Source organism: Heptranchias perlo, chromosome 41, assembly GCF_035084215.1.
Source record: "Heptranchias perlo isolate sHepPer1 chromosome 41, sHepPer1.hap1, whole genome shotgun sequence".
Lineage (NCBI taxonomy): Eukaryota > Metazoa > Chordata > Chondrichthyes > Hexanchiformes > Hexanchidae > Heptranchias > Heptranchias perlo.
In genome coordinates, this window is record NC_090365.1 from 16,046,814 (window position 1) to 16,107,761 (window position 60,948).

A 60,948-nucleotide genomic window follows, 5' to 3' on the forward strand; every position below is an offset into this window, starting at 1 on the left:
GTGGAGCGATGAAAATCGGGGATGAGCAAGAGGCCAGAATTGGAGGAGCGCAGAGATCTCGGTGGGTTGTAGGGCTGGAGGAGGTTACAGAGATAGGGACATGCGGGGCCATGGAGAGATTTAAAAACAAGGATGAGAATTTTAACCCTGGCTGTTGTTTTGGAGATCCTTCTGCAGGTGAAGGGGAAAGAATGAACACTTTTTCACCTGGCAGCTAAATCTGTGATGAAGAAATCACCCAGGCTCATTCGTTCCATTGCTTTGGCCTGGATTCAAAATAATTCCCAGGAATCTGAGAATCATATTGAGCCATCCGATTGTTTTCACTCTAATCTGTCCATTGATATTTAATATTGCAATGATGTTGGTTGAATAATTCTTATGTGCAGTGTGAGATGTACTGGGGCTTGCAGTATGACGCGTGTTCTGATGTTTATGTGATGTACTGGCGATATGAATAATTTGCACTTGTACACCCCCTGGATTACTACATCACACTGATATTATTGTAATAATAAATAATAAAAGGGAATATAGAATCATAGAAAATTTACGGCACAGAAGGAGGCCATTCGGCCCATCGTGTCCACGCTGGCCAAGAAACGAGCCACCCAGCCTAATCCCACTTTCCCGCATTTGGTCCATAACCCTGCAGGTCACGGCTCTTCAGGTGCACATTCAGGTATTTTTTAAATGAGTTGAGGGTTTCTGCCTCTCCCACCCTTTCAGGCAGTGAGTTCCAGACCCCCACCACCCTCTGGGTGAAATTTTTTTTCCTCATTTCCGCTCTATTCCTTCTACCAATCACTTTAAATCTATGCCCCCTGATTATTGACCCTCTGCTAAGAGAAATAGGTCCTTCCTATCCACTCTATCTAGGCCCCTCATTATTTTGTACACGTCAATCAGATCACCCCTCAGCCTCCTCTGTTCCAAGGAAAAAAACCCCAGCCTATCCAATCTTGCCTCATAACTAAAATTCTCCAGTCCTGGCAACATCCTCGTAAATCTCCTCTGCACCGTCTCTAGTGCAATTACATCCTTCCTGTAATGTGGTGACCAGAACTGTGCGCAATACTCAAGCTGTGGCCCAACTAGTGTTTTATACAGTTCTAGCATAACCTCCCTGCTCTTATATTCTATGCCATAGAAAATAAAGGAAAGTATTTCATATGCCTTCTTAACGACCTTATCTACCTGTCCTGCTACCTTTAGGGATCTGTGGACATGCACTCCAAGGTCCCTCACTTCCTCTACACCTCTCAGTATCCTCCCATTTATTGTGTATTCCCTTGCCTTGTTTGCTCTCCCCAAATGCATCACCTCACACTTCTTCAGACTGAACTGCATTTGCCACTTTTCTGCCCATATGACCAGTGCCCTTGCTTCTCTTAACAGCCTGAGATACATTTCATCCAGCCCTGGTGATTTATCCACTTTCAAAGATGCTAATCCCCTTAATACTCTCTCACTATGTTTATCAACCACACGGCCTATCTTGGTGTCATCCACAAATTTCTTAATCATGCCCCCTACTCGTTAATGTATACCACAAAAAGCACTGAGCCCTGTGGCACCCCACTGGAAACAGCCTTCCAGTCGCAAAAACACCCATCGACCATTACCCTTTGCTTCCTGCCACTGAGCCAATTTTGGATCTAATTTGCCTTGGATCCCATGGGCCTTTACTTTTTTGACCAATCTGCCATGTGGGACCTTGTCAAAAGCCTTGCTAAAATCCATGTAGACTACATCAATTGCGCTACCCGCATCGATCCTCCTTGTCACCTTCTCAAAAAAGTCAATCAAGTTAGTCAGACACAACATCCCCATAACAAATCCGTGCTGACTGTCCTTGATTAGTCCGTGCCTTTCCAAGTGACAGTTTATCCTGTCCCTCAGAATTCATTCCAATAATTTGCCCACCACCGAGGTTAGACTGACTGGCCTGTAATTACTTGGTCTATCCTTTGCTCCCTTTTTAAACACCAGTACAACATTAGCAGTCCTCCAATCCTCCGGCACCATGCCTACAGCCAGGGAGGATTGGAAAATGATGGTCAGAGCCTCTGTTATTTCCTCCCTTGCTTCTCTTAACAGCCTGAGATACATTTCATCCAGCCCTGGTGATTTATGCACTTTCAAAGATGCTAAACCCCTTAATACTTCCTCTCTCACTATGTTTATCCTATCCAATATTTCACACTCCTCCTCCTTAACTTCAATCCCTGCATCATCCCTCTCCTTTGTGAAGACAGATGCAAAGTATTCATTAAGAACCATACCCACATCTTCCGCCTCCACACACAGTTTACCTTTTCGGTCTCTAATAGGCCCTACTCTTTCCTTAGTTATCCTCTTGCTCTTAATGTATTTATAAAACATCTTTGGGTTTTCTTTGATTTTACCTGCTAATATTCTTTCATGCTCTCTCTTTGCTTTCCTAATTTCCTTTTCAACTTCACCCCTGCAGTTTGTATACTCCTCTAAGCTTTCCGCAGTATTGAGTTCCCGGTGTCTCTCATATTAATCTCATATTAAGAAATTAATATTAAGAAATATATTAAGAAATTAATATTACAAAAATAAAAGGGATTAAATAAATAATTAAGTGGGTAAAAATGTCTCTCCAACAAAATCGAGTAACATCTTAGTTAATTTTTCAGATTGAATTTAATTCCCATTCTAAATCAAAACTTACACTAAAACTTTCCCTCTGTATTTACAGTACAAAAAGAACGTTTCAGTGGAAGTTTTACGTACTGGATGGATGAAATATTTAGCTCTGTACAACAATTGTGTGACACCATGTAAAGTGTAGATCCACTGATACCAGGAATGGGCAATTATAGTCATGAGACTTGAGATACTGGGACTGCTTCCACTGAAGGAGAAAGATGATTAATAGAGGTTTTTAAAAATTATGAAGAGTTTTGATAGACTGAATAAGGAAAGACTGTTTCCTCTGGTTAGGTTATAAGTGACGAGAGGCCATCGATTTATTGGTCACTAACGGAGAGGAGAGGGTTGTTGGAGCGTGGAATGCTTTACCACATGGTAAAAGATACAGGGGCATGGGGAGAGATCAGAGCAGTGAGATTAGCTTTGGATTGCATCTGCAAAGAGCCAGCACAGACATTGAGAACAGGCTGTTGTGAAAGTTCTTCTTTGAAGGCACAGATTTTGCTAAACCTGACCAAAGTGTAACACACAGGATGCTTATTTGGGAATGAGCTGTGAAGAACTGACATTTGAACAGGTTTCTACGAGTCATTCACTGCCATCACATCACTCACTTACAGGTCCTGTTGCTTTTGATCACTTCATCTCTGTCCAAGTCAATATTTACAATACAACCAGTGACATCTCATTGTTTTTTTAAATGGAACTGATGCGTCCAAAATGTAGTAACCAATGTGATTGATTTTTTTTCCAGGCTATAAACCAACAGATAACTTATTAGATAGTGGTGCATTAACTAATGCACACACAGTACATTCAGTATTTTACAGACATTTACAAATCTCCTTGAAATCTTTAAACAAGAAAAACACTTCTCCTGCACAGGCCCTCAATATAAAACAGAGCCTGGGAGCAGGGTCACCCACCTCTCCTGGTGAAACACAACCAGGTAATCAGAGTTAGACTGGGTTCAGGCTGACTGCTGGCTGTGATCCTTTTACAATCTATCAGAAGAAATACCATTAAATGGATAACTATAATGGTCAATCAGCCTTTCACAGGTTCTTTACGGATAATATTTGTTCCAATTGCTCTGAATGCTTGGGATTTAAACAGAATGAGATCAATAAGCTGCACTGAATAAAAGGAATAAACCACAAACACACTTTAAACATTGAACTCTTTTATACAGTCTTCTTCTGATTTAATTTCATTCTTAAAAACGAGCCATGCAGTAGGGCATTGTAAAATGGTTGGGTAATTCCGTCAATGGCCCCCGAGGTAAACCAGTGACCTGTCGTTCAATTCTCCATTGCATTATTTATGGTTTAAGGTTTAAAAAGTTTGTGATATATTATTATATTGTCTATTTACTGTTTCAAGGGGCTGCAACAATAGAAGTTAGTGTGAAACATTTCTCTATTATACTATCTATCTACTGTTTAATGGAGATGGACAGGTTTAAACTCTTTATTCGCTGCTACTGAATGACATGACTGGATGCACCGAACCCCTTGGCATTAACTGAAGATTCAAGCAGCTTTTGTGCAATGTGATATTGCTGATCCCTTGTCGCGTTACAAACAGTATTTTGAACTCTGTACCTTTCTCTCCTGTGACATAGCTGACAGATTCTTACATCACCACGTGTGTCAGTGCATTTTTACACACATAACATTCAATTCGTTGCTGTCCAGTGTGAGCTCGCTGATGCACTGCCAGGTCACGCGATCCATTAAAGCGTTTTTCACACACAAGACACTGAAAAGGTTTTTCTCCAGTGTGAATTCTCCGATGCACTGTCAGGTCATACGGTCTGTAAAACCGCTTTTTACACTCTGAGCATTCAAACGGCTTCTCTCCAGTGTGAATTCTCTGATGCACTGTCAGGTCATAGGATCTACCAAACCATTTTTGACACTCTGTACATTCGAAGGGTTTCTCCCCAGTGTGAGTTTGTTGATGACGCTTTAGATGACTGGACTGGTGAAACCGCTTTCCGCACAAAGCACAGTGAAATGGTTTCACTCCGGTGTGAGTTCCTTCGTGTCGCTTCAGATCACTGCGCCGATTAAATCGTTTCTTACACTCTCCACATTCAAAATCTTTCACACCACTGTGAGTTTGCTGATGCATTATCAATCTACTGGATGTTTCAAACTGTTTCTTACACAGAGAACAGTCAAACAATTTCTCTCCTGTGTGAATTCTCTGATGCACTGTCAAAGCACCAGAGGTGCAATATCGCTTTGTGCACACTGTACATTCAAACGGCCTCTCTCCTGTGTGACTACGCAGGTGTGTATCCAAAAGACTAGGCCACCTGAACCCCTTTCCACACACATTACACTGACAGCTGCCCCTTTCCTGAATGGCCAATGCCTGTTGACTGGGTCCAGGTGATCCAAATGTTCCCGGCTGGTCATTTATTAACAATTTTGTTTCTTTTATTATTTCCATGTTGACCCTTTGTTCCAAAGTACAGGAGAATTCTCCGTCTGCCAAACCTCAATGAACAAACAAATTAATTAGTAAACATACTGTGGGTTGACCTGAGCTGCAGATATGCTCAATTCCTTTCACTAGGTGTCTGGCTTAACGGAATAATGCGATACAAACTCTTGTGTTTTTTAAAGCACTCATATGTCAGGTAGAACACAGCTGGAAAAAATTTGCTTTCCCACTAACATCAGCAGAGCCCCCCCCCACCTTTTCAGCACTCGTGTCCATTATCGAAACCAGCCCCTCTTGTGGTCTCTCGCATTACTCATTTTACACAATCATTGCCCAAATGCAACAGGCAGACTCATCACCAGGAGCACGTTTCATTTTTTTCTATCCCGTTATAAGATGCACTGATTGTCATTGCAAGTTACTGACTATATGAGGCAGATATGAGTTATTGACTATATGAGGCAGATGTGAGTTATTGACTATGAGGCAGATGTGAGTTATTGACTATATGAGGCTGATGTGAGTTATTGACTATATGGGACAGATGTGACTTATTGACTATGAGGCAGATGTGAGTTATTGACTATATGAGACAGATGAGTTGTTGACTATATGAGGCAGATGTGAGTTATTGACTATATGAGGCAGATGTGAGTTATTGACTTTATGAGGCAGATGTGAGTTGTTGACTATATGAGACAGATGTGAGTTATTGATTATATGAGACATGATGAGTTGTTGACTATATGAGACAGATGTGAGTTATTGACTATATGAGGCAGATGTGAGTTATTGACTATATGAGGCAGATGTGAGTTATTGACTATGAGGCAGATGTGAGTTATTGACTATATGAGACAGATGTGAGTTATTGATTATATGAGACAGATATGAGTTATTGATTATATGAGACAGATGTGAGTTATTTATATTGTACGATGCCGATCCTGTTGTGTTACTGAAGCCGTACAGTGCCACTTCTGCTGGGTCACTGACCAGGGACAGTTTTTAATTATTGTATTTAAAATCAACAGAATACCTTTGTCCATAATGGATCTTTCACTGAACAATGGGCTCTGATCATTTCTTTGTTGCTATATAGTATGAAAGTGAGTTTAAAATCATTATAATTTGTGCCTTTAATAAGCTTTTCGATTCCATGTATTTATTAGGCTTTCTAATAGTGGAATTGATCTATTATGCTGGTACTTTCTAACTTAAGTGCTCCCCTACCACTGTATTCCAGATGTACAATTACTGATATTGCACTGTTCTCAGTGGATTGTGTTTAATGACTTGGTTTCTGTTGCTCAGTTGTTATACTGTTAAATCTGACCCAGGGATTGTATTCGCGATATGATGCCTGCAAAGCAAATTCTATACCCCAAAAAGTATTTAAATATAGTGCTGTCATTTAAAATCATAGAGATGCTAACAATGAACAGGGTAACAGCAGATATACATTAGGGTCATATTAATATTTTACTGCTTTATGGAGATGGAACAGAGAGACATTGACAAATTTCTCTACTATGCTGATGTATATAGTCCTGAATGTGTGTTGCCTCCCTGGTGCCAGGGTGAAGGACACAATGAAGCGGGTGGAAAAACTTTTGGAAAGGGAGGGACAGCAGGCAGTAGTCGCGGTCTATGTAGAAATCAGTGAAGTAGGGAAGAGTGGTCTGGAGGTCGTGTGGAGGCAGTATGGGTAATTAGGGTCACGACTGAAGAGCAAGACCTGAAAGGTAGTAATGTCAGGCTTACTTCCAGTGAAGCACTGGGAAGGTTAGGTGAGGCCAGATTGAATCCATTAATGCATAACTTGAGAGATGGTGCAGGAAGGGAGGGTTTCAGATTCCTAAAACTTTGGGACCAGTTCTGGGGTAGAGGGAAGCTGTTCAGGAGGAACGGACCTCACCTAAATTGGAGGGACACCAATATGCTTACAGAAAGGGTAAATAAGGCAGTGGGGCTGGATATAAACTAGTATCGCGGGTGGAGAGGAGAACAGACCAAGTTAAGAAGAGTTAAGAAGAGGGAGTACAGATATCAATGGATAACCTGAATTGTACTTATATGAATGCTAGGAATATAGTGAATGAAGTGGGTGAACTAGAAGTGCTGGTACATATGGAGGAAATCAATATTGTCGGGGTTACTGAAACCTGGTTGAAATTCAATGTTTTGTGTGTTTTAGGAAGGACCAGGGAGTGGGGTGACATTATTTGTTAGAGAGGGACTAGTTACAACAGAGGTGGATGATGGAAGAACATAAGAACATAAGAACATAAGAAATTGGAGCAGGAGTAGGCCAATCGGCCCCTCGAGCCTGCTCCGCCATTCAATAAGATCATGGCTGATCTGATCCCAACCACAAATCTAAAGAACACAAGAAGTCGGAGCAGGACCCGGCCACATAGCCCCTGGGCCCTCTCCGCCACCCACAGGGCATTGACCAATCCGAACTCAGCTTCATGTCCAATTTCCTGCCCGCTCCCCATAACCCCAAATTCCCTTTACTTCTAGGAAACTGTCTATTTCTGTTTTAAATTTATCTAATGATGTAGCTTCCACAGCTTCCTGGGGCAGCAAATTCCACAGACCGACCACCCTCTGAGTGAAGAAGTTTCTCCTCATCTCAGTTTTGAAAGAGCAGCCCCTTATTCTAAGATTATGCCCCCTAGTTCTAGTTTCACCCATCTTTGGGAACATCCTTACTGCATCCACCCGATCAAGACCCTTCACAATCTTATATGTTTCAATAAGATCGCCTCTCATTCTTCTGAACTCCAATGAGTAGAGTCCCAATCTACTCAACCTCTCCTCATATGTCCGCCCCCTCATCCCCGGGATTAACCGAGTGAACCTTCTTTGTACTGCCTCGAGAGCAAGTATGTCTTTTCTTAAGTATGGAGACCAAAACTGTATGCAGTATTCCAGGTGCGGTCTCACCAATACCTTATATAACTGCAGCAATACCTCCTTGTTTTTATATTCTATCCCCCTAGCAATAAAAGCCAACATTCCGTTGGCTTTCTTGATCACCTGCTGCACCTGCATACCAACTTTTTGATTTTCTTGCACTAGGACCCCCAGATCCCTTTGTACTGCAGTACTTTCCAGTCTCTCGCCATTAAGAAAATAACTTGCTCTCTGATTTTTCCTGCCAAAGTGCATAACCTCACATTTTCCAATATTATATTGCATCTGCCAAATCTCCGCCCACTCACCCAGCCTGTCTATATCCCCTTGCAGGTTTTTTATGTCCTCCTCACTCTCTACTTTCCCTCCCATCTTTGTATCATCTGCAAATTTTGATATGTTGCACTCGGTCCCCTCCTCCAAATCGTTAATATAGATTGTAAAGAGTTGGGGACCCAGCACCGACCCCTGTGGAACACCACTGGTTACTGGTTGCCAGTCCGAAAATGAACCATTTATCCCAACTCTCTGCTTCCTGTTCGATAACCAATCCTCCACCCATGCCAGAATATTACCCCCAATCCCGTGATTTTTTATCTTAAGTAATAATCTTTTATGTGGCACCTTGTCGAATGCCTTCTGGAAGTCTAAATACACTATGTCCACTGGTTCCCCTTTATCCACCCTATACGTTATATCCTCGAAGAACTCAAGCAAATTTGTCAGACATGACTTCCCCTTCATAAAGCCATGCTGACTTTGTCCTATTAAATTATGCTTATCTAAATGTTCCGTTACTGTCTCCTTAATAATAGACTCCAAAATTTTACCCACCACAGATGTTAAGCTAACTGGCCTATAATTTCCAGCCTTCTGCCTACTACCCTTTTTAAATAACGGTGTTACATTAGCAGTTTTCCAATCTGCCGGGACCTCTCCTGAGTCCAGGGAATTTTGGAAAACTATCACCAAAGCATCCACAATCCCTACTGCCACTTCCCTCAAGACCCTAGGATGGAAGCCATCAGGTCCAGGGGATTTATCCGCCTTGAGTCCCATTATTTTACTGAGTACCATCTCCTGAGTGATTTTAATCGTATTTAGCTCCTCCCCCCCGAGAGTCCCCTGTTTGTCCAGTGTTGGGATATTCTTAGTGTCCTCTACTGTAAAGACTGAAACAAAATATTTGTTCAGCATTTTTGCCATCTCCATGTTTCCCACCATTAATTTCCCGGTCTCATCTTCTAAGGGACCTATGTTTGCCTTAGCCACCCTTTTTCTTTTTATATAACTATAGAAACTCTTGCTATCTGTTTTTATATTTTTTGCTAATTTCTTTTCATAATCTAACTTCCCTTTCTTAATCAATCCTTTAGTTACTTTTTGCTGTCTTTTGAAGAATTCCCAATCTTCTATCCTCCCACTAAGTTTGGCTACCTTATATGTCCTTGTTTTTAGTCGGATACTGAGTGGCACTGAGTCTCTCTGGATAGAATTAAAGGATAGTAAACGGAAAAGGTTAGTAATAGTAATATGTTACAGACCACCGAGTAATCAGAGGGAAGCTGATGCAGTTCAGTGGGAGATGGTGAGACAGATGGTAAAAACAAGTCAGCTTGGAAGACAGGGCAAATATGTGAGGGCAAGGCTGGATGGCATCTATTTTAATGCAAGGAGTCTTGCGAATAAGGTGGATGAACTGAAGGTGTTGATAAACACATGGGAGTATGATATTGTTGCTGTCACAGAGACATGGTTGAGGGAGGGGCAAGACTGGCAGCTCAATATTCCGGGGTACAGAATCTTCAGGCGAGACAGACGGGGAGGTATAAGAGGAGGGGGGGTCGCAATATTAATTCAAGAATCAATTACTGCCATAAGGAGGGATGATATATTAGCAGGTTCCTCTAATGAGGCCATATGGGTGGAGCTTAAAAACAAAAAGGGGGCAAGCACTTTGATGGGAGTGTACTATAGGCCCCCAAACAGTCAGGGGGAGATAGAGGAACAGATATGTAGGCAAATCTCAGAAAATTGTGCAAATAATAGGGTAATAATAGTGGGGGATTTCAACTTCCCCAATATTAACTGGGATACTCAGAGTGTAAAAGGCTTAGAGGGTACAAAATTCTTAACGTGCATCCAGGAGAGCTTTTTGAGCCAGCATGTAGAAAGTCCTACAAGAGAGGGGGCGGTACTGGACCTAATTCGAGGGAATGTGGCCGGCCAAGTGGAAGAAGTGCTAGTAGGTGAGCACTTTGGTGACAGTGACCATAATTCGGTGAGATTTAAGGTGGTCATGGAAAAGGATAGGGAGGGGCCGGAAATAAAGGTTCTAAATTGGGGGAAGGCCGATTTTAACAGGATAAGGCAGGATCTGGCCAAAATGGACTGGGATCAGCTGCTTGTAGGAAAATCCGCATCGGAGCAATGGGAGTCTTTCAGAAGGGAGATTGAGACCATACAATGGCAACATGTTCCCGTAAAGGTCAAGGGTGGTTCCAAGAACTCCAGGGAACCTTGGCTGTCAGGGGATATACGAGAATGGATTAGGAAAAAAAGGAGGGCTTTTGGCAGATACAAAAGGCTAAAGACGGAGAAGCCCTAGAGGAGTACAAAAAGTGCAGGGGGATACTTAAAAAAGAAATTAGGAGATCAAGGAGGGGCCATGAAATAACACTGGCGAGCAAAATAAAGGAAAATCCTAAGATGTTTTATAAGTATATTAAGGGTAAGAGGATGACTAGGGAAAAAATAGGGCCCATCAGGGACAAAAATGGCAATCTGTGTGTGGAGCCGGCAGATGTAGGAGGGGTTCTAAATGAATTTTTTGCATCTGTTTTCACTATGGAGAAGGACGATGTAGACATAGAAATATGGCAGGGGGACTGTGATATACTCGAACATATTAACATCGAGCGGGAGGAGGTATTGGCGGTTTTAGCAGGCCTAAAAATGGATAAATCCCCAGGCCCGGACGAAATGTATCCCAGGCTACTGTGTGAGGCAAAGGAGGAGATTGCGGGGGCTCTAACACATATATTCAGAACCTCTCTGGCCACAAGGGATGTGCCAGAGGACTGGAGAACCGCTAATGTAGTACCATTATTCAAGAAGGGGAGTAGGGAAAAACTGGGGAACTACAGGCCAGTGAGCCTAACATCAGTGGTCGGAAAATTATTGGAAAAAATTCTGAAGGACAAAATTAGTCTCCACTTGGAGAAGCAAGGATTAATCAGGGATAGTCAACATGGCTTTGTCAAGGGAAGATCATGTCTGACTAATTTGATTGAATTTTTTGAGGGGGTGACTCGGCGTGTGGATGAGGGTAACGCAGTGGATGTGGTATGCATGGATTTCAGTAAGGCCTTCGATAAAGTCCCGCACAGGAGACTGGTCAAGAAGGTACGAGCCCATGGAATCCAGGGTGCCTTGGCACTTTGGATACAAAACTGGCTTAGTGGCAGAAGGCAGAGGGTGATGGTCGAAGGTTGTTTTTGTGACTGGAAGCCTGTGGCCAGTGGGGTACCACAGGGATCGGTGCTGGGTCCCTTGCTGTTTGTGGTCTACATTAACGACTTGGATATGAATGTAAAAGGTATGATCAGTAAGTTCGCTGATGATACAAAGATTGGTAGGGTGGTAAATAGCGAGGAGGATAGCCTAAGTCTGCAGGACGATATAGATGGGTTGGTCAGATGGGCGGAACAGTGGCAAATGGAATTTAACCCGGAAAAGTGCGAGGTGATGCACTTTGGAGGGACTAACAAGGCAAGGGAATACACAATGAATGGGAGGACCCTAGGCAAGACAGAGGGTCAGAGGGATCTTGGTGTGCAAGTTCACAGATCCCTGAAGGCGGCGGAACAGGTAGATAAGGTGGTAAAGAAGGCATATGGGATACTTGCCTTTATTAGCCGAGGCATAGAATATAAGAGCAAGGAGGTTATGATGGAGCTGTATAAAACACTGGTGAGGCCACAGCTGGAGTACTGTGTGCAGTTCTGGTCGCCACACGACAGGAAGGATGTGATCGCTTTGGAGAGGGTGCAGAGGAGATTCACCAGGATGTTACCAGGGCTGGAGCGCTTCAGCTATGAAGAGAGACTGGGAAGATTGGGTTTGTTTTCCTTGGAGCAGAGGAGGCTGAGGGGGGACATGATTGAGGTGTACAAAATTATGAGGGGCACAGATAGGATGGATACTAAGGAGCTTTTTCCCTTCGTTGAGGGTTCTATAACAAGGGGACATAGATTCAAGGTAAAAGGCGGGAGGTTTAGAGGGGATTTGAGAAAGAACTTTTTCACCCAGAGGGTGGTTGGAGTCTGGAACTCACTGCCTGAAAGGGTTGTGGAGGCAGGAACCCTCACAACATTCAAGAAGCATTTGGATGAGCACTTGAAATGCCATAGCATACAAGGCTACGGACCAAATGCTGGAATATGGGATTAGAGTAGACAGGGCTTGATGGCCGGCGCGGACACGATGGGCCAAAGGGCCTCTATCCGTGCTGTATAACTCTATGACTCTATGAGATGAGAGGGGAATTTTAACCTTCCTCATATTGACTGGAGTCTGTGTTGAGCGGGAATTTACTGAAATTCTAAAACAGTATGTTGAGGAATCAAAAGACGTAATGCAATATCGGATTTAGTTCTGACAAATGAGGAGGGAACAAAGTAGAAGTTAGGGAACATTTGGGATCGAGTGACCATAATGTTCTGATATTCAGGGTAGACATGAGAGTGGGAGAAAACAAAAGAAGACAATTAAAAAGCTAAATTTTAAACAAGCTGATTTTAAGGGTATGACTGAATCAATGGCAAGGTAAAATGGGAAGTGATACCGGAAGGAAAGATGTGGAAAGGAAGTGGAATAGTTTTTAAGATGCAAAAGGATTTTTTCCCTGAAATAGGTCAGGGGCAGAATAAGAGTAAAATGAGGATAGTGCAGTTGATGTTGTGTTTATGGACTTTCAAAAGCCATTTGATAAAGTGCCACATAATAGACTTGTTAGCAAAATTAAAGCCCATGGGATTAAAGGGACAGTGACAGCGTGGATACAAAATTAGCTGATGGACAGAAAGCAGAGAGTAGTGGTGAACGGTTGTTTTTCAGACTGGAGGGAAGTATACAGTGATGTTCCCCAGGGGTCAGTATTAGGACCACTGCTCTTTTCGATATATATTAATGACCTGGACTTGGGTATAATTTCAAAGTTTGCAGACGACACGAAACTCCGATACGTAGTAAACAATATGGAAGATATTAACAGACTTCAGGAGGACATAGACAGGCTGGTGAAATGGGCGGACACGTGGCAGATGAAATTTAACACAGAAAAGTGTGAAGTGATACATTTTGGTAGCAAGAATGAGGAAAAAATATAAACCAAATCGTACAATTTTAAAGGGGGTGCAGAAACAGAGAGACCTGGGGGTGCACATACACAAATTTTTGAAGGTGGCAAGACAAGTTGAGCAGGCTGTTAAAAAAGCATATAGGATCCTGGGCTCTATTAATAGAGGCATTGAATACAAAAACAAGGAAGTTATGCCACACCTTTATAAAGTACTGGTTAGGCTTTAGCTGGAGCATTGTGTTCAATTCTGGGCACCAAACTTTAGGAAGGACGTCAAGGCCTTAGAAAGGGTGGAGGAGATTTACTAGAAGTGTTCCAAGGATGAGGGACTTCAGTTATGTGGAGAGACTGGAGAAGCTGGGGTTGTTCTCCTTAGGGCAGAGAAGGTTAAAGGGAGATTTGATAGAGGTTCAAAATCATGAATGGTTTTGACAGTGTAAATAAGGAGAAATTGTTTCCAGTGGTAGAAGGGTCGGTAACCAGAGGACACAGATTTAAGGTGATCGGCAAAAGAGCCAGAGGCGACACGAGGAAACGATTTTTTTAACGCAGCGAGTTGTGATGATCTGGAATGCGCTGCCAGAAAGGGTGGTGGAAACAGGTTCAATAATAATTTTCAAAAGGGAATTGGATAAATACTTGATGGGAAAAAAATTACAGGGCTATGGGGAAAGAGCAGGGGAATGGGACTAATTGGATAGCTCTTACAAAGAGGCAGCACAGGCAATATGGACCGAATGGCGGCCTCCTATGCAGTACCTACTATGATACTGAGTTTGGTTTACGAACAAAGTTGTGAAAGGCATTAGGAGAAAGAGAAAGCTTACAAATATTTAAATGTTGAGGAAAGGAACAGGATAGGGAGATCTATAAAGACAGGCTGAGAAATGCCAAGAATCTGATGAGGGATCATGAGGAAAATATTGCTGGAAATATAAAGCAGGACTGTAAAGCATTCTTCAAACGTGTCAGGAGTAAACAAAGGTGCAGTGAAGGGATTGTCCACTAAAACTGACAATGGGGAGACGAGGTCCAAAGATAGAGAAATTGCTGAAGTATTTGTCCATTATTATCCAACAGTGTTCATAAAATAAACGGAGAGAAATGCCAGAATTGGGAGCACAGTTTAAAAGTGAATGTAGACTGAACAATGTTAAAATCATTGACATATTGGGAAGGTTACTGCAGTTCAAAGTAGATGAGCCCCTGGCTCTAACAACTTTCATCCCAGATGAAAGGAATCAGTTCAATGATTGCCAGTCCTTGTGTGGATATTTCTCAGTCACTGGATTCAGGCCAAATCCCAGAGCACCGGAAAATAGCAAATGTGGCTCCCATCTTCAAAAATAGGGCGAGGGATGACCCATCATATTATAGATCGACAAGCCTTACTTCCACTGTTGGGAAAGTGTTTGAAAGTATTGTGAGCGATAATATAAGGGAGTATCTTGAGCATGAGCTAATCTGAACCAGTCAGCACAGTGTTAGTAATGGGAGGACTAATTGATTGCATTTCTTTGAGGAGATAACAGATTTGTAGATAGGGGAGAGACTGTGGATATTTCGACCTAGATTTCCCGAAGGCACTTGATGCTGTCCCACGTAATAGGCTCCTACATGGGATAGATGGGAATGTATTAAAATGAATTAGGAAGTGCTTGGTTGACAGCCACTAAGTAGTAATGCATAGGCAGATATCTGGTGGCAGCCAGTAACCAGTGGGGTGCCACAAGGTTGAGTGTTGGGGCTGCTGTTTTTAATATTTTTATATCATGATTCAGAGGAAGGAATTGTGTTCAAAGTGTCCAAATTTGCAGGCGATACCAAAGTGGGAGCAGTAACAAATGATGAACATCCATGTGCACAAATTCAAAAGGATCTGGACAAGTTTGATTAGTAGGCGGAGAAATGGCGATGCGATTTAATACAGGAAAATATAATGTTATGAGATTTGGCAGAGGGAAGTTTGATATGGATTGTGTGCGAAATGGGAATGCACATGAGGTATCTGGCAAGGAGAAAGAGCTTGGGATTTTGGAGGAGAGGCCACGAAAACAATCAGCACCATGTTCCCAGGCTGCCAAAAAAGCAAACAGAATGCTGGGATGCACAGCAAGGGGTTGAACATATAAATCCAGAGAGGTCATTTTAAAACTGTATTTGGCTCTGGCGAGACCACATGTGGACAACTGCATGCAGTTTTGGTCTCCCTATTTCAAAAATGAAATTTAGTTACTGGAGGGGGTACAGAGAAGGATATTCAGTTATTGGAGGGGGTACAGAGAAGGATATTCAGTTATTGGAGGGGGGAGAGAGAAGGATATTCAGTTATTGGAGGGGGGAGAGAGAAGGATATTCAGTTATTGGAGAGGGTGGAGAGAAGGATATTCAGTTATTGGAGAGGGTGGAGAGAAGGATATTCAGTTATTGGAGGGGGGAGAGAGAAGGATATTCAGTGATTGGAGAGGGTGGAGAGAAGGATATTCAGTGATTGGAGAGGGGAGAGAGAAGGATATTCAGTGATTGGAGAGGGTCGAGAGAAGGATATTCAGTTATTGGAGAGGGGAGAGAGAAGGATATTCAGTTATTGGAGGGGGGACAGAGAAGGATATTCAGTTATTGGAGAGGGTGGAGAGAAGGATATTCAGTTATTGGAGGGGGGAGAGAGAAGGATATTCAGTTATTGGAGGGGGGACAAAGAAGGGTATTCAGTTATTGGAGAGGGGAGAGAGAAGGATATTCAGTTATTGGAGGGGGGGACAAAGAAGGGTATTCAGTTATTGGAGAGGGGAGAGAGAAGGATATTCAATTATTGGAGAGGGTGGAGAGAAGGATATTCAGTGATTGGAGAGGGTAGAGAGAAGGATATTCAGTTATTGGAGGGGGGACAAAGAAGGGTATTCAGTTATTGGAGAGGGGAGAGAGAAGGATATTCAGTTATTGGAGGGGGGACAAAGAAGGGTATTCAGTTATTGGAGAGGGGAGAGAGAAGGATATTCAATTATTAGAGGGGGTACAGAGAAGGGTATTCAGTTATTGGAGAGGGGAGAGAGAAGGATATTCAGTTATTGGAGAGGGGAGAGAGAAGGATATTCAGTTATTAGAGGGGGTACAGAGAAGGATATTCAGTTATTGGAGAGGGGAGAGAGAAGGATATTCAGTTATTGGAGGGGGTAGAGAGAAGAATATTCAGTTATTGGAGAGGGTACAGAGAAGAATATTCAGTTATTGGAGAGGGTACAGAGAAGGATATTCAGTTATTGGAGGGGGTAGAGAGAAGAATATTCAGTTATTGGAGAGGGTACAGAGAAGAATATTCAGTTATTGGAGAGGGTAGAGAGGAGGATATTCAATTATTGGAGAGGGTACAGAGAAGGATATTCAGTTATTGGAGAGGGTGGAGAGAGGGTTATTCAGTTCTTGGAGAGGGTACAGAGAAGGATATTCAGTTATTGGAGAGGGTAGAGAGAAGAATATTCAGTTATTGGAGAGGGTAGAGAGAAGGGTATTCAGTTATTGGAGGGGGAAGAGAGAAGGGTATTCAGTTATTGGAGAGGGTACAGAGAAGGATATTCAGTTATTGGAGAGGGTAGAGAGAAGAATATTCAGTTATTGGAGAGGGTAGAGAGAAGGGTATTCAGTTATTGGAGGGGGAAGAGAGAAGGGTATTCAGTCATTGGAGGACGTCGAGAGAGGGATGTTCAGTTATTGGAGAGGGTAGAGAGAAGAATATTCAGTTATTGGAGAGAAGGATATTCAGTTATTGGAGGGGGTACAGAGAAGGATATTCAGTTATTGGAGAGGGTACAGAGAAGGATATTCAGTTATTGGAGAGGGTACAGAGAAGGATATTCAGTTATTGGAGAGGGTACAGAGAAGGATATTCCGTTATTGGAGAGGGTAGAGAGGAGGATATTCAGTTATTGGAGAGGGTACAGGGAAGGATATTCAGTTATTGGAGGGGGTAGAGAGAGGGATATTCAGTTATTGGAGAGGGTGGAGAGAAGGGTATTCAGTTATTGGAGGACGTAGAGAGAGGGATATTCAGTTATTGCAGGGTTTACAGAGAAGGATATTCAGTTATTGAGAGGGTAGAGAGAAGGATATTCAGTTATTGGAGAGGGTAGAGAGAAGGGTATTCAGTTATTGGAGAGGGTAGAGAAAAGGATATTCAGTTATTGGAGGGGGTAGAGAGAGGGATATTCAGTTATTGGAGAGGGTGGAGAGAAGGGTATTCAGTTATTGGAGGACGTAGAGAGAGGGATATTCAGTTATTGCAGGGTTTACAGAGAAGGATATTCAGTTATTGGAGAGGGTAGAGAGAAGGATATTCAGTTGTTGGAGGCGGGAGAGAGAAGGGCTACAGTTGATTCCAGAACTTCAGGGAACGATGTGTGAGGTCAGATTGACGACCCTGGGTCTCCTCTCTCTTGAAAAGACGAGTGAGGATATAATAGAAATGTTGAAAGTTATGAAAGGTTTGGATAAATTGAATCCAAGGGAACCTTTCTGCTGTGTTCAGAATTTAAGCACAAAGGGTCAAATTTACAAACTAAGGATAAGAAAATAGGAAATGCAGGAGGAACTTTTTTTTTACTAAAAGGACGGTGAGTGTGAGGAACAGATTACCGGCACGGGGGAGGAATTAGAAACCTTCATGAGTTGCAAGAAGGAACTCGTCAGGTTCTTATCAACAAATGGGATTCAGGATTATTAGAAATGTGGATAGGTGGGCTCGATGGGCCGATGGTCTCCTCCTGCCTGTAACGGTTTGTATGTTACAATTACCATGTAAAAGGTTTAAACATTGTGCTTCATTTTCTCCTTTATACTATCCATTTAAACCTACTTTTCCGCGCACGGACTTCCTTTTGGTGTTGCTGAATTAAGTAAGCGGCTGCACCAAACCATTTGGCATAAACTGAAAGTTCAGTGCACTTTCCTCGAGTGTGATATTGCTGATCCATTGTCATGTTACTAGAACTATTAAACAGTGTTTTACACACTGTACATTCAAACGGCTTCTCTCCAGTGTGGCATAGCTGATGTCTTGCCAAGTTATTAGATCTATTAAATCGTTTATTACACACTGTACATTCAAATGGCCTCTCTCCGGTGTGGATTCGCTGATGAACTGTCAGGTCACGCGATCTATAAAACAGTTTTTCACACACTGTACATTCAAATGGCTTCTCTCCGGTGTGGATTCTCCGATGCAGTGTCAGGTCACGCGATCTATAAAATCGCTTTTCACACACTGAACATTCAAACGGCTTCACTCCAGTGTGGATTCGCTGATGCAATGAAAGGTCGCAAGATTTACTGAACTGTTTTTCACACACTGTACATTCAAACGGCTTCTCTCCAGTGTGAATTCTCTGATGCACTGTCAGGTCATAGGATCTACCAAACCATTTTTGACACTCTGTACATTCGAAGGGTTTCTCCCCAGTGTGAGTTTGTTGATGACGCTTTAAATGACTGGACTGGTGAAACCGCTTTCCGCACAAAGCACAGTGAAATGGTTTCACTCCGGTGTGAGTTCCTTCGTGTCGCTTCAGATCACTGCGCCGATTAAATCGTTTCTTACACTCTCCACACTCAAAATCTTTCACACCACTGTGAGTTTGTTGATGCATTATCAATCTACTGGATGTTTCAAACTGTTTCTTACACAGAGAACAGTCAAACAATTTCTCTCCTGTGTGAATTCTCTGATGCACTGTCAAAGCACCAGAGGTGCAATATCGCTTTGTGCACACTGTACATTCAAACGGCCTCTCTCCTGTGTGACTACGCAGGTGTGTATCCAAAAGACTAGGCCACCTGAACCCCTTTCCACACACATTACACTGACAGCTGCCCTCTCCTTGAATGGCAGCTACCTGATAACTGGATCTTGCTGTTTTCGATGAAGCCAGCATCAACATATCCATTTCTTTTAAAACGTCCATTCATTCCAAAGTATCTGAACACTCCTGTATCAAACAAGGACAAATTGAACAAATTAATTGGTAAACTTACTGTGACTTCCCTTCAGCTCTAAATATGGCCATTTCCTCTGTGTAAGTAGCTGGTTGGACTTGGTTTCATGCAGTAGAAAACGTTATAACTTTTCTCAAGTACTCCCACATCGGATACAAGTAAGCCTTCCCAACAACGTGAAAAGGATACCTCACGCAGCATTCCTGCGTCATTATCCACACAAACCACTCTTGTGGCCTTACTGACTCGGATTACTGATTTTATGTAATTTGTGCCCAATAGAGAACAATTTTGGGCTGAGGCTTCTCAAAGGAATTACCCTGGCTCATTTAATATGTTGATTATTTAATATATAATGGATATTTACACCATCTGTCAGGGCTGCACTTCCTGAGCTTTGCCTGTTCATTCGGAATCTGAATGTTGACAAACCTCAGTCCTCTTTGAGGTAACAGTCATGGTAAATACAGTAGATGTCATGTACATGAACTCTAGGAAAGTCTTTGACAAGGTAGCACACGGGAGATTACTAGAGAAGATAAAGGATATGGAATTAAGGGGAAGATAGCAAACTAAATTAAAAATTGGTTAGAAAGGAGAATTTAAGGGCAGATTTTCAGAGGGGTTGTAAGAGGTTAGTGAGGTTCCACAGGGTTCAGTTCTGAGATTACTTTTGTTCACTGTGTATGTCAATGATTTGGATATTGGCCTAGAAGGAGTGGTGTCAAAATTTGCAGCTGATACCAAAATAGGAGGTATAGTTAATTCTTTAGAAGACCAAAGGAATCTGCAAAGTGATTTTGATAAGATGGAAAAGGGGTTAAAAGTAGCAGATGGAATTCAGTGTCAGTAAGTGTGAGGTGATACATTTTGGTATTCTACTGCGGGGGTTTTTTTTACCAAAATGTATCACCTCACACTTACTGACACTGAATTCCATCTGCCACTTTTAACCCCTTCTCCATCTTATCAAAATCACTTTGCAGATTCCTTTGTGAATGGGAATAGGTTTGGTGCTGTGGAAGAAGAGGGATTTGAGGTACAGCTTCACAAGACATTAAAGGCAGCTCCTCAGGTTGATAAGGCCAAAAAAAAGCTAATGGAATTCTAGGTTTTACCACAAAAGATATAGAATAATAAAGCCAAGAGGTAATGAGGCTGTGTAAAACCTTAAGACCTCAGTTAAAGGAACGTGTGCAGTATTGGGCTCCACACCATAGTATCATAGTAGGCACAGCACAGGAGGATGACATTTGGCCCATTGTGCCTGCTCTTTAAAAGAGCAATCCAATTAGTCCCATTCCCCTGCTCTTTTCCCAATGCCCTGTAAATTTTGCTCTTCAAGTATTTATCCAATTCCCTTTCAAAAGTTACTATTGCATCTTCTTCCACCGCCTTTTCAGCCAGTGCATTCCAGATCATAACAACTCGCTGCATAAAAAAATGTTTCCTCGTGTCGCCTCTGGCTCTTTTGCCAATCACCTTAAATCTGTGTCCTCTGGTTACTGACCCTTCTGCCACTGGAAACAGTTTCTCCTTATTTACTCTGTCAAAACCGTTAATGATTTTGAACACCTCTATCAAATCTCCCCTTAACTATTCTCTGCTCTAAGGAGAACAACTGCAACTTCTCCAATCTCGCCACATAACTGAAGTCCCTCATCCCTGGTACCATTCTAGTAAATCTCTTCTGCATCTTCTCTAAGGCCTTGACATCCTTCCTAAAGAGTGGTGCCCAGACTCAAGAACATAAAAAATAGGAGCAGGGGTAGGCCAAATGGCCCCTCTAGCCTGCTCCGCCATTCAATCAGATCATGGCTGATCTTCAACCTCAACTCCACTTTCCTGCCTGATCCCCATATCCCTTGATTCCCCTAGACTCCAGAAATCTGTCTATCTCAGCCTTGAATATACTCAATGACTCAGCATCCACAGTCCTCTGGGGTACAGAATTCCAAAGATTCACAACCCTCTGAGTGAAGAAATTCCTCCTCATCTCAGTTTTAAATGGCCGATCCCTTATCCTGCGACTATGCCCCCTCGTTCTAGACTCTCCAGCAAGGGGAACAACCTCTCAGCATCTACCCTGTCAAGCCCCCTCTGAATCTTATATGCTTCAATTAGATCACCTCTCATTCTTCTAAACTCCAGAGAGTATAGGCTCATTCTACTCAACCGCACCTCATAGGATAACCCTCTCATCCCAGGAATTAATCTTGTGAACCTTTGTTGCACCGTCTCTGAGGCAAGTATATCCTTCCTTAGATAAGGAGACCAAACTGTACACAGTACTCCAGGTGAGGTCTCACCAAAGCCCTGTACAATTGCAGTAAGACTTCCTTACTTTTGTACTCCAACCCCCTTGCAACAAAGGCCAACATTCCATTTGCCTTCCTAATTGCCTGCTGTACCTGCACGCTAACTTTTTGTGTTTCTTGTATGAGTACAGCCTAGTCTCTCTGGACATCAACATTTAATAGTTTCTCACCATTTAAAAAATATTCTGTTTTTCTATTCTTCCTACCAAAGTGAATAACCTCACATTTCCCCACATTATACTCCATCTGCCACTTTCTTGCCCATTCACTTATCCATCTATATCCCATTGCCGACTCTGTGTCCTCCTCACAGCTTACTTTCCCACCTAGATTTGTATCATCAGCAAACTTGGATACATCTAATTGTACATACATCATACATACAATTGAACACAATGCTCCAGCTGAGGCCTAACCAGTGTTTTATAAAGGTTTAGCATAACGTCCTTGCTTTTGTACTCTATGCCTCGATTAATAAAGCCCATGATCCAATTTGCTTTTTTAACAGCCTTCTCAACTTGTCCTGCCACCTTCAAAGATTTGTGTATGGGTACCCCCAGGTCTCTCTATTCCACACCTCCTTTAAAATTGTACCATTTAGTTTATATTGCCTCTCCTTATTCTTCCTACCAAAATGCATCTCTTCACACTTCTCTGCATTAAATATCATCTACCATGACTCTGCCCACTTCACCAGTCTGTCTGACAAGTCTGTTATGTTACTTCATCAAAGAACTCAATCAAGTTAGTCAAACACGATTTTCCTTTAACAAATCCGTGCTGACTTTCATTTATTAGCCTATTCTTTTCCATGTGCCAAGGAAGGATATTGAGGCTTTAGAGAGGGTACAGTGCAGATTCATCAGGATGCTGCCTGGTATGAGGAAATACAAATATGAAGAAAGGCTTGAAAAATTAGATCTTGTTTCATTAGAACGACACAGATTATGAGGTGATATGATAACAGAGCTGTTTAACATCATGAAAGGATGGGACAGGGTAGGTAGAAGCTGTTTTGTAGTTGAAGATTTTAGGAAGAGATACAATATTAAATGTAAGAGATGGGCAGGAGAAACACCTTTACAGAGAGTGTGAGGACGTGGAATTCATTTCCAGGGTCAGTGGTTGAGGCAGAAACAATGTCACCGTTCAAGATTAGATTGCAGCAGTTGATCAAAGAAAAGGGGATTGAAAGGATAATGTGAACTGGGTGGGTAAGTGTGATTAAAACTATCACCTCACAAGGAGGGTAAACACTGACATGGACTGATTGAACTGAATGGCCTGTTTCCATGTTGTAGCTTCAATTATTCTGTAACAAAAATGAAGTATTACATAGAATTTACTGCACAGAAACAGGGCATTCGGTCCAACAGGTCTATGCCAGTGTTTATCATCCACACAAGCCTCCTACCACCCGACTTCCTCTAACCCTATCAACATATCCTTTTATTCCTCTCTCCCTCATGTACATATCTAGCTTCCCCATCAACGTATCTATGCTATTTGCCTCAACTACTCCATGTGGTAGCGAATTCCACATTCTAACAACTCTCTGGGTAAAGCAGTTTCTCCTGAATTCTTTATTGGATTTATTAGTGACTATCTTATATTTATGGCTTCTAGTTTTGGACTCCCCCACAAGTGGAAACACCTTCTCTCTCTCTACACAAACCCCTTCATAATTTTAAAGACCTCTATCAGGTCACCTCGCAGTCTTCCCTTTTCTGGAGAAGAGGCCCAGCCTGTTCAATCTTTCCTGATAGAGAACTGAGAGATTATAACTTAGTTATAATCGCTCGTAAATCTTCTTTGCACTTTCTCCAGTGTTTTTATATCCCTTTTGTAATATAGAGACCAGAACTGTGCACTGTACTCTAAGTGTGGTCTAAACAAGGTTTTATACAAGTTTAACATAACTTCTCTGCTTTTGAATTCTATTCCTCTAGAAATGAACCCCAGTGCATTGTTTTCACTTGTTATGGCTTTGTTAACCTGCACTGCTACTTTTAATGCTTTTTGAGAATCTGTACCCCCAGATCCCTTTGCTCCTCGACCCCATTTAGACTCTTATTTTCCAAGGAGTACATGGCCTCCTTATTTCTCCTACCAAAATGCACCACCTCACACTTACCTATATTAAAATTAATTTGCCATTTATACGCCAAGTGTGCAAGTATTTTTGCCATGGATCAAGCGTAACCTGATGAATTCTGTAATGATAAATGAGTAGTTAAAAATCAGTTTCGCTCACAGAAGAATGATCCAACTCAATTAGTTGATTCGTCTGAAAAATATGGTCCGAAAATTCCTGCGTCGAGAGAGGGCATAAGTGAGGCTTTGCAACATTGTGGGTCGAGGAACTTATGACGGCCGATTTACGCTGAGGTTCCGCCCGAATACAACCCTGGCATCAATCCCGTTTTAGGATGGTTTGAGGTGTCCACCCTCTCAGTGACAGCCACATGCACATGATGACGGTAGGAACAGATGACATTACTAGTCCTAAATTCTGTGACTCTGCCATGGCTCAGTGGGTAGCACTCTTGCCTCTGAGTCAGAAGGTTGTGGGTTCAAGTCCCACTCCAGAGACTCGAGCACATATTTAGACTCACACGCCAGTGCTCTACTGAGAGAGTGCTGCACTGGCAGACGTGCCATCTTTCAGATCAGACCTTAAACCAAGGCCCTGTCTTCCCCTCTCAGGTAAAAGATCCCACAGCACTATTTCAAAGAAAAGCAGTGGAGTTTTCCCAAGATGTCCTGGCCAATATTTATCCCTCAACCAACATCAATAAAACGGATTATCTGGTAATTATCTCACTGCCCCCTTTGCCAGGGCAGTTTAATTTATACAATTTGAAAAGTACTACCACACAGGGTGACTGAGAGGGCAATCAAATTTTACAGAATTGCCAGATTCCAATGTTCGATAGCACCCAGGTGGCATTGTATGCTCCAAATGTGAACTCCCCATTTTTATATGAACTGCAAAGGCTTCGTATAACTAATTGTGGGGCTCATTTGCCAATGACAGGACAGCTTCTTGCATGTAAATTCACAACATGCCAGGAGCTATCATAATTTCATACTTTGTTAGTCCAGTGTCTCTGTTCTATTTCAACAGCAGAGGCAATGGCCATGGTGGCTACTGGGTGACGAGGGATACCTGCTACACCATTAGTTCATGCCACCTCTTACATAGGAACAGGAGTAGGCTATTCAGCACCTCAAGCCTGTTCCGCTATTCTGTTAGATCATGGCTGATCTGAATCGTAACTCCATTTATTTGCCTTGGTTCTGCAACCCCTAATATCCGTGCCTAACAAAAATCTATCAATCTCAGTTTTGAAATTTTCAATTGACCCAGCCTCAACAGCTTTTTGGGGGAGAGAGTTCCAGATTTCCACTCCCCTTTGTGTGAAGAAATGCTTCCTGATTTCACCCCTGAATGGCCTAGCTCTAATTTTAATGTTATGTCCCCATTTTTTGGACTTTCCCAGCAGAGGAAATAGTTTCTCTCGATCAACTCCTTTAATCATCTTAAACACCTCAATTACACCCCTTAATCTTCTATACTCGAGCCTAGTCTATGCAATCTGTCCTCATAATTTAACCCTTTTAGCCCAGGTACCATGCTGGTGAATCTGAGCTGTCAGGCAATATATCCTTCCTGAGATGCGGTGCCCAGAACTGAATGCAGTACTCTAAATGAAGTCTAACCAGAGGTTTATATAACTGTAAAATAACTTCCACCTGTTTGTATTCCAGCCCTCTTGAGATAAAGGCCAACATTCCATTAGCCTTTTTAATTATTTGTGATTATAGTGATTTCTGTACTTGGACCCCTAAATCTCTCTGCTCCTCCACAGTTCCTGGCTTCTCGCCATTTAGAAAATACTCTGATCTATCCTTCTTAGGTCCAAAGTGGATGAGCTCACACTGTCAGCAAACTTGGATATATGGCTCTCTATTCCTTCATCGATGTCATTTATAAATATAGTGAAAAGCTGAGACCCCAGTACAGATCCCTGGGAGACACCACTAGCCACATCCTGACAATTTGAGTACATACCCATTATCCCTACTCTGTCTCTTACCTCCTAACTAATTCCCTATCCAAGCCAATGAATTACCTCCAATTCCATGCTCTCTCATTTTTGTTACCAATCTCTTATGGTGGAACCTTATCGAATGCCTTCTGGAAGTCCATATAAATAACATCCATATACATTCCCTTATCTATCACATTTGTTACCGCCTCAAAAAATTTGACTAGGTTTGTCAGACACGACTTACCCTTTACAAATCCATGCCGGCTCGCTCTGATCAGTTCATGTTTGTCCGAGTGCTCAGTCTCTCTGCGTAACATTACCAGTGCTGTAGAGCAATGAAACATGCTGGAAGACAAGGATAAGAATTGAGCAAGTGAAAGGAAGATTTCTGTGTGGATAGATGGGAGGGTGCCTTTGCAATCAAGAAGGGACTGATCGTAGATGTCCCGAAGGAGGCCAGAGTGCCTGATTACGACACCGCTGATACTGTAGCCCGGCCAAGAAGGAAGCTGGTGGAGCTGCGACAGAGAGGCAGACACATTCGAGCACACCCTCACTGATGAATGGAGCACTTTTATTTGGAGGTCAGAGCATCAAAGATCTGCCTCCTCTCACCAAACTCCCTATGGTGTATTGAAAATTCTTGATCCTCAACGAGCTATCACATCCTAATCCTGAGCCTCAACATCAGTACATTACCTGTTCTGTATTGTTCCATAACAGAGACAAACATCAAGCGGTCCTTACATAAAATAGTCCAACGATTTATTACAACTATTTACAAAAACCTCATTTGGTTCCATCACACCCCTTGTACCTATGGAAGTTTTTTTCTGCCCTATTCCTAGTTGTTCTCTGTGCCACCTGATGGATTGGAAGCTGGAACATAGACAGTTGGTGCAAAATATTATGAGCCTGTTGGGATGGAGGGAGCCCTCCTCTCTGAGATGGACACGGGACAGGCAGACTCTGTCATGGCCTCCCTACCAGCCAGTCCCGCAAAGATGAAGGATTCTGTGGAGAGCTGATGGAGTGCTCCTCGGCACTGCTGCTGTGAGGGGAAGCAGCCTGTGAGATATAAACACCAGCTTCTCAACTGGTACTGAGAACAGGATTCTGGTTACCAACATGCAGTGGGAAAACAGATTTCAATTAATCAGAAAAATCCTGAGAGAGCCAACCAAATAATCCTTTAGTCCCTCCGAGATGAGGGAAATGAGCAATAGGAGGTCTGCAAGGAGGAGAGTTTGGGTACAGACTAGACACATTTCTATGAGTGGGAAAGGAAGGGCAGGAGGAACATAGGACCAGGAGTAGGCTATTTAGCCCCTCGAGCCTGTTCTGCCATTCAATGAGATCATGGCTGATCTGTGACCTAACTCCATATACCCGCCTTAATCAAAGGTATTAAGGGATATGGGGCTAACAAAAATCTATCAATCTCAGATTTAAAATTAACAATTGAACTAGCATCAGCTGCTATTTGCAGAAGATTGTTCTAAACTTCTACCACCCTTTGCGGGTAGAAGTGTTTCCTAACTTCACTCCTGAAAGTCCTGGCTCTAATTTTTAGGTTATGTCGCCTAGTCCTAGACTCCCCAACCATAGAATCATAGAAGGTTACAGCACAGAAGGAGGACATTCAGCCCATCGAGCCCATGCCGGCTCTGTGCAAGAGCAATCCAGCAAGTACCACTCCCCTGCCCTTTCCCCGTAGCCCTGCAAATTTTTTCCTTTCAAGTAATTATCCAGTTCCCTTTTGAAGCCCATGATCAAATCTGCCTCCACCACCCCCTCGGGCAGTGCATTCCAGATCCTAACCACTCAATGTGGCCACTTTGCCAATCACCTTAAATCTATGTCCTTTTCCACCAATGGGAACAGTTTCTATCTACTCTGTCTAGACCCTTCATGAATTTTGAATACCTCTATCAAATCTCCTCACAACCTTCTCTGTTCCAAGGAGAACAATCCCAGTATCTTCCTTTACTGAGACTCTGGCAGCATCTTCTTCCGTGGTAAAGACAGATGCAAGTTACTCATTCAGTACCTCGGCCATCCCCTCTGCCTCCATGAGTAGATCTTCTTTATGGTCCCTAATCTGCCCCACCCCTCCTCTTACTACCCATTTACTGTTTACATGCCAGTAGAAGACTTTTGGATTCCCTTTTATGTTGGTCGCCAGTCTATTCTCATACTCTTTTTGCCCCTCTTATTTTCTTTTTCACTTCCCCTCTGAACTTTCTATATTCTGTTTGGCTCTCACTTGTGTTATCAACCTGACATCCGTCACAGGCCCCTTTTTTCCATTTCATCCTACTCACTATCTCTTTTGTCATCCAGTGAGCTCTGGCTTTAATTGCCCTACCTTTCTGCCTCGTGGGAATGTGCCTAGACTGTACCCGAATCATCTCCTCCTTAAAGGCTGCCCACTGTTCAATTACAGTTTTGTCTGCTAATCTTTGATTCCAATTTACCCGGGCCAGATCTGTTCTCATCCCACTGAAATTGGCCCTCCTCCAATTGAGTATTTTTACTTTAGAGTGGTCCGTGTCCTTTTCCATAGCTATTCTAAACCTTATGACACTATGATCGCTGCTCCCTAAATGCTCCCCCACTGACACTTGCTCCACTTGGCCCACCTCATTCCCTCGAACCAAGTCCAGCAATGCCTCCTTCCTCGTTGGGCCAGAAACGTACTGGTTAAGAAAGTTATCCTGAACACATTTCAAAAATTCCTCCCCCTCTTTGCCCCTTATATTATTATCCCAGTCTATATTAGGATAGTTGAAGTCCCCAGTTATCACTACTCTATGGCTTTTGCACCTCTCTGTAATTTCCTGCAAATTTGCTCCTCTATATCCTTCCCACTAGTTGGTAGCCTATAGAATACACCCAGTAGTGTAATGCCACTTCTTTTATTTCTTAACTCAAACTAAATAGATTCTGTCCTTGACCCCTCCAGGACATCCTCTCTCTCCAGTACTGCAATATTCTCCTTAATCAATACTGCCACCCCCTCCTTTCTTTCCTTCCCTATCTTTCCTGAACACCTTGTATCCAGGAATATTTAGTACCCAATCCTGCCCTTTTTTGAGCCAGGTCTCTGTTATCACCATGACATCGTATTCCCATGTGGCTATTTGCGCCTGCAGCTCACCAACCTTGTTTACCACATTTCGTGTGTTTACACACATGCACTGTAAACCAGTCTTAGACTTTCTTTACTCTCTCTTAGTCTGATCCCACCTAATACTGCACTATTTCTTGTTCCAGTGCGATCTTTCTCCCCTGATCCTTTGTGCTCCTTGTTTCTCTTTTCCATTGCTACATCCTGGTGCCCATCCCCCTGCCAAATTAGTTTAAACCCTCCCCGACAGCACTAGCGAACCTCCCCGCGAGGACATTGGTCCCAACACCGTTGAGGTGCAACCCGTCCGGGCCTGTACAGGTCCCACCTCCCCCAGAACTGGTCCCAATGCCCCAGGAATCGAAAGCCCTCCCTCCTGCACCATCTCTCCAGCACACATTCATCTGCTCTATCCTCCTATTTCTATGCTCACAAGCCCGTGGCACTGGGAGCAATCCGGAGATTTCTACCTTTGAGGTCCTGCTTCTTAATCTCTTTCCTAACTCCTGAAAATCTGCCTGCAGGACCTCATCCCTCTTTCTACCTATGTCATTGGTACCGATATGGACCACGACCTTTGGCTGTTCACCCTCCCCCTCCAGAATGTTCTGTAGCCGCTCAGTTACATCCTTGACCCTGGCACCAGGGAGGAAACAGAAATGGCTGTCTGCTCCCCTAACTGTAGAATCCACTATCACTATTGCTCTCCTGACCTTTCTCCTTCCACCCCCCACCCCCCCCCCGCACCCCCCCCCCGCCGTACAACTGAGCCATCCATGGTGCTGTGGACTTGGCTCTGGCGGCACTCCACAGAGGAACCCTCTCCCTCACCAGTATTCAGTTCTGTGGTTAGAGAGTGGGATGCGCTCAAGAACCAACCAGTGGAAATAGTTTCTCTCCATCCACCCTCAGCTCCACTTAATATCTTGAAAACTTTGATCAAATCACCCCTTAATCTTCTAAATTCCAGGAAATAAAACCCTAGTTTGTGTAATCTCACCTCGTAATTTAACCCTTGGAGTCCAGGTATCATTCTAGTAAATCTACGCTGCGCTCCCTCCAAGGCCAATATATGCTTTCTAAGGTACGGAGCCCAGCACTGAATGCAGTACTCCAGGTGTGGTCTAACCAGGGCTTTGCATAGCTGTAGCATAACTTCTACTCCCATGTATTCTAGTCCTCTCCATATAAAGGCCAGCATTCCATTTGCCATTTTGATTATTTTCAGTACCTGTCCATGACATTTTAATAATCTATATCTAGAACTAGAGGGCATAGTCGCAGGATAAGGGGTCGGCCATTTAAGACTGAGATGAGGAGGAATTTCTTCACTCAGAGTGTTGTGAATATTTGGAATTCTCTACCCCAGAGGGCTGTGGATGCTGAGTCATTGAATATATTCAAGGCTGAGATGGATAGATTTTTGGACTCTAGGGGAATCAAGGGATATGGGGATCGGGCGGGAAAGTGGAGTTGAGGTCAAAGATCAGCCATGGTCTTAATGAATGGCAGAGCCGCCTCGAGGGGCCGTATGGCTTACTCCTGATCCTATTTCTTATGTTCTTAAGGACCCCTAAAAGTCTCTTTGGGCCTCCACTGTTTCGAGCTTTTCACCATTTAGAAAGTACTCTAATCTATCCTTTTTAGGTCCAAAGTGGATGACCTCACACTTGCTTAAATTGAAATCCATTTCCCACAGTTTTGCCCATTCACTTAATCTATTAATTTACCCTTACCTGAACCCTTCCCCCCACTCTTATTAGTTTAAAGCCCTATCTACCGCCATCGTTATTTGATTCGACAGGACACCGGTCCCAGCCCGATTTAAGTGGAGCCCGTCCCAACGAAACAGCTTCCTCTTTCCCCAGTACTGGTGCCAGTGCCCCATAAATTGAAACCCCTGCTTCCCACTCCACTCTTTCAGCCACACAGTTAACCATATTTGCACGTGGCTCAGGTAGTAATCCAGAGATTAATACCTTTGATGTTTTGTTTTTTAATTTAGACCCTAGCTCCTTCAGCAGAACCTCATTCCTAGTCCTGCCTATGTCATTGGTTCCTACGTGGACCATATGGCAACATAAAACATAGAAACATAGAAAATAGGAGCAGGAGTAGGCCATTCGGCCCTTCGAGCCTGCTCCGCCATTCAACATGATTATGGCTGATCCTCTGTCTCAATACCATATTCCCGCTCTCTCCCCATACCCCTTGATGCCTTTTGTGTCTAGAAATCTATCTAGCTCCTTCTTAAATATATTCAGTGACTTGGCCTCCATAGCCTTCTGTGGTAGAGAATTCCACAGGTTCACCACCCTCTGAGTGAAGAAATTTCTCCTCATCTCAGTCCTAAATGTCCTACCCCGCATCCTATGACTGTGACCCCTCGTTCTGGACCCCCCCCCCCAGCTAGGGGAAACATCCTCCCTGCATCCAGTCTGTCTAGCCCTGTCAGAATTTTATATGTTTCAATGAGATCCCCTCTCATTCTTCTAAATTCGAGTGAATACAGGCTGAGTCGACCCAATCTCTCCTCATATGACAGTCCTGCCATCCCAGGAATCAGTCTGGTGAACCTTCACTGCACTCCCTCTATGGCAAGTATATCCTTTTTTAGGTAAGGAGACCAAAACTGCACACAATACTCCAGGTGTGGTCTCACCAAGGCCCTGTATAACTGCAGTAAGACATCCTTGCTCCTGTACTCAAATCCTCTTGCAATGAAGGCCAATATACCATTTGCTTTCCCAACAGCTTGCTGCACCTGCATGTTTGTCAGTGACTGGTGTACAAGGACACCCAGTCCCTTTGTACATCAACATTTCCCAATCTATCACCATTTAAATAATACTCTGCCTTTCTGTTTTTCCTTCCAATGTGGATAATTTCACATTTATCCACATTATACTGCATCTGCCATGTATTTGCCCACTCACTCAACTTGTCTAAATCGCCTTGAAGCCTCTTTGCATCCTCCTCACAACTCACTATCCCACCTAGTTTTGTGTCGTCAGCAAACTTGAGAATATTACATTTGGTTCCCTCATCCAAATCATTGATATAGATTGTGAATAACTGGGGCACCCCACTAGTCACTGCCTGCCACCCCGAGAAACACCAATTAATCCTACTCTCTGTTTCCTGTCTGTTAACCAATTCTCAATCCATATCAGTATATTACCACCAATCCCATGTGCTTTAATTTTGCACACTAACCTCTTATTTTGGATTTTATCAAAGGCCTTCTGAAAATCCAAATAAACCACATCCACTGGTTCTCCCTTATCTATTCTACCAGTTACATCCTCAAAAAACTCCAGTAGGTTTGTCAAACATGATTTCCCTTTCATAAATCCATGTTGACTTTGTCTAATCCTGGTGATATTTTCTAAGTGCCCTGTTATCACATCCTTTATCATAGCATTTTCCCTACTACTGATGTTAGGCTAACCAGTCTGTAGTTCCCTGTTTTCTCTCTCCCTCCTTTTTTAAAATAGTGAGGTTACATTTGCCACCCTCCAATCTGCAGGAACTGTTCCATAATCTATAGAATTTTGGAAGATGACAACTAATAGGAACATAGGAACAGGAGTAGGCCATTCAGCCCCTCGTGCCTGCTCCACCATTTGATAAGATCATGGCTGATCTGTGATCTAGCTCCATATACCTGCCTTTGGCCCATATCCCTTAATACCTTTGGTTGCCAAAAAGCTATCCATCTCACATTTAAATTTAGTAATTGAGCTAGTATCAATTGCCATTTGCGGAAGAGAGTTCCAAACTTCTACCACCCTTTGTGTGTAGAAATGTTTTCTAATCTCACTCCTGAAAGGTCTGGCTCTAATTTTTAGACTGTGCCCCCTACTCCTAGAATCCCCAACCAGCGGAAATAGTTTCTCTCTATCCACCCTATCCGTTCCCCTTAATATCTTATAAACTTCGATCAGATCACCCCTTAACCTTCTAAACTCTAGAGAATATAACCCCAATTTGTGTAATCTCTCCTCATAACTTAATCCTTAATGCATCCACTATTTCCATGGCTACCTCTTTTAGTACTCTGGGATGCAGATTATCAGGCCTTGGGGATTTATCGGCTTTCAGTCCCATTAATTTCTCCAGCACTATTTTTTTTACTAATACTAATTTCCTTTAATTCCTCCTTCTCACTAGTCCCTTGGATCCCTAGCATTTCTGGGAAGTTATTTGTGTCCTCTTCCGTGAAGACAGAACCAAAGTATTTGTTTAATTGCTCTAACATTTCCTTGCTCCCAGTTATAAATTCTCCCATTTCTGACTGTAAGGGCCCTACATTTGTCTTCACTAATCTTTTTCTTTTTACATACTTGTAGAAGCTTTTACAGTCCACTTTTATGTTCCTTGCAAGTTTACTCTCATACTCTATTTTTCCCCTCTTAATCAATCTCTTGGTCCTTTTTTGCTGAATTCTAAACTGCTCCCAATCCTCAGGCTTGTTACCTTTTCTGGAAACTTTATATAACTCCGCTTTGGATCTAATACTATCCTTAATTTCTTTTGTTAGCCATGGTTGGGCCGTTTTTCCTTTTGTGTTTTTGCACCAGAAAGGAATGTATAACTGTTGCAATTCATGCACTTATTCCTTAAATGTTAGCCATTGCCTATCCACCGTCATGCCTTTTAATGAAGCTTCCCAATCTATCATAGCCAACTCACTCCTCATACCTTCGTAGTTTCCTTTAGGACCCGAGTTTCAGATTGGACGACTTCACTTTCCATCTTAATGAAGAATTCTATCACATTATGGTCACTCTTCCCTGAAGGACCCCGCACAACAAGATTATTAATTAACCCCTTCTCATTTCACAATACCCAATCTAGGATAGCCTGTTCCCTGGTTGGCTCCTCAATGTACTAGTCTAAAAAAAAAATCTCGTACACACTCCAGGAATTCATCCTCCACAGTATTATTGCTAATTTGGTTTGGCCAGTCTATATGTAGATTAAAATCACCCATGATTACTGTCGTACCCTTGTTACAAGCATCTCTAATTTCCTGTTTGATGCCGTCCCCTACATTACCACGACTGTTTGGAGGCCTATAGACAACTTCCACCAGTGTTTTCTGCCCCTTGGTGCTTCTTAACTCCACCCAGGCTGATTCTACATCTTGATTTTCTGAGCCAATATCCGTTCTCACTATTGCTCTGATTTCATCCTTTACTAACAACGCCACCCCACCTCCTTTTGCTTTTTGCCTGTCCTTCCTAAATATCGAATACCCTTGGATATTCAGCTCCCAGCCTTGGTCACCCTGCAGCCATGTCTCTGTAATTGCAATTATATCGTATCCGCTTACATCTATTTGCACTGTTAATTCATCTACCTTATTACGAATGCTTCGTGCATTCAGATAGTGCCTTTAGAATTGTCTTTTTAACATTTTTAGACATCTTAACATTTTTTTTGCACTATGGCCCTATTTGACTTATTACCATTTTTTCTTACCCAGACCCTATTTGTTGTCATTTGTTTGTACGCTCTGTCCCTTCCTGACACAATCTGGTTATCCTTACCCCGATCACTTTCCTGCACTGATTCTTTGTCTTTTCTCTTTGGCATTCTAGATTTCTCTCCACCGGGGCCCTCCCCCCACTTATTTAGTTTAAAGCCCGATCTACCTCCCTAGATATTCGATTCGCTAGAACTCTGGTCCCAGCATGGTTCAGGTGCAGTCTGTCCCAACGGAACAGCTCCCTCTTTCCCCAGTACTGGTGCCAGTGTCCCACAAATCAAAACTCCCTTCTCCCACACCAATCTTTGAGCCACACGTTCATCTCTGATCCTATTGACCCGATCCAATTTGCTCGTGGTTTATGTAATAATCCAGAGATTACTACCTTTGTGGTTCTGCCTTTTAATTTAGTCCCTAAAGAGCAGGACTGGCAGTTAAATATTGCAGTTATAATGTATTTGGAAAGGATGGGGGTGGTGGTGAGGTATCTGTACTAATTAGAGATAACATAATGGCAGCAGAAAAAAGGGACATAGTTAACATTAAAATAGATACAGAATCCATATGGATTGAGATAAAGGATAAGAGGGGATCGATCACATTAATGGGGTTATTCTACAGACCACCTAAACAGTGGAAGGTAAGTGGAGGAAGAAATATGTAGGCAAATTTATGAAATGAGTAAAAGACATAGCATAATAATCATGGGAGATTTCAACTACTCCCAAATAAACTGGTAAGAAGAGGTAGGGAAAGGGGAAAAGGGAATGGGGTTTTTACAGTGTGTTCAGGACTCCTTTCTTATCCATTATTTAACAAGCCCAACCAGAGAGCCCAACAAGCAAAATACTGCTGATGGTGGAAACCTGAAATAAGAACAGAAAATGCTGGAAATACTCAGAAGGCCAGGCAGCATCTGTGGAGAGAGAAACAGAGTTATCGTCTCAGATCTTTCATCAGAACTGGAAGAAGTTGAAGGTTTAACAGTTTTTAAGCAAGTACAGAGCCAGGGAAAGAGGGGGAGGTGGGGGGGGGTGGGGAGTAAAGAACAAAAGGGAATGTCTGTGATAGGGTGGAGGGCAGGAGTGATTAAATGACAAAAGGGATGATGGTGCAAGGCAAGGAGGGTGGGAATGGGACAGGTTAAGAAACAAAAGATGGGTCCAGAGGTGCTGTAAATGGTAACATCAGAACCATTACCAGCACCTGCTGTCCGAAAAAACGGGAACAGTGGTTATGATCTTAAGTTATTGAAATCAATGTTGAGTCCGGAAGGTTATAAAGTGCCTAAACGAAAGATGAGGTGCTGTTATAGAGTCATAGAGTCATACAGCACGGATAGAGGCCCTTCGGCCCATCGTGTCCGCGCCGGCCATCAAGCCCTGTCTACTCTAATCCCATATTCCAGCATTTGGTCCGTAGCCTTGTATGCTATGGCATTTCAAGTGCTCATCCAAATGCTTCTTGAATGTTGTGAGGGTTCCTGCCTCCACAACCCTTTCAGGCAGTGAGTTCCAGACTCCAACCACCCTCTGGGTGAAAAAGTTCTTTCTCAAATCCCCTCTAAACCTCCCGCCTTTTACCTTGAATCTATGTCCCCTTGTTATAGAACCCTCAACGAAGGGAAAAAGCTCCTTAGTATCCATCCTATCTGTGCCCCTCATAATTTTGTACACCTCAATCATGTGCCCCCTCAGCCTCCTCTGCTCCAAGGAAAACAAACCCAATCTTCCCAGTCTCTCTTCATAGCTGAAGCGCTCCAGCCCTGGTAACATCCTGGTGAATCTCCTCTGCACCCTCTCCAAAGCGATCACATCCTTCCTGTAGTGTGGCGACCAGAACTGCACACAGTACTCCAGCTGTGGCCTCACCAGTGTTTTATACAGCTCCATCATAACCTCCTTGCTCTTATATTCTATGCCTCGGCTAATAAAGGCAAGTATCCCATATGCCTTCTTTACCACCTTATCGACCTGTTCCGCCGCCTTCAGGGATCTGTGAACTTGCACACCAAGATCCCTCTGACCCTCTGTCTTGCCTAGGGTCCTCCCATTCATTGTGTATTCCCTTGCCTTGTTAGTCCCTCCCACTCTGATCTCTCTGTCCTCGGTCTTTTACACTGTTCCTCGAGCTTCATTAAGCTTCATTGGAACAGTGTAAGAGACCGAGGACAGAGAGATCAGAGTGGGAGTGGGACGGGGAATTAAAATGGCAAGTGACCGGCAGGTCAGGGTCGTGCTTGCGGACTGAGCGGAGATGTTCAGCAAAGCGATCACCCAGTCTGCGTTTGGTCTCCCCAATGTACAGGAGACCGCATCGTGAGCAGCGAATACAGTATAGTAAATTGAAAGAAGTACAATTGAACCACTGTGGAAGGAGTGTTTGAGGCCCTGGACGGTGGGAAGGGAGGTGGTGAAAGAGCAGGTGTTTCAACTCCTGTGCTCACACGGGGAGGTGCTGTGGGGAGGAGAGGGGGTATTGGGGTGATGGAAGAGTGGACCAGGGTGTCGCGGAGGGAGCGGTCCCTTTGGAATGCTGAAAGGGGAACATGAAGCAGAAGTGCAGGAAATAGGACCGACACAGTCGAGGGTCTTGTCAGCTACAATGGAAGAGAATCCTTGGTTGAGGAAAAAGGAAGACATATCGGAAGCACTGGTGTGAAAGAACAGATGCGGAGATGGAGAAACTGTGAGAAGGAAATAGAGTCCTAAAGGGAGCAGAGTGGATTGAAGTGTAATCAAGGTAGAGAGAGAGAGAGAGAGAGAGAGAGAGAGAGCGCAACCTCCTTTGGGAGTCGGTGGGCTTATAATAGATATTGATTAACAGCCTATCCCCAGACACGGAGATAGAGAAGTCGAGAAAGGGAAGAGTCGGAGATGGACCATGTGAAGGCGAGGGAAGGGTGGAAATTGGAAGCAAAGTTGATGAAATTTTCCAGTTCAGGGCGAGAGCAGGAAACGGCACCGATACATCAATGTACCGGAAAAAAAGGTGAGGGAGGGGACCCGAGTAGGACTGGAAACAAAGAACGTTCCACATATCCCACAAAAAGGCAGGCATAGCTCGGACCCATATGGCTTCCAATAGCGACTCCTTTTATTTGGAGGAAGTGAGTGGAGTCAAAGGAGAAGTTGTTCAATGTAAGAACAAGATCAGCCAGGCGGAGGAGGGTGGTGGTGGATGGGGACTGGTTAGACCTCCGAATAAGGAAGAAGCAGAGGACCCACAGGCCATCCTGGTGGGGGATGAAGGAATCGCTGCTGAATCTAGTAATGGGAAATGAACCAGAGTAGATAAGAGAAGCGTAGGAGAACATCTAGGCAATAGCATTCCTAACATAATAAGGTTTAAAATAATGATTGAGAAAGACATAAGTAAAACAAAGACCAAAGTAATAGATCGGGTGGGGGCGAAACAGACAAATATATTGAATCAACCAAAGAACATAAAAACATAGGAAATAGGAGCAGGAGTGGGCCATCCGGCCCCTCGAGCCTGCTCTGCCATTCAACAAGATCATGGCTGATCTTCTATCTCAATGCCATTTTCCTGCATTATCCCCATATCCCTTGATACCTTTAATATCTAGAAATCTATCGATTTCTGTTTTGAATGTACTCAATGACTGAGCCTCCACAGCCCTCTGGGTAGAGAATTCCAAAGATTCACCACCCTCTGAGTGAAGAAATTTCTCATCTCAGTCCTAAATGGCCGACCCCTTTTTCTGAGACTGTGACCCCTGGTTCTGGACTCGCCAGTTAGGGGACGCATCCTCCCTGCATCTACCCTGTTGAGCCCTGTAAGAATTTTGTATGTTTCAATTAGATCACTTCTCATTCTTCTAAACTCTAGAGAATACAGGCCTAGTCTACTCAATCGCTCCTCATAAGACAATCCAGTCATCCCAGAAATCAGTCTGTTGAACCTTTGTTGCACTCCCTCTATGGCAAGTATATCCTCTCTTAGGTAAGGAGACCAAAATTGTACACAATAGTCCAGGTGCGGTCTCACCAAGGCCCTATATAATTGCAGTAAGACATCTTTACTCCTGCACTCAAATCCTCTTGTAAAAAAGGCCAACATAACATTTGCCTTCCTAATTGCTTGTTGCACCTGCACATTAGCTTTCAGTGACTCATGTACAAGGACACCCAGGTCCCTTTGAACATCAACATTTCCCAATCTCTCACCATTTAAAAAATACTCTGCATTTCTGTTTTTCCTACCAAAGTGGATAGCTTCACATTTTTCCACATTATATTCCATCTGCCATGTTCTTGCCCACTCACTTAGTCTGTCTATATCCCCTTGGAGCCTCTTTGCATCCTCCTCACAACTCACATTCCCACCTATTTTGTGTCATCAGCAAAATTGGAAATATTACACTTGGTCCCCTCATCCAAATCATTGCTATAGATTGTGAATAGCTGGGGGCCAAGCATCGATCCCTGCGGTAGGTCACAAGTCACAAGACTGCCACCAAAGGGCCAGTATTTTCAATTAAAAATATATTAGTTGGAGAGAGAACCTTACCACAGTTATCTGCCCCTGATCATTTGCCATTGAATACAGCGACAAATGGTAGTTGTCTCCCGCCGGGCCGCAATAATGAGGGCGCCCGTCCCCACAATGCCCCGCGGCTGTGAAACCGCCCTATGCTTCACACGGCACCGAGCAGCGCATGCGCCCCATCCTTCGGGGCAACTCAAGGTCTGAGGCGGAGACAAAGCGGCGGCCGCCCGGTCAGAGGCTCGGAAAACCCGGGACCGAGCCGGTCAGCGCCCGACTGGACGGGACAGGCGGCTTCACCTTTCCGGAGACCCGCATTTAAAATGTAAGTTTAGGGCCGGAGAAGGTGGAGGCCCGCCCGCCCGGGAACTGTGAGCGGAGGCGGGGAACCAGGGCCTTCCCGTCAGGGTTGGGATCAAGAGGGAGCTTCACTCACCGGCCCGGCTCAAGGCCCTCAGCCGCCCGATTCAAAGCGCCTGACAACCGACTGCAAACCGCCGCCTCACCGGCTCCTGCACCAAGATGGCGGCGGGGCACGTGATCTGCCGGTGGGCGGGGCCAGGGCCGCCCCCGGGCTCCGCTTCAGGCCCTCGGCCTGTGTCCTGTCCCCAGACCCCAGTCACTGCCAACAGGAGGTATTGCAGCAGCAGAGTGTCCAATTCATGAGGGAAAGTGTAAAATGCAGCTTTACTGGGAAGGTGGCTGCATGGTTGGGATGTTTCCTCCTTTTGTAAGTTATGCTAAACCTTTATAAATCACTGGTTAGTCCCCAGCTGGAGTATTGTGTTCAATTCTGGGCAGCACACTTTAGGAAGGATGTCAAGGCCTTGGAGAGGGTGCAGAGGAGATTTACTGGACTGGAACCACGGGTGAGAGACTGGAGAAACTGGGATTGTTCTCCTGAGAACAGAAAAGTTTGGGAGGAGATTTGATAGAGGTGTTCAAAACCATGAAGGGTTTTGATAGGGTTATGGGAGGTTAGGGAGGAAATTGCGGGTCCCCTAGCAGAGATATTTGAATCATCCACCGCTACAGGTGAGGTGCCTGAAGATTGGAGGGTAGCAAATGTTGTGCCTTTGTTTAAGAAGGGCGGCAGGGAAAAGCCTGGGAACTACAGACCGGTGAGCCTGACATCTGTAGTGGGTAAGTTGTTAGAGGGTATTCTGAGGGACAGGATCTACAGGCATTTGGAGAGGCAGGGACTAATTAGGAACAGTCAGCATGGTTTTGTGAGAGGAAAATCATGTCTCACGAATTTGATTGAGTTTTTTGAAGGGGTAACCAAGAAGATAGATGAGGGCTGTGCAGTAGACGTGGTCTACATGGACTTCAGCAAAGCATTTGACAAGGTACCGCATGGTAGGTTGTTACATAAGGTTAAATCTCATGGGATCCAAGGTGAGGTAGCCAATTGGATACAAAATTGGCTTGACGACAGAAGACAGAGGGTGGTTGTAGAAGGTTGTTTTTCAAACTGGATGCCTGTGTCCAGCGGTGTGCCTCAGGGATCGGTGCTGGGTCCGCTGTTATTTGTTATTTATATTAATGATTTGGATGAGAATTTAGGAGGCATGGTTAGTAAGTTTGCAGATGACACCAAGATTGGTGGCATTGTGGACAGTGAAGAAGGTTATCTGGGATTGCAACGGGATCTTGATCAATTGGGCCAGTGGGCCGATGAATGGCAGATGGAGTTTAATTTAGATAAATGTGAGGTGATGCATTTTGGTAGATCGAATCGGGCCAGGACCTACTCCGTTAATGGTAGGGCGTTGGGGAGAGTTATAGAACAAAGAGATCTAGGAGTACAGGTTCATAGCTCCTTGAAAGTGGAGTCACAGGTGGATAGGGTGGTGAAGAAGGCATTCGGCATGCTTGGTTTCATTGGTCAGAACATTGAATGCAGGAGTTGGGATGTCTTGTTGAAGTTGTACAGGGCATTGGTGAGGCCACACTTGGAGTACTGTGTACAGTTCTGGTCACCCTATTATAGAAAGGATATTATTAAACTAGAAAGAGTGCAGAAAAGATTTACTAGGATGCTACCGGGACTTGATGGTTTGACTTACAGGGAGAGGTTAGACAGACTGGGACTTTTTTCCCTGGAGAGTAGGAGGTTAAGGGGTGATCTTATAGAAATCTATAAAATAATGAGGGGCATAGATAAGGTAGATAGTCAAAATCTTTTCCCAAAGGTAGGGGAGTCTATAACGAGGGGGCATAGATTTAAGGTGAGAGGGGAGAGATACAAAAGGGTCCAGAGGGGCAATTTTTTCACTCAAAGGGTGGTGAGTGTCTGGAACGAGCTGCCAGAGGCAGTAGTAGAGGCGGGTACAATTTTGTCTTTTAAAAAGCATTTGGACAGTCACATGGGTAAGATGGGTATAGAGGGATATGGGCCAAGTGCAGGCAATTGGGACTAGCTTAGTGGTATAAACTGGGCGACATGGACATGTTGGGCCGAAGGGCCTGTTTCCGTGTTGTAACTTCTATGATTCTATAACTAAGGAGAAAATGTTTCCACTGGCAGGAGGGTCAGTAACCAGAGGACACAGATTTAAGATCATTGGTTTAAAAAAAACAGGAGGGGATGAGGAGAATTTTTTTTTAACACCGAGTTATGATCTGGAATGCTTTGCCTGAAAGGGCGGTGGAAGCAGATTAAATAATAACTTTTAAAAGGGACTTGGATAAATACTTGAAACGGAAAAATTGACAGGGCTATGGGGAAAGTGCAGAAGAGCAGGACTAATTGGATAGGTCTTTCAAAGAGCCAGCACAGGCACGAAGGGCCGAATGGCCTCCTGTGTTGTATTCTATGAATTGCATTAGGTGGTCAGCTATTCAAAGGATTCAAAACAGTGTTTGCAGTACTGCTGCAGGCTGTGTGGCAGCTCCCAATATGTAAAGTCTATACCCGACTCGGATATTAAGCTGTAGAAAATGAATTGAATCATCTCCAAGTAGACGGGTGTCAGGAAACGATTCTTTAGGAATACTGCATCCCGGATTATAATTCACTACAGCCTGAAAAATCAACCAACAGTCCCTTCCTTTAACCTTGTGTGTAGTGTCGCCAGAAAGAAAATACTAACTGTTTCAGGCAGGAGGAGACCATCGGCCCATCGAGCCCACCTATCCACAGTGTTCCCTTGGTGCATTTCCAATAATCCTGAATCCCATTTGTTGACAAGAATCTGACGAGTTCCTTCTTGCAACCCATTAAGGTTTCTTGTTCCTCCCTCGTGCCGGTAATCTGTTTCTCATACTCACCGTCCTTTTAGTTTTAAAAAAAAAATGTTCCTCCTGCGTTTCCTATTTTCTTATCCTTAGTTTGTAAATATGACCCTTTGTGCTTAAATTCTGAACACAGCAGAAAGGTTCCCTTGGATCCAAATTATCCAAACCTTTCATAACTTTCAACATTTCTATTATATCCTCAGTCGTCTTTTCAAGAGAGAGGAGACCCAGGGTCGTCAATCTGACCTCACACATCGGTCCCTTAAGTTCTTGGATCAACTGTAGCCCTTCTCTCTCCCCTCTCCAATAACTGAATATCCTTCTCTCTACCCTGTCCAATAACTGAATATCCTTCTCTGTACCCTGTCCAATAACTGAATATCCTTCTCTGTACCCTGTCCAATAACTGAATATCCTACTCTGTACCCTGTCCAATAACTGAATATCCTTCTCTGTACCCTGTCCAATAACTGAATATCCTTCTCTGTACCCTGTCCAATAACTGAATATCCTTCTCTGTACCCTGTCCAATAACTGAATATCCTTCTCTGTACCCTGTCCAATAACTGAATATCCTTCTCTGTACCCTGTCCAATAACTGAATATCCTTTTTGAAATAGGGAGACCAAAATTGCATGCAGTTCTCCAGATGTAGAAGGGATGCAGTATTCTCCATCTGGCACAAAACTGCTTTTTTTGTCACCACTCTATAATTACAGGTGAAGCATGGGAATGGCACTGTGTGTAAATTGAGGCAATGAACTTCCTGTTGTATTTTCCACCCAGTGGAGGACAGTTGAGAGGGAACATGTGTTGATTGTCTGCTTAAAATGTAAATTAAAGGCAGTGAATAAATACTAAAGAATTAAATGAACGGTATCAGGTGCATTGCCGAACTGACATTTCTGTGTTTTCCTCATTGTAGATCTTTTAGGAGGCAGCGTGAGTACTGACTCTAGCTATGGAAATACACAAGAAATCAGAATTTGAAATGAATGTCCCAACAGCAGTGACTGAAGTCGTGGGGAATAATCTAACTCCTCCGGTCATCCGAGGCCGCCACCAATATCGGTGTTCTGTCTGTGGCAAAGCCTGCACGTCTCCTTCACATTTAGAGATACACCTGCGTGTTCACACTGGAGAGAAGCCCTTTGAATGCCCTGTGTGCAAAAAGAGGTTTGGAGGATACCATAACCTGAGACGACATCAACTAATTCACACTGCGGAGAAACAGTTTCAGTGTACGGTGTGTGACAGGAGATTCCGCACATCTGGCCAGCTGAAAACTCATCAACAAATTCACGTTGGAGGGAGACGCTTTGAATGTAACGAGTGTAAGAAGGGATTTTATACAATCAGTTCCCTGACCGTGCACCAGCGATTTCACACTGGGGAGAAACCCTATGAATGCGCCGAGTGTAAAAAACGATTTTATACTGCCAGCGAGCGTGTAAATCACCAGCGGACTCACACCGGAGAGAGACCGTATGAATGTACTGAGTGTAAAAAGCGATTTTATAGAATCAGCGAGCTCACACAACACCAGCGAGTTCACACCGGAGAGAGGCCGTTTGAATGTAGTGAGTGTAAAAAACGATTTTACAGAACAAGTGAGCTGACAGTGCATCAGCGAATTCACACTGGGGAGCGACCGTTTGAATGCAGTGAGTGTAAAAAACGATTTTATACATCTAGTTACCTGACAGTGCATCGGCGAATTCACACTGGGGAGAAACCGTTTGAATGTAGTGAGTGTAAAAAACGATTTTGTTCTGCCAGTGAGCTGACAAACCATCAGCGAATTCACACGGGAGAGAAGCCGTTTGAATGCAGTGTGTGTGGGAAAGCTTTTGCCCGATCTTTTCACCTAAAGAAACATGAGGTCACTCACACGGGAGAGAGACCGTTTGAATGTAACAAGTGTAAAAAACGATTTTACACAGCCAGTGAGTGGGAAAATCACCAGCGAATTCACACTGGAGAGAGATTGTTTGAATGCAGTGTGTGTGGGAAAGCTTTTACGCAGTCAAGACACCTCAAGAACCATGAGCGTACTCACACTGGAGAGCGACCGTTTGAATGCAGTGTGTGTGGGAAAGCCTTCACACAGATGAGCCACCTGAAGAATCATGAGCGCACTCACACTGGAGAGAGACCGTTTGAATGCAGTGTGTGTGGGAAAGCCTTTACACAGTCCAGTCACCTAAAGAAGCATGAGCGTACTCACACATAAAGGAAAAGTACATGTTCAAAATTTGATGTCTGGACTTATTTCTTGTTAACAAAATATTACTTGCATTTGCCTTGTTTTTTGGCACATTTTGTGTGAACTTTTCCATTATAAATTGCTATGTCCACACGTAAAGTTAACATGCTGTGACCTGTACTTTCCTGACCTTCCTCGGCCTGTACTGATGATGAACTCCTATGCTCCTACTTTTTTTCTTGCCAAATTGCTGTAAGTTTTGCTATTTAACTATAAATAACTCAATCAAAATATAATGACAGAATGCATCACAGTCTCAGGATATGGGGTAGGACATTTAGGACTGAGATGAGCAGAAATTTCTTCAATCAGAGGGTGGTGAACCTGTGGAATTCTCTACCACAGAAGGCTGTGGAAGCCAAGTCACTGAATATATTTAAGAAGGAGCTGGATAGATTTATAGACACAAAAGGCATCAAGGGGTTTGGGGAGAGAGTGGGAATATGGTATTGAGATAGAGGATCAGCCATCATCATATTGAATGGCGGAGCAGGCTCGAAGGGCCGAATGGCCTACTCCTGCTCCTATTTTCTATTTTTCTATGCCTGACTTTAAGAAGAGACTGAATGCTGTACACTGGTTTGGCCACAATTGGAGTATTGTGTCCAATTCTGGGCACCGCACTTTAGGAAGGATGTGAAGGCCTTAGAGAGGATGCAGAAAAAATTTACAAGAATAGTTCCAGGGATGAGGGACTTCAGTTACATGGATCGACTAGAAAAGCTGGGATTGTTCCCCTTAGAGCAGAGAAGGTTGAGAGGAGATTTGATAGAAGTGTTCAAAATCATGAAGGGTCTAGACAGAGTAAATAAAGAAAAACTGTTCCCATTGGTGGAAGGGTCGTGAACCAGAGGACACAGATTTAAGGTGATTGACAAAAGAGCCAAAGGTGACATGGGAAAAAACTTTCTTATGCAGCGAGTGGTTAGGATCTGGAATGCGCTGCCTGAAAGGGTGGTGGAAGCAGGGTCAATTGTGGCTTTCCAAAAGGAATTGGATAGGTACCTGAAGGAGAAAAATTTGCAGGGCTACGAGGATAGAGCGGGGGAGTAGGACTAGCTGCATTGCTCTTGCAGAGAGCCGGTGCAGGCTCGATGGGCTGAACGGCCTCCTTCTGTGCCGTAACCATTCTATGATTCTATAGCTATACCCTCTGGTCTGACTGACTCCAGCCCTCTAACCCTGCTTCACCTGATGGCAACACTTGGTGCTAAAGTCTCCTATACAACCCTACAGAAGTTCAACTTGTAATATATTAAAATTCTTACCGCGGTCACGTGTTCCACTTTAAATCTCTTGTGTTAACCTTTCCTACGAGCATTCCTCTCACGGGTTATGTTTCCCGCTAATGTCAGTAGTTAGCACTCTAATTGGACGTTGCATAGCTATTAATTCCTTGCCCATCAGCGATGGCTGTCACACCAACACTTGCTGCTCTGGATCTTGTTAGTCCTGTGTCCAAACTTATCTCCAGGTCCACCTGCTGCTCGAAGTATTTTTAATTTTAAATGAAATTATTCTTGCTAAAATTAGACAGATATACTTATTGAGCACTTTTTTTTGCTGTTTACTGTTTTATCAAGTCCCAGTTCATTCTCCATATTGTGTGGAAATTGGCAAAAATAAAGGAATTCAGATACATATTTGGAAAATTATACAACCCATTAAAGGTACTGAAAGATGTAGAAGAGAATTTTATAGGCTCTTTAATTATTATTATGTGTAATTTTGTTCTTTTTTATTATTCTGACTCATTAAGTTGATGGGCTGTGGGGCAATATAATGGATGGAAATATTTTCAAGAAGTATTTTCAATAATTTGATTGGCTCACTTTTTCTAAGAAATTTATGGATGACCAATAACAACAACTTGCATTTATGTGGAAAATGCCCCAGGATGTTTCACAGAGGCTTGAGGAAAAGGGACATGGGACCAAGGAAAGAGATTAGGAGGTGGGTTTTAAGGAGGGTCTTAAAGGAAGAGATGAAGGTGGAGAGGGACCTAGGCAGCTGACAGCAAGGAAGAGGGGGAGGGGATCCAGAAGAGGGACTGGGAGTGGAGGTGGGTGTTGGGACTTGGGACCTCGGCAGCTGACAGCAAGGTCCCCAGAGGAAGGGGTGCACAAAAGGCTGAAATCAGAAGAACAGAGAGTTTGGAGGGATATAAGAGGTAACAGAGATACACAGGATGAGGTCACTGAGATCTAAAACCATAGACGTGGAGAAGTGGTGCAGGAGGGAGGGCTTCAGATTCCAGTTCTGGGTCAGGAGGGACCTATACAAGCTGAACGGGTTGCACCTGAACAGAGCTGGGACTAATGTCCTTGCGGGGAGGTTAACTAGTGCTGTAGGGGAGGGTTTAAACTAATTTGGCAGGGCAAGCGGAACCGGGACGTAGCAGCAGAGAGGAGAGACAAGGTGCATAGAAAATTAAGAGGGACAAATAGCAACAGAATAAAGAATAGTGTAGAAAAAGTGGAATGAGATGGAAGAATAAAGCAAAGCCGACTAGCATGGTATTGGAATGCATATGTGTTAATGCAAGGAGTGTTACCAATAAGGTTGATGAGCTGCAGGCACAAGTTGCCACATGCGGTTATGATATAGTGGATATAATGGGCAGGAATGGGAATGAAACATTCCTGGCTACAACGTTTCAGGAGGGATAGGGAAGGATAAATGAAAGGAGTGGGGGTGGCAAGGCCAGCATTTATTGCCCATCCCTAATTGCCCTTGAGAAGGTGGTGGTGAGCTGCTTTCTTGAACCGTTGCAGTCCATGTGGTGAAGGTTCTCCCACAGTGCTGTTAGGTAGGGAGTGCCAGGATTTTGACCCAGTGACGATGAAGGAACGGCGATATATTTCCAAGTTGAGATGGTGTGTGACTTGGAGGGGAATGTGCAGGTGGTGCTGTTCCCATGTGCCTGCTGCCCTTGTCCTTCTAGGTGGTAGAGGTCACGGGTTTGGGAGGTGCTGTTGAAGAAGCCTTGGCGAGTTGCTGCAGTGCATCCTGTAAATAGTACACACTGCAGCCACAGTGCACCGGTGGTAAAGGGAGTGAATATTTAGGGTGGTGGATGGGGTGCCAAACAAATGGGCTGCTTTGTCATGGATGGTGTCGAGCTTCGAGTGTTGTTGGAGCTACACTCATCCAGGAAAGTGGAGAGTATTCCATCACACTCCTGACTTGTGTCTTGTGATGGTGGAAAGGCTTTGGGGAGTCAGGAGGTGAGTCACTCGCCGCAGAATACCCAGCCTCTGACCTGCTCTTGTAGCCACAGTATTTATGTGGCTGGTCCAGTTAAGTTTCTGGTCAACGGTGACCCCTTGGTTGTTGATGGTGGGGGATTCGGCGATGATAATGCCATTGAATGTCAAGGGGAGGTGGTTAGATTCTCTCGTTGGAGATGGTCATTGCCTGGTACTTGTCTGGCACAAATGCTACTTGCCACTTATCAGCCCAAGCCTGGATGTTGTCCAGGTCTTGCTGCATGCAGGCACGGACTGCTTCATTATCCAAGGGGTTGTGAATGGAACTGAACACTGTGCAATCATTTCTGACCTTATGATTGAGGGAAGGTCATTGATGAAGCAGCTGAAGATAGTTGGGCCCAGGACAATGCCCTAAGGAACTCCTGCTGTGGAGATGCTGGTGATGGACTGAGGTTGACAATTGTAAACAATTTTACAACACCAAGTTATAGTCCAACAAATTTATTTTAAATTTCACAAGCTTTCGGAGGCTTCCTCCTTCCTCAGGTGAATGTTGTGGACTAAGGAACTCCTGCAGCGATGTCCTGCGGCTGAGATGATTGGCCTCCAACAACCGCTACCATCTTCCTTTGTGCTAGGTTGACTCCAGCCACTGGAGAGTTTTCCCTGATCCCCACTGACTTCAATTTTACTAGGACTCCTTGGCGCCACATTCGGTCAAATGCTGCCTTGATGACAAGCGCAGTCACTCATCTTAGCTGGAATTCACCTCCTTTGCCCATAAGAACATAAGAACATAAGAAATTGGAGCAGGAGTAGGCCAATCGGCCCCTCGAGCCTGCTCCGCCATTCAATAAGATCATGGCTGATCTGATCCCAACCACAAATCCAAAGAACACAAGAAGTCGGAGCAGGACCCGGCCACATAGCCCCTGGGCCCCCTCCGCCACCCACAGGGCATTGACCGATCCGAACTCAGCTTCATGTCCAATTTCCTGCCCGCTCCCCATAACCCCTAATTCCCTTTACTTCTAGGAAACTGTCTATTTCTGTTTTAAATTTATCTAATGATGTAGCTTCCACAGCTTCCTGGGGCAGCAAATTCCACAGACCTACCACCCTCTGAGTGAAGAAGTTTCTCCTCATCTCAGTTTTGAAAGAGCAGCCCCTTATTCTAAGATTATGCCCCCTAGTTCTAGTTTCACCCATCTTTGGGAACATCCTTACTGCATCCACCCGATCAAGACCCTTCACAATCTTATATGTTTCAATAAGATCGCCTCTCATTCTTCTGAACTCCAATGAGTAGAGTCCCAATCTACTCAACCTCTCCTCATATGTCCGCCCCCTCATCCCCGGGATTAACCGAGTGAACCTTCTTTGTACTGCCTCGAGAGCAAGTATGTCTTTTCTTAAGTATGGAGACCAAAACTGTATGCAGTATTCCAGGTGCGGTCTCACCAATACCTTATATAACTGCAGCAATACCTCCTTGTTTTTATATTCTATCCCCCTAGCAATAAAAGCCAACATTCCGTTGGCTTTCTTGATCACCTGCTGCACCTGCATACCAACTTTTTGATTTTCTTGCACTAGGACCCCCAGATCCCTTTGTACTGCAGTACTTTCCAGTCTCTCGCCATTAAGAAAATAACTTGCTCTCTGATTTTTCCTGCCAAAGTGCATAACCTCACATTTTCCAATATTATATTGCATCTGCCAAATCTCCGCCCACTCACCCAGCCTGTCTATATCCCCTTGCAGGTTTTTTATGTCCTCCTCACTCTCTACTTTCCCTCCCATCTTTGTATCATCTGCAAATTTTGATATGTTGCACTCGGTCCCCTCCTCCAAATCGTTAATATAGATTGTAAAGAGTTGGGGACCCAGCACCGACCCCTGTGGAACACCACTGGTTACTGGTTGCCAGTCCGAAAATGAACCATTTATCCCAACTCTCTGCTTCCTGTTCGATAACCAATCCTCCACCCATGCCAGAATATTACCCCCAATCCCGTGATTTTTTATCTTAAGTAATAATCTTTTATGTGGCACCTTGTCGAATGCCTTCTGGAAGTCTAAATACACTATGTCCACTGGTTCCCCTTTATCCACCCTATACGTTATATCCTCGAAGAACTCAAGCAAATTTGTCAGACATGACTTCCCCTTCATAAAGCCATGCTGACTTTGTCCTATTAAATTATGCTTATCTAAATGTTCCGTTACTGTCTCCTTAATAATAGACTCCAAAATTTTACCCACCACAGATGTTAAGCTAACTGGCCTATAATTTCCAGCCTTCTGCCTACTACCCTTTTTAAATAACGGTGTTACATTAGCAGTTTTCCAATCTGCCGGGACCTCTCCTGAGTTGGTCCATGTTTGGACCAAGGCTGTAATGATGTCTGGAGCCGAGCGGTCCTGGCGGAACCCAAACTGAGCATCGGTGAGCAGGTTATTGGTGAGTAAGTGCCGCTTGATAGCACTGTCAACGACACCTTCCATCACTTTGCTGATAATTGAGAGTAGACTGATTGGAAGAATCTGATTGGCAAAGGTAGCCTGGAAGATGAGGTCATAAAGTGCTTTTGGGACAGTTTCTTGGAGCAGCACATTCTAGAGCCAACCAGAGAGCAGGCTATTCTGGATCTGGTAATGTGTAATGAGACAGGATTAATTAGTGACCTCATTGTAAAGGAGCCTCTAGGTAGCAGTGACCACAATATGATTGAATTTCTCATTCAGTTTGAGGGAGAGAAGAGTAAGTCTAAGACTAGTATCTTAAACTTAATTAAGGACAATTATGACGGTATGAAGACAGAGCTGGCTAAAGTGAACTGGAAATTAGGTTAAGGGATAGGTCAGTAGAGATGCAGTGGCAGACATTTAATGAGATATTTCATGACACTCAGCAAAGATACATTCCAGTGAGAAAGAAAGACTCTAGGAAAAGGATGTACCATCCGTGGCCAACTAAGGAAGTTAAAGATAGTGTCAAATTGAAAGAAAAAGCATACAATTCCACAAAGATTAGTGGCAGGTCAGAAGATTGGATAGAATATAAAGAACAGCAAAGAATGACTAAAAGAATAATGAGGAGGGAGAAATTAGAGTAGGAGAGAAAGCTAGCTAGAAATATAAAAACAGTTTCTACAGGTATTTTAAAAAGTAAGTAAGTAAAGTGAGCGTTGGTCCTCTAGAGCGTGAGTCTGGGGAATTAATAATGAACAAGGAAATGGCGGATGAACTGAACAGATATTTTGCATCCGTCTTCACTGTAAAGGATACAAATAACACTCCAGAATTATTGTGAATCAAGAGGTGAAAGGGAGGGAGGAACTTAAAACATTTACAATCACCAGGGAAAGGGTTCTGATAAAATTATTAGAACTAAAAGCTGACAAATCCCCAGATCCTGACGGACTTCATCCCTAGGGTCCTAAAAGAAGTGGCTGCAGAGATAGTAGATGCATTGGTATTATTGTTCCAAAATTCCCTCGATTCTGGAAGGGTCCCATCAGATTGGAAAATAGTGAATGTAACTTCTCTATTTAAGAAAAGAGGGAGACAGAAAGCAGGAAACTACTGGCCAGTTAGCTTAACATCTGTCATAGGGAAAATGCTAGAATCTATTATTAAGGAGGTTATAGCAGGGCACTTGGAAAATCTCAATGCAATCAGGCAGATTCAACACAGCTTTTTGAAAGGGAAATCGTGTTTGACTAATTTATTAGAGTTCTTTGAGGAAGTAACAAGCAACGTGGATAAAGAGGACCCTGTGGCATTTGACAAGGTGCCACATCAAAGGCTACTACACAAAATAAGAGTTTATGGTGTAGAGGTTATTAGCATGGATAAAGGATTGGTTAGCTAACAGGAAACAGAGAGTAGGCATAAATGGGTCATTTTCAGGTTGGCAAGATGTAACGAGTGGAGTGCCACATGGATCAGTGCTTGGGCCTCAACTATTTACAATCCATATCAATGCCTTGGATGATGGGGCCAAATGTAAAAGTAGGTAGGAAAGCAAGTTGTGAAGAGGACGTAAGGAGTCTGCAAAGGGATACAGATAGGTTAAGTGAGTGGGCAAAAATTTGGCAGATGGAATATAATGTGCAAAAATGTGAACTTGTCCACTTTGGCAGGAGGAATAGAAAAGCAGTATATTTTTTAAATGGAGAGAGATTGCAGAACTCAGAGGTACAGAGGCATCTGGGTATCCTAGTACATGAATCACAAAAAGTTGGAACAGCAAGTGATTAGAAATGCAAATGGAATGTTGTAATTTATTGCAAGAAGAATAGAATATAAAAGTAGAGATGTTTTGCTACAGTTGTACATGGCATTGGTGAGACCACATCTAGAATACTGTGTGCAGTTTTGGTCTCCTTATTTAAAGACATAATTGCTTTGGAGGCGGTTCAGAGAAGGTTCACTCGACTGATTCCTGGGATGAGAGGGTTATCTTGTGAGGAAAGGATGAACAAGTTGGGCCTGTATACACTGGAGTTTAGAAGAATGAGAGATGATCTTATTGAAACATATAAAATCCTGAGGGAACTAGAAGGGCTAGATGCTGAGAGGATGTTTTCCCTTGTGGGAGAGACTAGAACTAAGGGACAGAGTTTAAAAATAAGGGTTTTCCCATTTAAGACAGAGATGAGGAGAAATTTTTTCTCAGAGTGTCGTGAGTCTGTGGAACTCCCTTCCCCAGAGAGCAGGGTCATTGAATATTTTTAAAGCTGAGTTAGATAGATTCCTGATTAACAAGGGAGTCAAAGGTTATAGTAGGTAGACTGGAAAGTAGGGTTGAGGTTGCAATCAGATCAGCCATGATCTTATCAAATGGCAGAGCAGGCTTGAGGGGCCGAGTGGCCTACTCCTGCTCTTAATTCGTATGTGAACAACGTGGAACACCACTTCCCACTTTTTGCCAGTCTGTGCAGTTATCCTTAACCCCTACCCTCTGTGTTTTCTGTTTTGTAGCCAACTTGATATTTACCTGTCCCCTGACTCCACGCGATCTTAGTCGTGAGTCGACAATGTGGTACCTTATCAAAAGCCTTTTGACAATCCAAATATATTACATCTACTACATTACCCTTGTCTACTCTTCCTGTTACTTCTTCAAAGAATTCAATCAGGTTGGTCAGGCATGACCTTCCCTTCTGAAATCCATGCTGACTATTCTTTATTATATTTTTGTTTTCCAAATTTTTTCTATTACATCTTTGAGTAAAGATTCCATTATCTTTCCTACCACCGACGTTAAGCTAACTGGTCCATAGTTCCCTGGACTTGTTCTATCTCCCTTTTTAAATATAGGATTCACATTAGCTGTCCACCAGTCCTCTGGCACTATTCCCTTTTCTAATGAATTTTTATATATTTGTTTTGGTGCCTCTGCTATCTCTTCCCTAACTTCTTTTAATATTCGCAGATGCAATCCATCCAGACCCGAGGTTTATCCTCTCTAAGTTTGATCAGTTTATCAATTAGCTCCATTTGAATGGAAACAAATCATTATTTACATATTTCAATCACCACAAGTGATTAGTCACACCAAGATATGTGTTTGAAAGGAGTCAAGTGATTATATGTAGCAGTTATGTTTATGAATAAGTGATTATACCAGATATGTATGTGGAAGGTAAAATATAGTTTAATCCCAGTTATCAATGACAAGATAATTTACTCTAAGTCAATAGTTCTGCCGTAACCAATGATAATTTACATAGGTGATGTATTTCAATTGAGTTATTATTTATACTCTTACTTTTTTGAATAGTAACAAGTGATTAATTGTACCATTAACATTGGAATGATAATTAACTGCAATTACATTATTGAAGATATGATTGATTATCCATACAAAATTACAAGTTTGAATAGTAAAAGTGATTATTCACACCTAGGTACATATTTAAATGCTAACAGCGATTTATTTACACCAGTGACGTTTTCAACATGAACAAGGATAGATTTACACATTACTTTTAAAATGGAGATATATGTTTCATAGTACCTAGATATTTGGTGGAAATGAGTGGATTTTCTGTAGCAGATACTTTGAGGTGGATAAAATATGATTACTTACATCAGTTACATGTGAATTTATTTAATCCCTGCTCCATGTTTCAATACTGACTCAGTTGGGGTTAAGCTTACGGTTAAGAGTTAGAGCTGGGTTAGAGTTTAGGATTAGGGGTTATGGTCAGTCCCTGTACTAGGGCTCAGAGTTTAGTGATTTGGGTTCAGGAGTCTGGGTTTAGGACATCAGGTCAGTTACTGTGTTAGGGTTCAGGGTTCAGCTTTGAAAACTATGCTAAAAAATACATTGACATTAACATACACCTCAATAATTACATATTCTCCTAACAGTTCCATCATTCAAATATCCGTCTAAGTATGAGTCACATCAAATCGGAGCTGGCCATTCCCAGATTTGACATTCAAACTATCACTGCAGTTCACCAAAATATTAGAATAAATCCCTTATCCTTTTTAATAACAGATTTGAAAAGCTAGAGACAGTAATATGTCTTGACAATTAAAAACATTTTATTGTTTCAAAACATTCATCTTAAGACTACATACAGAGTAGTACACGCAGTCCTACGTCTAGAACCTCACGTGTAAAGAACTCCCCGGGGATCTAGCCTTGAAGGTGGCTAAAGTTCCTAACTGAATTTTGCTTCATTTGTATCTGTCTCATACTTTTTTTTGAAAAAAAACAAGCATTCATTGTCCAATTCTTGTTGAGCTTTTCTTTGTTTAGTGTTTTATTACCCTTAGGTCATCAAACAAATTGATGAACATACAATCAAACCAGCCTCATGTCATCATCAATACCCTGGTCAATATCCTGCTACATTGTCATCTCAGCAACCTTTGCTTCGTAGGTTTGCTCTCCCCGAACTATGGCTTTTGTCCTGGAGTGTCAATGTGATCAAAAGATAACATCTACCAGCACACAGGTCAAACCAATTTTGATTTACTCATGTGTTTTAACCATAATTGCTACATTAGCTGTTCTGTTTTTGCTCTGTATTAAAATAATGTAAAAAATACCTATATTCTTACACATTTGGTGACAATTTTGCCATCTGTCTCTCCTTTTACTTCATGACTGTGTCAAATCGATGTTGGTTGCAAGCCCCATAATTTCCAGAGCTCTCGTCCATGTTCCAGCAAATGTCTAGTGACAGTTTTATCTTTATTGTACTGAGATGTCCTGTGAGTCTTGATCTTGGAGTGTTCCTGTTTCCCCTCTACATAAGATATGTTCATATTTTCTTCTAGTTTTTCAAAATTGTTTTAATCAGCCTGTTTGTTTCCTCTTTTACAGTATGTTGGTATTAATGGTATCTCTCTCTCTCTCACTGTTGTGTGTCTGTAGGTGGGCTAGATTCCTCCACAAATTAAAAGATTGAATGCAGGGAACCATGTTAAGTCAATGAAATGATAAAAATAAAGGAAATCAATTGGAGGAGCAAAGGGATTTGGGTGTCCAGGTACATAAATCAGTGAAAGCTAGTGCACAGGTGTAAAAAGCAATCAAAAGGGATAATGGAATGTTGGCCTTTATCTCAAGGCGGCTGGAACACAAAGGGGAGGAACTAATACTTCAGTTGTACAGAGCTGTGGTCAGGCCCCATCTGGAGAACTGCATTCAGTTTTGGGCACTGAACCCCAGGAAGGATATATTGGCCTTGGAGAATGCAGCACAGATTCACCAGAATGCTAACTGGGCTTTAAGCATTAAATGATGAGGACAGGTCACATTGACTGGGCTTGTACTCCCTTGTGTTTAGGGGGTGATCTAATCAAGGTATGAAATGAATAAGGGATTCAATAGGGTAGATAGAAAAACTATTTCCTCTGATGGTGGAATCCAGAACAAGGGGGCATGATATTAAAATTAGAGCTAGGCCATTTAGGAGTGAAATCAAGAAGCACTTTTTCACACAAAGTAGTGAAAATCTGAGTTTGGAGTGGGCATGAGGGGAGCTGGGAGAGAAACTAGAGAAAGATGTGAGTTCATAGGGGAAGTTTGGCTCGGTGGGCTAGGGGAAGAAGGGGAAGCGGCAGAGGCAGCTGAAATGGATAGTCTCACTCTGAGATAAAGAAGTCCATGAGCTCCTCGCACTTGTTGGAGGTGAAGATGGGGGCAGGGGATAGGGGTTTAAGATGACGGTTTGTAGTGGAGATGAGAAGCCGGGGGTTATCTTTGCATTCCAGGATGATCCTGGAATAGTGAGCAGTTTTGGCAGAGGAGAGCTGGACCCGATAGTGCTTGATGTGGTCCAGCCAGATCTGGTGATGAATGGCTAAACCAGTTGTGTACCACATACGTTCAAATCTGCATCCCTTGGACTTAGCGGAGCGGAGATGGGGGTCATAGCAGGGAAAACAGCCAAGGTGGGAGAATAAGGGTTTTACTGGGAACAAGGGCATCAAAGGTGAAGGTGAGGGTGTGATTGAGCAGATCAGTAGCTGCAGAAGTATTGTGATGAATGGTTAGGCAGTTGGGAATTTGAAAGTGCTGTTGTACGTGACTTGGGGTGGGGGGGGGGGGGGGGGGGAGTGTGTTTTCCAGGGTTGGACATAGAATGAAGTGGGTTGGAAGGGGAAAGGAGGATGTGAGTGAAGAGGGATACAAGGAAGTGATCAAGATGGCCTTATCCGTGACTGAGACTATGGGAATAGAGAGGCCACGTGAGATGGCAAGGTTGAGGGAGAGGTTAAGGGAGGACAGGAGGGCAGTGAACTTAAAGGACGGAAGGCAAGGTGAGTTGAGACGGATGTTCAAATCACCGAGGGTGAGAAGTTGCTCTGTGCAGAGGCTGAGGGAGGAAAACAGTGAAGATATCTCAGTGAGAAACTTGGTGTGAGGTTAGGTGGGCGGTGGAGAACGAGGATTTTAAGAGAGAGGCAAGAGGGGTGGAACAAGGTGAGCTGTTCAGAAGAAAAGGTGTCAGAGGAGTAGGGAGACAGACAAGGTGAGATTTGGTGATACGGGCCACACCGAGGCAGGTGGTGGAAGGTATAGCCAGGCGGGGCGGCTTCAGTAAGGGGGAAGGTGTCATCACCAAGTTTCTGTCATGGGCATGATGTCGATGTGATCAGCCACAATAATAGCTAGGGGAGCGGCTAGTTGTGCAGATCTTCAGCAATACAGCCAGGAAGTTGTAGGGACCCGTAGCCTTTGCTGTTTTTTAACATCACGTGGAGTGAATCGAATTTGGCTGAAGACTGGCATCAGATGGTGGGGACCCCAGGGGGAGGCCAAGAAGGAACATCCACTCGACAATTCTGGCTGAAAATGGTTGCAAACACTTCAGTCTTGTCTTTTGCACTCACCTGCTGGGCTCCACCATCATTGAAGCTGGAGATGTTCAAGGAGACTCCTCCTGTTAGTTCTTTAATCACTCCCACCATTAATAACTCCCACCATTAATAACTGGACATGGCGGAGCTGTGACCTGATCCGTTGGTTGTGGGATCGCTTGGCTGTCTGTAGCAAGCTGATTTTGCTGTTTAGCAAAAAACCTGTGTTGTAGCTTCAGCAGGTTGGCACCTCCTGCTCTTCTACAGTCTCTGTTGGTCATCTGGCAGGATGGTGGAGGAAGAGTGAGGGATATGCCAGGCCATGAGGTTACATATCATGATGAAATACAATTCCATTGCTATAGAATGAAGGAGATCAAATGAAAAAGTGTAAAGAAGCAAAGGAAATAAAGCCAATGAAAGAAGTAATATATGTGATTCCAATCAAATGAAGAAAGTGAAAGAAATGTAATGAAGCTGATGATTGAAGTCAAACAATGAAGTGAAACAAGTGGAACAAATCAAATGCAACAAATTAAATGATTGAACATAAGAACATACGAAATAAGAGCAGGAGTGGGCCATGCGGCCCCTCGAGCCTGCTCCACCATTCAACAAGATCATGGCTGATCTTCTATCTCAACTCCACTTTCCCGCCCTATCCCCATATCCCTTGATTCCCTTAGTGTTCAAAAATCTAACTATCTCAGTCTTGAATATACTCAACGACTGAGCATCCACAACCCTCTGGGGTAGAGAATTCCAAAGATTCACAACCCTCTCATTGAAGAAATTTTCCTCATCTTGGTCCTAAATGGCCGACCTATTATCTTGAGACTATGACCCCTAGTTCTAGACTCTCCAGCCAGGGGAAACAGTCTCTCAGCATCTACCCTGTCAAGCCCTCTAAAAATGTTATGTTTTAATGAGATCACCTCTCATTCTTCCAAACTCCAGAGTGTATAGGCCCATTCTCTCCTCATAGGACAACCCTCTCATCCCAGGAATCAAGCTAGTGAACCTTTGTTGCACCGCCTCTAAGACAAGAATATCCTTCCTTAGATAAGGAGACCAAAACTGTAAGCAGTACTCCAGGTGTGGTCTTACCAAAGCCCTGTACAATTGTACGACCTTAAGAGGATCCTTAACTATTAGATTATTAATTACCCCTGTCTCATTACACAATACAAGATCTAAAATAGCCTGTTCCCTGGTTGGTTTCTCGACATATTGTTCTAGAAAACTCTCTCGGGTGCATTCCATGAACTCGTCCTCCAAACTACTTTTGCCAATTTGGTTTGCCGAACACATGCATCCCGACAATACATGCATTACCCTTATTACGTGCTCCTCTAATTTCCTGATTTATACTCTGTCCGACACTAACTACTGTTCGGAGGCCTATAAACTACTCCCACCAGTGTTTTCTGCCATTTGTTATTTCTTAGCTCCACCCATACTGATTCTACATCCTGATTTTTTGAGCTAAGATGCTTTCTCACTACTGTCTTTATCTCATTCTTTATTATCAAGACTCCCAACCCCAACTCCCGTCCCCACTCCTTTCCCAATTTGCTATCTTTTCTAAAAGTCAAGTACCCTGGAATATTTAGCTCCCAAACCTTGGTCACCCTGCAACCATATCTCAATAATGGCTACTAGATCAAACCCACATCTCTTTGTGCCATTAATTCATCTATCTTGTTACTAATGCTTTGTGTGTTCAGATAAAGCACCTTTAATTTTAACTTTTTACTATTTTTCCCCTGATGTGACCATGGTCACTAATTCCCTTTAATAACCTTTGTTAAACTTTCTGACCCTTCCTGACATATGCTGCTTGTTTTTACCCAAATCGCTACTCTGCTTTACAACCTTGACTTTTGTCTTTAGACTTACCTGAACCCTGCCCCCACAACCGTAATAGATTAAAGCCCTATCTACCGCCCTAGATATTCGATTCGGCGGGACACTGGTCCCAGCCCGGTTTTAATGGAGCCCGTCCCAACGGAACATCTCCCTCTTTCCCCAGAACTGGTGCCAGTGCCCCATGAATTGAAACGCCTGCCTCCCACACCACTCTTTGAGCCACGCAGTTAACCATCTAATCTGTCCCTATGCCAATTTGCATATGGCTCAGGTCGCAATCCAGAGATTATTACCTTTGAGGTTCTGCTTATTAATTTAGACCCTAGCTCCTCAAACTCCCTCAGAACCTCATTCCTAGTTCTACCTATGTCGTTGGTCCCTACGTGGCCATGACACTGGATTCTCCCCCTCCTGCTCCAAGTTCTTCTCCAGCCGCGAGGAGATGTCCTTAACCCTGGCACCGGGCAGGCAACACGGCCTTCGGGACTCCCGGTCGCGGCTGTAGAGAACAGTATCCATCCCCCTGAACGCAGGGAATCATTCAATCAATGAGTCATTTGAATTGAGACAAATGGAAAGATCAAAATAGAGGAATTGATCCAGTGAAGGAAATGAACTAAAGCAAAACCAGAATACTGCAGATGCTGGAAATCGGAAATAAAAACAGAAAATGCTGGAAACACTCCACACACATCTGTGGAGAGAGATTTCTGTTATTTTATGGAAGAAATGATCTGTTTGAATGAAATTAAACTTGAAGAATCATTGAAATAAATCAAATGATTTGAAAGAAATGAAGAGAGGAAAATAAACAAAGGTAATAAATCCAATGAAAGGAATCAAGTGAGGGTGAATTAATGTAATGAAGATAATAATTAAAGTCACATGATGAAATGAAGCAAATTAATATAATAAGAAATTAAATCATTGATTTTGTTTGACTCCCTGTTTTCAATTAAATGAATTGAAATAAATATAAAAAAGGGACGTGGGTCCAATTTACAAATGCCACTTGCCCGTTTCATGTCTAAAAAATGGGCAAAGGAAAACTGAGTGGGCATTTGGGCCATGTTTGGTGCCTGACGCCTGCTTGCTGCAATATTCAGGCAGGCCTGTGAATGAGCGCCCAGCTCGCCTGCTCCAAACAAGCTGCTTAAATATACAAATTGGGCTGCGACACTGCTTGGAGGGCCTGGTTTGCAATTTTGAAGGAACAAATGGATGGACCATGCACTGTGCACACCGCCCAGTGTTACTAGGCACGGAGTGGCCTCGCCCCCATTACTAGGCGCGGAGCGGCCTCGCCCCCATTACTAGGCGCGGAGTGGCCTCGCCCCCATTACTAGGCGCGGAGTGGCCTCGCCCCCATTACTAGGCGCGGAGCGGCCTCGCCCCCATTACTAGGCGCGGAGCGGCCTCGCCCCCATTACTAGGCGCGGAGCGGCCTCGCCCCCATTACTAGGCGCGGAGCGGCCTCGCCCCCATTACTAGGCGCGGAGCGGCCTCGCCCCCATTACTAGGCGCGGAGCGGCCTCGCCCCCATTACTAGGCGCGGAGCGGCCTCGCCCCCATTACTAGGCGCGGAGTGGCCTCGCCCCCATTACTAGGCGCGGAGTGGCCTCGTCCGTGGTCCTTAAAGGGACTGCTGGAGGCTCTGAAAATGGCCAAATTGTTTTACATGGAATTCTTGTGGAGCACTTTCATATCAAATGAAGCTAATAATTGTAGTCAAATTATGGAATCAAATGAAACAATTTAAATGATTGATTTAATATGATTTTCTGCAATAAACTGAGTGGAATGAATTGAAAGAAATGAATCAAAGCTAATGACTCAATTCAAATGAAAACAAGCAAACAACCAATCAAATGCAAGAAAAGAAATAATTTGATGCAGAGAATCAAGAAATGAATTACTTCAAATAAAGAATGTGAAATAAATGTAATGAAGATAATGATTGAAGTCAATGAAATGAAATGGAATAAAAATGCAAGATTTTATATGACTGAATCGTATTAATGACCAGTGAATTGAAAGACGTGAAAAGATGAAGAGGAACATTTACCTGCCCTGTGAAGTGATCAAGCGAGCGATCCACCACCAGCTTCTCAGGGTAA

General features: G+C 43.4%; 2 protein-coding genes across 2 annotated transcripts; one reads left to right on the forward strand and one right to left on the reverse strand.

The window, feature by feature from the left end:
- Nucleotides 1–3,873: 3,873 nt before the first annotated feature.
- Nucleotides 3,874–39,433, reverse strand: LOC137306092 (zinc finger protein 271-like). The gene is made up of 5 exons (XM_067975157.1): nucleotides 39,348–39,433; nucleotides 26,023–26,123; nucleotides 23,858–23,936; nucleotides 18,270–19,398; nucleotides 3,874–5,189 (listed from the first exon to the last, which is right to left on the reverse strand). Exons 4-5 carry the CDS (start codon nucleotides 19,372–19,374, stop codon nucleotides 4,318–4,320), a joined length of 1,977 nt encoding a protein of 658 aa, XP_067831258.1. The 5' UTR covers nucleotides 19,375–19,398; nucleotides 23,858–23,936; nucleotides 26,023–26,123; nucleotides 39,348–39,433; the 3' UTR covers nucleotides 3,874–4,317.
- A 13-nt stretch (nucleotides 39,434–39,446) lies between these two features.
- Nucleotides 39,447–46,102, forward strand: LOC137306093 (zinc finger protein 420-like). The gene is made up of 2 exons (XM_067975158.1): nucleotides 39,447–39,641; nucleotides 43,077–46,102. Exon 2 carries the CDS (start codon nucleotides 43,113–43,115, stop codon nucleotides 44,382–44,384), a length of 1,272 nt encoding a protein of 423 aa, XP_067831259.1. The 5' UTR covers nucleotides 39,447–39,641; nucleotides 43,077–43,112; the 3' UTR covers nucleotides 44,385–46,102.
- The last annotated feature ends 14,846 nt before the right edge of the window (nucleotides 46,103–60,948 follow it).

What these genes read in the sequence shown, in the direction of transcription:
- LOC137306092 (XM_067975157.1), bottom strand. Translation starts at nt 19,374, where the DNA reads ATGGACGTTTTAAAAGAAATGGATATGTTGATGCTGGCTTCATCGAAA. An exon ending in GGAAGTCCGTGCGCGGAAAA is followed by an intron (nt 5,190 to 18,269) that starts GTAGGTTTAAAT and finishes TTGTTCATTGAG; the next exon opens with GTTTGGCAGACGGAGAATTC.
- LOC137306093 (XM_067975158.1), top strand. Translation starts at nt 43,113, where the DNA reads ATGGAAATACACAAGAAATCAGAATTTGAAATGAATGTCCCAACAGCA.